The sequence below is a fragment of the Mytilus galloprovincialis genome, chromosome 1 (assembly GCF_965363235.1).
Source record: "Mytilus galloprovincialis chromosome 1, xbMytGall1.hap1.1, whole genome shotgun sequence".
Taxonomy (NCBI): Eukaryota; Metazoa; Mollusca; class Bivalvia; order Mytilida; family Mytilidae; genus Mytilus; species Mytilus galloprovincialis.
In genome coordinates this window covers 97921235-97985725 of record NC_134838.1, presented here as the reverse complement: position 1 = coordinate 97985725, position 64491 = coordinate 97921235, and the positions used below count along the sequence as shown (strand labels likewise).

At 37.2% G+C, this 64491-nt stretch overlaps 1 protein-coding gene across 1 annotated transcript; it reads left to right on the top strand.

The window, feature by feature from the left end:
- The first annotated feature begins 4618 nt into the window (after nucleotides 1-4618).
- LOC143046404 (phospholipid phosphatase 1-like) lies at nucleotides 4619-47882 on the top strand. Its single transcript, XM_076219560.1, has 6 exons — nucleotides 4619-4857; nucleotides 11321-11472; nucleotides 43045-43262; nucleotides 43748-43868; nucleotides 45727-45903; nucleotides 47081-47882. The coding sequence occupies exons 1-6, from the start codon at nucleotides 4746-4748 to the stop codon at nucleotides 47285-47287; spliced, it is 987 nt and encodes a 328-aa protein (XP_076075675.1). The 5' UTR covers nucleotides 4619-4745; the 3' UTR covers nucleotides 47288-47882.
- The last annotated feature ends 16609 nt before the right edge of the window (nucleotides 47883-64491 follow it).

Here is a 64491-nt window from a genome sequence, read left to right as displayed (position 1 = left end):
ACGACTGATACTGGACCTTCGGTGTATTGAAGAAGAGACACAATGAAAATGCCTTTGTATTCAAATATTAATGTTTGATTGTAAGATAAAAGCAATCTATTATACAATCATCAAACTATTATATTGTACAATTGTAATAATAGGTATACAAATCAAGTTAGGCTTTTCAGTATGTTGTCTTCTATTCTTAAATATACTGTTTACGTCACAGTAATTTTGGGGCTCTCTGTTTGTGGTCCGCGGTTAAGCAATGTCGATTTTTGTATCAAAATAAAAAATGAAACTCGCATCTTATATCATGAAACAAAATAACATTATGTCTAAGAGTCAACGTTCAATTGAAAACAACATACATATATTGCCGGAACATATACAATTTGTTTTGTACTCGACACACCTAGTTATTCTTTGTTTGTATATGTTACGACAGGAGCATTGTTTTAAGTTCTGTTTCTTAACATGCTTAAACTTGTTCATATTTTCTTTTCTCCTGATAAGATTTGTTTCTTTTGTTAATGCCCGCGTCACACTGTCCCGATTTTTATATACGATGGACACCCGAATGCGAAAATTTTAAGTTCGTACGAAGTTGGTCCCGATCTCGTTAAAATACCAAAAAGTGACCGAAGCAAGTACGATGAATAACGAAGTCTATACGATGGTGCCAAAATTATATACAATAGCAAAAGATGGACATACGAAGGTTAACCGAAGACGGGTATTTAAGCTTCATATCTCAGCCGAAGCCTACACGACGGATCACGAAGGCTATACGATGGATTACGAAGGTGACAGCTTACGGTGCATTTAAATTATATGCCGAAGGCATCACGCGTTTTAAATTTTTTGATCAATATTGAATATATATTATATTGTACATTTAATTTCTGGTTTAATCATAAGACGGAAGACCGTGGGCTTGAAGGGTAAAACTTGACTCTGATTCTCTGCATATAATGCCACCAAAATCAGTGAGAGGGAGGGGTATGAGTCTAGCAGAAAAGTAAAAGACCAAAAGAAAACTGAACTGTAAAATGTGTGCACTATTCTGAATAATCACCCATAATTATGCCCATGTTTACTGGTCTATCTTAAAGGTAAGGTAATGGGCTCGTTGATCCCTTTTATTCAAAAAGAGCTCTTTCCAGGAGAATATCATATTAATATAGACAAAAGGAAGGATGTTGGGAAAGAAACAAATGTGGCAAAATATGACATATAGAAAACCAAATGGTTATGGAGTAAACATACGTGTGACAACAACTCGGACGATACATAAAAAATCAGAATAATGAAGAAAAAGTTGGTTTCCCTATATACGCGTACCTGCAGTGTTTGTGTACGAGGCGCGATTATGATTTTCATTATGTTACTTGATATGAAAAATTGACAAAAAATAATATTTTACTTGTAAAAGTAAATCCTGAGCCTGTAATAGCTGCTCTTCTTGTTCCATTTGAATTAATAGAAACAACGCTGTCGCCTTTCTTGTTCTCATAGAATCATTTGATATGAGCTCCATGTTTTGTGAACGTCTTTCTTAACTGTCGTATTAGACTGACCAGTGCATATCACGCATGGCACTTTAAATTTATTTTAGTGCGAAAATTAACTTACATTTAGCTGGATTTATTGCCGTCGTAGTTCCATCTTGTCGCCTTCGTTCTTTTATTCGATGGCAACACGACGGGATAACGAGGTCTTCACGAAGTCGTGTTGCCATCGTAAGACCTTCGGGTATCTTCGTGATTCATTCGTGTAGACATCGTAATGTCAAAACTGCCCGATGGAAACGATGGAAACACGAATGCAATACGATGTTCAAAGATGCATTCCCGGTGACATTACGATGGTGAGGATGGTGATACGAACTCAATATGAACCCTCAACATCGGACGCACCTTCGGGGATTTTTTAACATGTTAAAAAATTTAGAACCCTTCCCGAAGTTGTGCCCGAAGGCTAGAAAAAGTGGCCGATGGTTCTTCGATGGTTAAAGATGGCACTACGAATAGCCCGATCTGGATACGATCAGTCCCGATTTTGAAAATTTCCATAATCGTGTTGCCATCGGCGTAAAAATCGGGACAGTGTGACGCGGGCATAAGAAGTCTATTAAATAAAAAAGTTTCATTTTAATTTTTCTAACAAAGTGTCTTTTTTAAAATGTTTTTTTTCATTATTTAGTTTGCCAATACTAGTAAGCTATTTGCCAATTCCCGTAGTTGGCCCTGTAACTAGATATCCCTTTTTAGTTGTCCCTTGCATTTCCTATCATGATTTTCTTGATAGGGGCTGCTGCTCACAAGGAATGATTGTATAATAGATTGCTTTTATCTTGCAAGCTATTAAACCAAGAGTTCCAAATGGTGAAGTTTAAATCACCACTTCGTAAATTTTACGGACGCCATCACGAGTTGGTTGACCGTTATGGAATAACCGTTTCACAAATGATATCGGATATGTTCCCTACGTCGTTACTACAATCCCCTTCCCTTTCATGAATGTTACCTACCGAATAAGACTACTTACCAGATTTGTAATCACATAAGCAACACGACGGGTGCCACATGTGGAACAAGATCTGCTTACCCTTCCGGAGCACCTGAGATCACCCCTAGTCTTTGGTGGGGTTTGTGTTGCTTATTCGTTAGTTTTCTATGTTGTGTCATGTGTACTATTGTTTGTCTGTCTGTCTTTTTCATTTTTAGCCATGACGTTGTCAGTTTATTTCGATTTATGAGTTTGACTGTCCCTCTGGTATCTTTCGTTCCTCTTTTATGGGGGACATTAATTCTTATTTACAACGGAGAGCTAGCAGAAAGAGCAAATTCACCTGTGCGTAATGTGAGTAATCTTTAAAGGTTTTTAAATCTTGTAATTACATTAATTTGTTGTTCAGCTAAATACTTTTGACATCAGAAATTGTTTTTAACGAAAAATTAGTTAACCCGACGATACATCACTTTCAATTCATCATGCTTTGCATTAGCAAAAGCCAATTTTGTCCGAAATAGAACCAGCCGACGATTGACAAAGGGAAGTAATTTGTTTAAAACTTTAGTTTGTAATAACAGAATCAAATCGGTAATTGGCAAATGAACTATTAAGAATGTTAGTGCATTCTGCACTTACAAACGTACCGATATTGCAAATCTTACAGGAAACCATTTAGCCATATTGACTGAAAATAAAATAGCATTTGAAGGAGCTTAACAAAGAAGTTTATTTTTGCATCTAAAATAAAACACTGCAATTAAAAATGTATTTTACTTGAGGTTAAAAATCAATAATTGTTTTTCAAGTTCTCTGGCATAAACACAATTTTTTATGTATCCACTTGAATGAAAAGAAACTACAGTAAATTGTTTTTTTAGGGGGAGGAGGGTGGGTTAAAAACTATTATTGATAATAAGAAAATGAAGAAAAAATGTATGAAAATGTTTCCATTATTTTTGAAATGATGTCAAAAACTAAAATGTTTAAGTTCAATTAAGTACCTGCATTGACTTGCTCAAATGTAGACGTTGGACACAGGATTACGCGTGTGTGTAGCTTTAAGGCGATGCATTGACTTGCTCAAATGTAGACGTTGGACACAGGATTACGCGTGTGTGTAGCTTTACGGCGATGCATTGACTTGCTCAAGTGTAGACGTTGGATACAGGATTACGCGTGTAGTAGCTAAATACGATTTGTAGAAACTTAATAAACTTCAATTATTGTTCTGATTGATAACTTAGCCTAAGATGCATAATTTGTTTTTATTAGTTGTTAGTGGCTTTGAACTAGCTGTCAGTAACTGCGAGTACTCTCAGATCATAACTTAGTGTCTTTCTGTTGTTGGGATATACAAGTACCCGGCCACGTCCACTCTATGTTTTGGTTAGATGCATTTCTATTTGTATTCATCTGATGAGTTAAGCCTTTTAACGGATTTTTATTGGTCGTTCCTATGTTGTACTATTCCACCAATGTCCATGGTTAGGTGGAGGGTTGTCGTTTGTTGTTGTGTTACATATTTGTTTTGGTACATAAATTAGGCCGTTAGTTTTCTCATTTGAATTGTGTTACATTTGTCATTTCGGTCATTTCGGGGTCTTTTATAGCTGACTATGCGGTATGGGCTTTGCTCATTGTAGAAGGCTGTATGGTGACCTACAGTTGTTAATTTATGTGGCATTTAGTCTCTTGATGGCAATCATACCACTCCTTCTTTTATATATATTTAATGGAAGTATGAATTATGAAATCTCAAAATTCAAAACGATTGAAAACCCCTTTGCCAGATCAAATTAAACATTAAATGATTCGTTCATGCCATGTAATATATGAAGTTGTTGTCCTTATCTAACATGTATCTTATTAGCATTCAAAGTACTTTTTTATTCTACGTCACTGCCTATTTTCTTCACGAATTCGGATGTATTGTCTCCTGTATGTTACATATAAAAAAAAATATCTGTGCCAATGAAATCTTATCGGTTTATTTTGACTTTTTTTATACCGTAAGAAGGAAGTTTGATATTAGTATCAATACTATTACCTGAAAATATTTGTTCCGATTGAACACGTACAATATAGTACTATACTTAACAACAATTCACTAATGGATAGTTCTCACAGATCAATCAAGATTTAGTAGGCGTGCATATATATATTATGGTAAAATGTGACTGTTGTACTTATGTCGATTTATAATTGTTTTGTACGCTCTGTCAAACACATGTATATATCGTCTGAAAATGTCACATATAGATAGAGGAGGTGATACTACGTGTTGGTGCTGTCCAAACTGTGTTGGATTAAGGAGAATATTTGCTAGATTCTTTGTGGATGTAAGCATATGGATAATCGGTAAGAAATATAACTTACTTCCTTTATTTAAAAAATTTGAAACAAATTTTTTGGCAATTAAAAACATAGATGGGACTAATTAGGTTTTACTGTACGTTCATGTAATTATTATCTTAAAAGACAAAGTAATACATATTCATTTACTTGCAATACACGTTGGGAATATTCATTAAAACAAAAAAGAGATTGTACATTTAAATTTGGTCATGAACTTTATGTCATATAATCCCTACGACATAATAGATAAAGTGGTATCAAAACTATTTGTAGGGTAAATACAGTATAGATAAAACACTATAACAGTTATGAACTAAGAGAACTATATACTTTATAGATTATAAACTATTGTTATACAATAAAGAATGTCTACAGTATACCACCGTGGTATTGATATTTCAAATAACTTGAATTTGATTTAGTTATTAAAAATTCACATGAGTGATATATTAAAGATAAGAAAACTTTAATTTATTTACTATTTATAGAGCATTGTAAGAGTTTCTTGTTTAATAGCCTGTTCCTTTATAAAACTGGCCTTTAAAAAAATAAAAATGAAATAAAAAAACGATCTTGTGGAACGCTTTCCTTAGTATTACTTACAACAACAAAAAAGATTAGACACTAGGTTAAAATAACTGATCGTCATGTGCATGTGCTGCCTATCTTATTCAGTTTTACTTTCTAAGTAAGGTTTTACACCTATTGTTCCATGATAGCTACATATATACTAACACATCCCCCACCCCGTCTTTTTACATCAAAAGCCCGATCGAACTATATCATTTACACACAAAAACGAATTCTCCAAGTTTACATACATATTCAACACAGGCCCCTGTAGTGAAAAGGGGACAGGATTTGAAAGAACAAGCTTTCACTTCGTCAATACCCAGCACAACCGGACCAAGTAAAGCGAAGCTTTTCAGCGACATTTGAAATTATTTGCAACATCGTAGACAGAACACATGGTTGTCAACAAATAATGTTTAAAAGTTCCTTTTTCCTATATTCAAGTGCTGCTCTTTTTTACTTTAGTAATTGGATATTTTCAAGTTCCGCCTATTATAGTAGTGGGGCATTTCGTTTGCCGGTATGAGTGTCCGTCTGTTCGTCTTGAATCAGATTGAAGTTTAGGTTTAAGGCAGGTTAATGTTTTGATTTAAGATGGTTTGTGGTCACATCTTCTTGTGACTTAGTACAAATGTTCATTATGTTCAGGACGAGAACAAATTAGCAATTTATATAAAAAGGTAGGTTCTGCAAGAAGCGGTCGACCGGGATTAAGGACGGGTAATTAGTATTTCCACTGGAAGTTAAAGGTATGTTGGGTAAGAATACAATAATTGCGATGACATGAGTCACAAATGGACCACTCAAAGGTTTTTTTACAGGGTTAATTAACATATAACGAGAGTAAAACTCCATCTACGCAATGCATATTTAACGTTCCAATTCCGATCGGACGTGGCTGCGTATTTTTACATCCCACAAGCCTTGAGTGGACGTCACATTTTTAAAAGGATTTTACTGTCTTGCGGTTTGTTCATTATAAAGCTAACTATTAAATATCTGAGACTTGTAAAATAGTCCCAGTAAATATACGAGTACATGCCAAATTAGGAATTTACCACGGATTTCAATGTTCACTGAACATGGAAATCTATTGAGTTAAAGTTTTGGTTTGAGGTATGATTGAGTTTTAATTTTATGTAGTTATTTTGTGGTCGCATCAACTTAAAATCTAGTACGTGTTTTCATTATTAATTTAACTATTCAATATAAATATGCACAATAACTGAGTGTTTTGAAAAGAAAAAAAAAATGATCGCTGAACGTAGATTTTTCTTTAATTCGAGCGGGGTATGGTGTTCTATGGATACATATTTTTGTTTTCATGTATTTTTATATTAGAAAGTTTGTTTTCTAATCAGGAAGAGTCAACTTATGAAAACAATTGAATAATAAAAAAAATATGTTCCTTCCTGTAAACAAGGTTCATCAATGAAAAAAATACATAATGATGATCCACACACACGGTTTCTTAAATAAAAAGGGATGGCAACATTCTCCTGTATTCGTTTCAATCTTTATATGAAAAGGGCAGTGACAATTTCTGTAATTTGAATATAACGTATTCATTTTTAATACTTAAAGATATTTCTACAAACTAGATGCATTCGTTATAACTTATATATCTTCAGAACTATATATTGCCTTTGAAGACAACTTTGATATAATACTGTGAAATTAGAATACTTCCGAAAATTATAAAACTTTGCATCGAAGTGCAACCGGATTCAAAACGAATGCATTATTTTTGAAAGACATGACATACTAAGATACAATATTGAAACAGAATTGGTTATGGTTTTGAATGTCCTTCTTGTTCTTTCTTAAGATAAATACGAAAAAATACCAAAATCTATCAAATATGCATTAATTAAAGTAAGAGATACAAATGGCACCCACCATACGAAATAAACACTATAACATCTGACAGTTTGTTCCGTGATGGTTCTTTAAGGAAACTCTTTCCGTTAAAGCCATTTTAAGGCATTTATTTGTTTACATGCTGAATAGTTCAATATTATGCTTTTTAGAAGCTTAAAATACATAAACGAGGCTGTTAAACTCTGAATTTCATTTGTATTTATTACTCATCCTGTCACATTGATACAGGGGAAATTGCCCGTCTCTCCTTACATTTATGTATCATCGAAGTTCATGATCAAGTCATCACTTAGTATATTCTATATGTATTTGTCAAGACCCTTACAGACTACCGGTTGTTAAAAGTAAACACATATTTAAAGGAACTATATGTTACATATTGCTTATAAATATTGACCCTTCTCAAAATGTCTTAAGTAAAAATCCGGGTACTAGTATGCCTGTTGTCATTTTGATATGAAGATAAGGAGGTGTGGCATGATTGCCAATTAGACAACTACCCACCAGTGTTCAGATGAAATAAATGTCAGTAATTATAGGCAACTACACGACCTTCAAAAATGCGAAAACCCATAACATATAGTCGGTTTTAAAAGGCCTTAACATGAAAAATGTAAAATAATACCAACGAGTATACTAACGGCCTGATTTATAACAAAACAATGTACGAAAAACACATATGGCATACTGGTCATTTTATTATTTTTATTATTAACAACTTGAGTATTGATAATAATTATAAAAAAGAAGATGTGGTATGATTGCCAATGAGACAACTCTCCACAAGAGACCAAATTACAAATGTAAAACAATTCAAACGAGAAAACGAACGGTCTAATTTATGTAAAAAAAAAAGAACGAAAAACAAATATGCAACACATAAACAAACGACAACCACTGAATTACAGGCTCCTGCCTTGGAACAGGTACAAACATACAGAATGTTGTGGGGTTAAACATGTTAGCGAGATCCTAACCCTCCCCCTAACCTGGGACAGTGGTATAAACAATACAATTTAAGAACGAACTATAAAAATCAGTTGAAAACGGCGTAACTCATCAGATGGATAAAAATACAAATACTACAAATACAAGTGGACGTGGCCGTCCACTAAAAGATCATAACAGAGGATCAACGTCACTATTTTTTTTTAATGCAGCTGTTGTAACTTGCATCGGAAATGCTTTGTTTGCATATGTTTCTTTGTTAAATCTTTCCAACAAACATATGTTTCCCCCCCTTTTCAATCGTTATATAAAAATGGTAGCCGTTCCCATTACATTTGTACTTTCTCCGTCTAGGAATATAACATAGTACTTAAAGAAGTACATGTATGTGGCTATTGCAGTTATTAATCACTGTCCGACATAGTATATAGAATTGAGAATCTTCTTGAATGGTCTTTGAATTTGGTGTTTTCTGTTACTATTGCAACTTCATAATTGCTTTCAAATCACTTTTACTAGCTGAACAGTTCTTGAAGATGCATTTAGTGACAGTTCATTCAGTTTTTTTGCTGTTGTTGGAGGAAATGAAAGTGTGTTTTTTTTTAAGCGGAGAGCCACTTCATAAAATGATATAGTCACAACTTCGTTATAGTCTATCTAATGGTGGTCTTTGCAATAACTAACTATTACATATTTTTTTTAAATAAGTTTTTGAAAAAGATTTCAATTGATATTTACAGAAAATTTATTGAAAATGCAAAGTGAAGGTAAATTATTTATGTTTGTTCGGAGTAAACGAAAAAAACTTTCAAACGAAGCCTCGTCATACAATGATTTATTGAGAAAGAATTAGGTTAATGACGATTATTCAATGGGATAGTTAAATAATAATAATGATGCAAATATGTTTGGAAAAACATACTATCTACCACACAATCTCTCCAATTGTCAAACAATATCCGACATTGAAGAGCATTTCTTCCGGTAAACATACTGATGATATTTTGAAGTACCGATATTATTGTCCATAGTTCGGATTACATTGACATAGTTTGATAAGAATAAGGAGGATATTAATCTCCCCATAAACCAGTGTACTGTCACAAATAAGGTCAAATAAATAGTTTGCGTATTTATGTGCATTAAAGGTGTCAACTTTATAGTTGTATATACACTATGTCAATTTCAATGTTATAAATGATCCACTGATTCACCAAAGAGGGGCGAAAGATACCAGAGGGACATTCAAAATCATAAATAAAAAAATAACTGACAACGCCATAATGAAAAATAAAAAGACAAACAGACAAACAATAGTACAAAAGACACAACATAGAAAACCAAAGACTTAGCAACACGAACCACACCAAAAACTTGGGGTGATCTCAGGTGCTCCGGATGGGTAAGCAGATCCTTCTCCACATGTGGCACCTGTCGTGTTGCTCATGGAAATACAAACCAGGTGAATAGTCTAATTTGGTAGGTCACATTCGTGGTGAAAAGGGAAGTGGATTGTAGTTATGACATGGGGAACATATCCAATATCAAACTCGCCCAAGACGGAGGATGGATGTTTTATAAAGACTGGAAGTTGTTAATATAAAAAAGAAGATGTGGTATGATTGCCAATGAGACAACCGTCCACAAGAGACCAAAATGACATAGAAATTAACAACTATAGGTCACTGTATGGTAGGTTATTTCTGATAAAAGTGTGTTTGGTACATACGTGATAATCTACCAACCATATTCTTCTATTATGCAACCAACAAAACATTAAATATTTTATACAAATTATGATACAATCTGAGCGAGGTAAACAATTATAAGGAAAATTCATGTCAATTTAAACAAAAACCAATAAGTTTGCAACCCAATGACAAGAAAACACCTTAAATAGAGATCTTCACCATTAAGAAAGCTGAAAATTAGTGCTGTTTTAGTTAATTCAGTTCTTAGTGGCGTCGAATCTAGAAAATTGAGATTAAAACAGAGGAATTTAAAAAAATTCACCAGCAATACACAATTCTCTAATGGAAACAGAGCTTTACATAAAGACAGTCACTAACTTACAAAGCTCCTGGTGTAGAGCAGACACAAGAACAATTACAAGTATAAAGTGCTGTAGCAATCAGCAACCTTTTATTTTCAATCAGTATTATAACAAAAGTTACATACCAAAACCTTACAAACAGTCAGTACAAAAAGCATTCAACTCTAATGGACAAAATACACAAGAACAAGGTAAACACTATCAAAGTAGTTTATATCAATGAATGCTCGTAATTACCGAAAGCAAGCTAAACGCACTTTACCTGCTGATACCGAAAACTGGCTGGTCTGGAGAAAAAAAAGTGATAGAAGTTGGTTATTATATAATTTAGTCATGCAAATGTTAATAGGACATATAGGGGTAAATTTCAGTGGAAGTATGACACTAAAAGATGTATCACTATATAATATGTTATGTACATCAAATTAAAGTATATAATTTTTTATGCATTTTTATTGCCGATGTATCAAATATTTGAGGTTTCACAAATTGGTTTTGTAGCGACAAGTAGATTTTTCTTCATTCTGAGTAAGGGAAATGTTATATATAGCCTTTGGATAATTAGGGTTTAAGTTTTAGCCATGATATGCAAATATTCAAAATAGTAGATTATACTGGGGTTCTTGAGATAAACTTATCAAATTCGATTAGTACAGATCCGATATTGATGATTCTATTGAAATGATGTCACGAGTATATACTATACTATAATTCAAGTGTTTTAAGAGGTTACTTTCTCAAGGCAATATAATATGGTTAGAAAGCCGTAGGATGATGAAGAGTTTAGCTATGCATTCACTTTAAATTCTACGTACGTATGACAAGGGTATGACTATTTTAGTGGTCAATAAATTTAAGATTGTAGTGACAGTTCGTCGTCCTTCAAAAGCTACAATAACAGTTTGTCTTTCTAAACTGTTATTAGAGGTCGTTTTAATGTGTACTTTGTTTGACTTTTAAGTTATTCTAAGCCTTCCTGTTGTGAAATTAACACCCATTTTTTTCTTTCAGTTGGTGTTCCAGTATTATATTTGTATAAAAACAGTGTACCATACAGACGAGGTTTTTTCTGTGACGATGACAGTTTACGTTACCCCTACAAAGAAAACACCATATCGGACGATTTACTACTGCTTATTGGGTTCGCTTTACCATTTGTTGTCGTAAGTTTCAATAACATACTTTTCAAAACGTCCATTCTGGTCTACAAACCAAGCAAGAAGTTACATCATTTTGGAAATTTTATTCGCAATTTTTCATTAACATAGAACTCTATTTCTGCTTTGCATATTATCATTTTTAAGAGGTGAGATTTGATATCGATATGTACATTGGAAACGAAACAGAAAAAGGGTAACATTTAAAATCATTTAATTCCTGAAAACAAACAAGGAAACCGTTATCTGAGATAGATAGGTATATGGCATTTTCCTGTCATAGATATGAGGTTGTATCCTCGTGCAGTTCTCGGGTTTTGTAAAAAAACATCTCATTTTTTTCCTGACTAGTGTTGATATAGTATTTTTTCGTAGACTATTCGTTCAAAAGAAGGTTGAAATGATTAAGCCCATATTCGGAAACAGAAAAGAAATAGTACACCTAAATATCTAATGTTGTTTTGAATAACTCAGCGTGCAAGTTTCATTTTACAATCCTATGTACCACTCGATCCAAATGAACGACTTCAGTATGTATACGCGTTCAAGTATAATGACCTATAATAAACTATAAAATTATATAGTAAATTAGATATTAAGGTCATTTTTCAAATTACTATATCCGCTCTGGCAGTACCAAGCTCAAGCTAGCAGCCACTCGCTAGCAGCCACTTCGCTAGCAGCCAGTTTTCAGATATGTCTATAAACCCAAAAGTTGCATAAGATTCAAACGTACTTTAAAAGTTTTTATCGATTATATAATCACAAAATAATCTGTTTTTATATATGATTGAGCAGCCGAAGACACTATTTAATATATTTTTTAAATATACATGTAATTTCCTGTTCATTAATTTAGAGACAATAGAATTCGCTTTCCATATACCAAACAGCGTGCTGCGCGCAATTTTTAATAGTGTATAAAGAATAGTAAATAGCTATGCAATTATTTAAATGCTGGCAAAATTGTTGTTCCATGGTATCGACTTTTCCATTAGAAATTAATTTTGTGATATTGTAAGAAATAGCGTTTCATAGACTCGGCATCCTTTCAAGTAGTTCCTAAAAAGTATCAATAGTTTTGCATTACACGAATAGAAAATTGCACTCGTGCTTTGCTATTTTTTTGTAAGACAAATTTGTTTTGACAAAAGATTCTACTTCTGAACAAGCGGGATTCGCTCACATTTGATTAAACGAAAGGTTTATTTGTTGTACTTAATGTATGGTGTGCACGGGAAATATAAATTATCAATTTATAAAAGAAACCTACCTTTGGACCTATGGTGATTTTGTCCCATCTGGGCCATTTGGCCCATTGGACCTTAGACCATTACCTATCATTTGCACCTAGTGGGTAAAAAAGTATTGCCGTATGGAATTTTTGACAGACTTTTGAAAATTTGGGGTAGGCATGTTAGACCCTTTAGACCTAAGTTCGGACCTATAGTGAAGACAAACTATGAGTTGTCCCACCTGGACCTTTTGGTCCATTGGACCTTAGACCATTACCTATCATTTGCACCTAGTGGGTAAAAAAGTATTGACGTAGGGAATTTTTGACAGACTTTTGAAAATTTGGGGTAGGCATGTTAGACCCTTTAGACCTAAGTTCGGACGTATTGTGAAGACAAACTATGAGTTGTCCCACCTGGACCTTTTGGCCCATTGGACCCTAGCCTATTACCTACCATTTCAACCTAGTGGCTAAAAAAGTATTGCCGTAGGGAATTTTTTACACTCTTTTAAAAATTGGGGTAAGTCATTTTTTTTTTAAAATCTAACTTTGGACCCATGGTGAAGACAAACCATGAGTTGTCCCACCTGGGCCATTTGGCCCATTGGACATTAGAGCATTACCTATCATTTGCACCTAGTGGGTAAAAAAGTATTGCCGTAGGGAATTTTTTACACTCTTTTAAAAATTGGGGTAATACATTTTTTTCAAATCTAACTTTGGACCCATGGTGAGGACAAACCATGAGTTGTCCCACCTGGGCCATTTGGCCCATTGGACCTTAGACCATTACCTATAATTTGCACCTAGTGGGTAAAAAAGTATTGCCGTAGGGAATTTTTGACAGACTTTTGAAAATTTGGGGTAGGCATGTTAGACCCTTTAGACCTAAGTTCGGACCTATGGTGAAGACAAACTATGAGTTGTCCCACCTGGACCTTTTGGCCCATTGGACCCTAGCCCATTACCTACCATTTCCACCTAGTGGCTAAAAAAGTATTGCCGTAGGGAATTTTTTACACTCTTTTAAAAATTGGGGTAAGACATTTTTTTCAAATCTAACTTTGGACCCATGGTGAGGACAAACCATGAGTTGTCCCACCTAAGCCTTTTGGCCCATTGGACCTTAGACCATTACCTATCATTTGCACCTAGTGGGTAAAAAAGTATTGACGTAGGGAATTTTTGACAGACTTTTGAAAATTTGGGGTAGGCATGTTAGACCCTTTAGACCTAAGTTCGGACCTATTGTGAAGACAAACTATGAGTTGTCCCACCTGGACCTTTTGGCCCATTGGACCCTAGCCTATTACCTACCATTTCAACCTAGTGGCTAAAAAAGTATTGCCGTAGGGAATTTTTTACACTCTTTTAAAAATTGGGGTAAGTCATTTTTTTTTTAAAATCTAACTTTGGACCCATGGTGAAGACAAACCATGAGTTGTCCCACCTGGGCCATTTGGCCCATTGGACATTAGACCATTACCTATCATTTGCACCTAGTGGGTAAAAAAGTATTGCCGTAGGGAATTTTTTACAGACTTTTGAAAATTTGGGGTAGGCATGTTAGACCCTTTAGACCTAAGTTCGGACCTATTGTGAAGACAAACTATGAGTTGTCCCACCTGGACCTTTTGGTCCATTGGACCTTAGACCATTACCTATCATTTGCACCTAGTGGGTAAAAAAGTATTGCCGTAGGGAATTTTTGACAGACTTTTGAAAATTTGGGGTAGGCATGTTAGACCCTTTAGACCTAAGTTCGGACCTATTGTGAAGACAAACTATGAGTTGTCCCACCTGGACCTTTTGGCCCATTGGACCCTAGCCTATTACCTACCATTTCAACCTACTGGCTAAAAAAGTATTGCCGTAGGGAATTTTTTACACTCTTTTAAAAATTGGGGTAAGTAATTTTTTTTTTAAAATCTAACTTTGGACCCATGGTGAAGACAAACCATGAGTTGTCCCACCTGGGCCATTTGGCCCATTGGACATTAGACCATTACCTATCATTTGCACCTAGTGGGTAAAAAAGTATTGCCGTAGGGAATTTTTTACACTCTTTTAAAAATTGGGGTAAGACATTTTTTCAAATCTAACTTTGGACCCATGGTGAGGACAAACCATGAGTTGTCCCACCTGGACCATTTGGCCCATTGGACCTTAGACCATTACCTATCATTTGCACCTAGTGGGTAAAAAAGTATTGCCGTAGGGAATTTTTGACAGACTTTTGAAAATTTGGGGTAGGCATGTTAGACCCTTTAGACCTAAGTTCGGACCTATGGTGAAGACAAACTATGAGTTGTCCCACCTGGACCTTTTGGCCCATTGGACCCTAGCCCATTACCTACCATTTCCACCTAGTGGCTAAAAAAGTATTGCCGTAGGGAATTTTTTACACTCTTTTAAAAATTGGGGTAAGACATTTTTTTCAAATCTAACTTTGGACCCATGGTGAGGACAAACCATGAGTTGTCCCACCTAAGCCTTTTGGCCCATTGGACCTTAGACCATTACCTATCATTTGCACCTAGTGGGTAAAAAAGTATTGACGTAGGGAATTTTTGACAGACTTTTGAAAATTTGGGGTAGGCATGTTAGACCCTTTAGACCTAAGTTCGGACCTATTGTGAAAACAAACTATGAGTTGTCCCACCTGGACCTTTTGGCCCATTCGACCCTAGCCTATTACCTACCATATCAACCTAGTGGCTAAAAAAGTATTGCCGTAGGGAATTTTTTACACTCTTTTAAAAATTGGGGTAAGTCATTTTAAAAAAAAAATCTAACTTTGGACCCATGGTGAAGACAAACCATGAGTTGTCCAACCTGGGCCATTTGGCCCATTGGACCTTAGACCATTACCTATCATTTGCAACTAGTGGGTAAAAAAGTATTGCCGTAGGGAATTTTTGACAGACTTTTGAAAATTTGGGGTAGGCATGTTAGACCCTTTAGACCTAAGTTCGGACCTATGGTGAAGACAAACTATGAGTTGTCCCACCTGGACCTTTTGGCCCATTGGACCTTAGACCATTACCTATATTTGCACCTAGTGGGTAAAAAAGTATTGACGTAGGGAATTTTTGATAGACTATTGAAAATTTGGGGTAGGCATGTTAGACCCTTTTGACCTAAGTTCGGACCTATGGTGAAGACAAACTATGAGTTGTCCCACCTGGACCTTATGGCCCATTAGACCCTAGACCATTACCTACCATTTCCACCTAGTTGCTAAAAAAGTATTGCCGTAGGGAATTTTTTACAGACTTTTGAAAATTTGGGGTAGGCATGTTAGACCCTTTAGACCTAAGTTCGGACCTATTGTGAAGACAAACTATGAGTTGTCCCACCTGGACCTTTTGGTCCATTGGACCTTAGACCATTACCTATCATTTGCACCTAGTGGGTAAAAAAGTATTGCCGTAGGGAATTTTTGACAGACTTTTGAAAATTTGGGGTAGCCATGTTAGACCCTTTAGACCTAAGTTCGGACCTATTGTGAAGACAAACTATGAGTTGTCCCACCTGGACCTTTTGGCCCATTGGACCCTAGCCTATTACCTACCATTTCAACCTAGTGGCTAAAAAAGTATTGCCGTAGGGAATTTTTTACACTCTTTTAAAAATTGGGGTAAGTCATTTTTTTTTTAAAATCTAACTTTGGACCCATGGTGAAGACAAACCATGAGTTGTCCCACCTGGGCCATTTGGCCCATTGGACATTAGACCATTACCTATCATTTGCACCTAGTGGGTAAAAAAGTATTGCCGTAGGGAATTTTTTACACTCTTTTAAAAATTGGGGTAAGACATTTTTTTCAAATCTAACTTTGGACCCATGGTGAGGACAAACCATGAGTTGTCCCACCTGGACCATTTGGCCCATTGGACCTTAGACCATTACCTATCATTTGCACCTAGTGGGTAAAAAAGTATTGCCGTAGGGAATTTTTGACAGACTTTTGAAAATTTGGGGTAGGCATGTTAGACCCTTTAGACCTAAGTTCGGACCTATGGTGAAGACAAACTATGAGTTGTCCCACCTGGACCTTTTGGCCCATTGGACCCTAGCCCATTACCTACCATTTCCACCTAGTGGCTAAAAAAGTATTGCCGTAGGGAATTTTTTACACTCTTTTAAAAATCGGGGTAAGACATTTTTTTCAAATCTAACTTTGGACCCATGGTGAGGACAAACCATGAGTTGTCCCACCTAAGCCTTTTGGCTCATTGGACCTTAGACCATTACCTATCATTTGCACCTAGTGGGTAAAAAAGTATTGACGTAGGGAATTTTTGACAGACTTTTGAAAATTTGGGGTAGGCATGTTAGACCCTTTAGACCTAAGTTCGGACCTATTGTGAAAACAAACTATGAGTTGTCCCACCTGGACCTTTTGGCCCATTCGACCCTAGCCTATTACCTACCATATCAACCTAGTGGCTAAAAAAGTATTGCCGTAGGGAATTTTTTACACTCTTTTAAAAATTGGGGTAAGTCATTTTAAAAAAAAAATCTAACTTTGGACCCATGGTGAAGACAAACCATGAGTTGTCCAACCTGGGCCATTTGGCCCATTGGACCTTAGACCATTACCTATCATTTGCAACTAGTGGGTAAAAAAGTATTGCCGTAGGGAATTTTTGACAGACTTTTGAAAATTTGGGGTAGGCATGTTAGACCCTTTAGACCTAAGTTCGGACCTATGGTGAAGACAAACTATGAGTTGTCCCACCTGGACCTTTTGGCCCATTGGACCTTAGACCATTACCTATATTTGCACCTAGTGGGTAAAAAAGTATTGACGTAGGGAATTTTTGATAGACTATTGAAAATTTGGGGTAGGCATGTTAGACCCTTTAGACCTAAGTTCGGACCTATGGTGAAGACAAACTATGAGTTGTCCCACCTGGACCTTATGGCCCATTGGACCCTAGACCATTACCTACCATTTCCACCTAGTTGCTAAAAAAGTATTGCCGTAGGGAATTTTTTACACTCTTTTAAAAATTGGGGTAAGACATTTTTTTCAAATCTAACTTTGGACCCATGGTGAGGACAAACCATGAGTTGTCCCACCTAAGCCTTTTGGCCCATTGGACCTTAGACCATTACCTATCATTTGCACCTAGTGGCTAAAAAAGTATTGCCGTAAGGAATTTTTGACAGACTTTTGAAAATTTGGGGTAGGCATGTTAGACCCTTTAGAATTAAGTTCGGACCTATAGTGAAGACAAACTATGAGTTGTCCCACCTGGACCTTTTGGTCCATTGGACCTTAGACCATTACCTATCATTTGCACCTAGTGGGTAAAAAAGTATTGACGTAGGGAATTTTTGACAGACTTTTGAAAATTTGGGGTAGGCATGTTAGACCCTTTAGACCTAAGTTCGGACCTATTGTGAAGACAAACTATGAGTTGTCCCACCTGGACCTTTTGGCCCATTGGACCCAGCCTATTACCTACCATTTCAACCTAGTGGCTAAAAAAGTATTGCCGTAGGGAATTTTTTACACTCTTTTAAAAATTGGGGTAAGTCATTTTTTTTTAAAAATCTAACTTTGGACCCATGGTGAAGACAAACCATGAGTTGTCCCACCTGGGCCATTTGGCCCATTGGACATTAGACCATTACCTATCATTTGCACCTAGTGGGTAAAAAAGTATTGCCGTAGGGAATTTTTTACACTCTTTTAAAAATTGGGGTAAGACATTTTTTTCAAATCTAACTTTGGACCCATGGTGAGGACAAACCATGAGTTGTTCCACCTGGGCCATTTGGCCCATTGGACCTTAGACCATTACCTATCATTTGCACCTAGTGGGTAAAAAAGTATTGCCGTAGGGAATTTTTGACAGACTTTTGAAAATTTGGGGTAGGCATGTTAGACCCTTTAGACCTAAGTTCGGACCTATGGTGAAGACAAACTATGAGTTGTCCCACCTGGACCTTTTGGCCCATTGGACCCTAGCCAATTACCTACCATTTCCACCTAGTGGCTAAAAAAGTATTGCCGTAGGGAATTTTTTACACTCTTTTAAAAATTTGGGTAAGACATTTTTTTCAAATCTAACTTTGGACCCATGGTGAAGACAAACCATGAGTTGTCCCACCTGGGCCATTTGGCCCATTGGACCTTAGACCATTACCTATCATTTGCACCTAGTGGGTAAAAAAGTATTGCCGTAGGGAATTTTTGACAGACTTTTGAAAATTTGGGGTAGGCATGTTAGACCCTTTAGACCTAAGTTCGGACCTATGGTGAAGACAAACTATGAGTTGTCCCACCTGGACCTTTTGGCCCATTGGACCTTAGACCATTACCTATATTTGCACCTAGTGGGTAAAAAAGTATTGACGTAGGGAATTTTTGATAGACTATTGAAAATTTGGGGTAGGCATGTTAGACCCTTTCGACCTAAGTTCGGACCTATGGTGAAGACAAACTATGAGTTGTCCCACCTGGACCTTATGGCCCATTGGACCCTAGACCATTACCTACCATTTCCACCTAGTTGCTAAAAAAGTATTGCCGTAGGGAATTTTTTACACTCTTTTAAAAATTGGGGTAAGACATTTTTTTTAAAATCTAACTTTGGACCCATGGTGAGGACAAACCATGAGTTGTCCCACCTAAGCCTTTTGGCCCATTGGACCTTAGACCATTACCTATCATTTGCACCTAGTGGCTAAAAAAGTATTGCCGTAGGGAATTTTTGACAGACTTTTGAAAATTTGGGGTAGGCATGTTAGACCCTTTAGAATTAAGTTCGGACCTATAGTGAAGACAAACTATGAGTTGTCCCACCTGGACCTTTTGGTCCATTGTACCTTAGACCATTACCTATCATTTGCACCTAGTGGGTAAAAAAGTATTGACGTAGGGAATTTTTGACAGACTTTTGAAAATTTGGGGTAGGCATGTTAGACCCTTTAGACCTAAGTTCGGACCTATTGTGAAGACAAACTATGAGTTGTCCCACCTGGACCTTTTGGCCCATTGGACCCAGCCTATTACCTACCATTTCAACCTAGTGGCTAAAAAAGTATTGCCGTAGGGAATTTTTTACACTCTTTTAAAAATTGGGGTAAGTCATTTTTTTTAAAAAATCTAACTTTGGACCCATGGTGAAGACAAACCATGAGTTGTCCCACCTGGGCCATTTGGCCCATTGGACATTAGACCATTACCTATCATTTGCACCTAGTGGGTAAAAAAGTATTGCCGTAGGGAATTTTTTACACTCTTTTAAAAATTGGGGTAAGACATTTTTTTCAAATCTAACTTTGGACCCATGGTGAGGACAAACCATGAGTTGTCCCACCTGGGCCATTTGGCCCATTGGACCTTAGACCATTACCTATCATTTGCACCTAGTGGGTAAAAAAGTATTGCCGTAGGGAATTTTTGACAGACTTTTGAAAATTTGGGGTAGGCATGTTAGACCCTTTAGACCTAAGTTCGGACCTATGGTGAAGACAAACTATGAGTTGTCCCACCTGGACCTTTTGGCCCATTGGACCCTAGCCAATTACCTACCATTTCCACCTAGTGGCTAAAAAAGTATTGCCGTAGGGAATTTTTTACACTCTTTTAAAAATTGGGGTAAGACATTTTTTTCAAATCTAACTTTGGACCCATGGTGAGGACAAACCATGAGTTGTCCCACCTAAGCCTTTTGGCCCATTGGACCTTAGACCATTACCTATCATTTGCACCTAGTGGGTAAAAAAGTATTGACGTAGGGAATTTTTGACAGACTTTTGAAAATTTGGGGTAGGTATGTTAGACCCTTTAGACCTAAGTTCGGACCTATTGTGAAAACAAACTATGAGTTGTCCCACCTGGACCTTTTGGCCCATTCGACCCTAGCCTATTACCTACCATATCAACCTAGTGGCTAAAAAAGTATTGCCGTAGGGAATTTTTTACACTCTTTTAAAAATTGGGGTAAGTCATTTTAAAAAAAAAATCTAACTTTGGACCCATGGTGAAGACAAACCATGAGTTGTCCCACCTGGGCCATTTGGCCCATTGGACCTTAGACCATTACCTATCATTTGCACCTAGTGGGTAAAAAAGTATTGCCGTAGGGAATTTTTGACAGACTTTTGAAAATTTGGGGTAGGCATGTTAGACCCTTTAGACCTAAGTTCGGACCTATGGTGAAGACAAACTATGAGTTGTCCCACCTGGACCTTTTGGCCCATTGGACCTTAGACCATTACCTATATTTGCACCTAGTGGGTAAAAAAGTATTGACGTAGGGAATTTTTGATAGACTATTGAAAATTTGGGGTAGGCATGTTAGACCCTTTAGACCTAAGTTCGGACCTATGGTGAAGACAAACTATGAGTTGTCCCACCTGGACCTTATGGCCCATTGGACCCTAGCCCATTACCTACCATTTCCACCTAGTTTCTAAAAAAGTATTGCCGTAGGGAATTTTTTACACTCTTTTAAAAATTGGGGTAAGTCATTTTTTTTTTTAAATCTAAATTTGGACCCATGGTGAAGACAAACCATGAGTTGTCCCACCTGGGCCATTTGGCCCATTGGACCTTAGACCATTACCTATCATTTGCACCTAGTGGGTAAAAAAGTATTGCCGTAGGGAATTTTTGACAGACTTTTGAAAATTTGGGGTAGGCATGTTAGACCCTTTAGACCTAAGTTCGGACCTAATGTGAAGACAAACTATGAGTTGTCCCACCTGGACCTTTTGGCCCATTGGATCCTAGCCCATTACCTACCATTTCCACCTAGTGGCTAAAAAAGTATTGCCGTAGGGAATTTTTGACAGACTTTTGAAAATTTGGGGTAGGCATGTTAGACCCTTTAGACCTAAGTTCGGACCTATTGTGAAAACAAACTATGAGTTGTCCCACCTGGACCTTTTGGCCCATTCGACCCTAGCCTATTACCTACCATATCAACCTAGTGGCTAAAAAAGTATTGCCGTAGGGAATTTTTTACACTCTTTTAAAAATTGGGGTAAGTCATTTTAAAAAAAAAATCTAACTTTGGACCCATGGTGAAGACAAACCATGAGTTGTCCAACCTGGGCCATTTGGCCCATTGGACCTTAGACCATTACCTATCATTTGCAACTAGTGGGTAAAAAAGTATTGCCGTAGGGAATTTTTGACAGACTTTTGAAAATTTGGGGTAGGCATGTTAGACCCTTTAGACCTAAGTTCGGACCTATGGTGAAGACAAACTATGAGTTGTCCCACCTGGACCTTTTGGCCCATTGGACCTTAGACCATTACCTATATTTGCACCTAGTGGGTAAAAAAGTATTGACGTAGGGAATTTTTGATAGACTATTGAAAATTTGGGGTAGGCATGTTAGACCCTTTAGACCTAAGTTCGGACCTATGGTGAAGACAAACTATGAGTTGTCCCACCTGGACCTTATGGCCCATTGGACCCTAGACCATTACCTACCATTTCCACCTAGTTGCTAAAAAAGTATTGCCGTAGGGAATTTTTTACACTCTTTTAAAAATTGGGGTAAGACATTTTTTTCAAATCTAACTTTGGACCCATGGTGAGGACAAACCATGAGTTGTCCCACCTAAGCCTTTTGGCCCATTGGACCTTAGACCATTACCTATCATTTGCACCTAGTGGCTAAAAAAGTATTGCCGTAAGGAATTTTTGACAGACTTTTGAAAATTTGGGGTAGGCATGTTAGACCCTTTAGAATTAAGTTCGGACCTATAGTGAAGACAAACTATGAGTTGTCCCACCTGGACCTTTTGGTCCATTGGACCTTAGACCATTACCTATCATTTGCACCTAGTGGGTAAAAAAGTATTGACGTAGGGAATTTTTGACAGACTTTTGAAAATTTGGGGTAGGCATGTTAGACCCTTTAGACCTAAGTTCGGACCTATTGTGAAGACAAACTATGAGTTGTCCCACCTGGACCTTTTGGCCCATTGGACCCAGCCTATTACCTACCATTTCAACCTAGTGGCTAAAAAAGTATTGCCGTAGGGAATTTTTTACACTCTTTTAAAAATTGGGGTAAGTCATTTTTTTTTAAAAATCTAACTTTGGACCCATGGTGAAGACAAACCATGAGTTGTCCCACCTGGGCCATTTGGCCCATTGGACATTAGACCATTACCTATCATTTGCACCTAGTGGGTAAAAAAGTATTGCCGTAGGGAATTTTTTACACTCTTTTAAAAATTGGGGTAAGACATTTTTTTCAAATCTAACTTTGGACCCATGGTGAGGACAAACCATGAGTTGTTCCACCTGGGCCATTTGGCCCATTGGACCTTAGACCATTACCTATCATTTGCACCTAGTGGGTAAAAAAGTATTGCCGTAGGGAATTTTTGACAGACTTTTGAAAATTTGGGGTAGGCATGTTAGACCCTTTAGACCTAAGTTCGGACCTATGGTGAAGACAAACTATGAGTTGTCCCACCTGGACCTTTTGGCCCATTGGACCCTAGCCAATTACCTACCATTTCCACCTAGTGGCTAAAAAAGTATTGCCGTAGGGAATTTTTTACACTCTTTTAAAAATTTGGGTAAGACATTTTTTTCAAATCTAACTTTGGACCCATGGTGAAGACAAACCATGAGTTGTCCCACCTGGGCCATTTGGCCCATTGGACCTTAGACCATTACCTATCATTTGCACCTAGTGGGTAAAAAAGTATTGCCGTAGGGAATTTTTGACAGACTTTTGAAAATTTGGGGTAGGCATGTTAGACCCTTTAGACCTAAGTTCGGACCTATGGTGAAGACAAACTATGAGTTGTCCCACCTGGACCTTTTGGCCCATTGGACCTTAGACCATTACCTATATTTGCACCTAGTGGGTAAAAAAGTATTGACGTAGGGAATTTTTGATAGACTATTGAAAATTTGGGGTAGGCATGTTAGACCCTTTCGACCTAAGTTCGGACCTATGGTGAAGACAAACTATGAGTTGTCCCACCTGGACCTTATGGCCCATTGGACCCTAGACCATTACCTACCATTTCCACCTAGTTGCTAAAAAAGTATTGCCGTAGGGAATTTTTTACACTCTTTTAAAAATTGGGGTAAGACATTTTTTTTAAAATCTAACTTTGGACCCATGGTGAGGACAAACCATGAGTTGTCCCACCTAAGCCTTTTGGCCCATTGGACCTTAGACCATTACCTATCATTTGCACCTAGTGGCTAAAAAAGTATTGCCGTAGGGAATTTTTGACAGACTTTTGAAAATTTGGGGTAGGCATGTTAGACCCTTTAGAATTAAGTTCGGACCTATAGTGAAGACAAACTATGAGTTGTCCCACCTGGACCTTTTGGTCCATTGTACCTTAGACCATTACCTATCATTTGCACCTAGTGGGTAAAAAAGTATTGACGTAGGGAATTTTTGACAGACTTTTGAAAATTTGGGGTAGGCATGTTAGACCCTTTAGACCTAAGTTCGGACCTATTGTGAAGACAAACTATGAGTTGTCCCACCTGGACCTTTTGGCCCATTGGACCCAGCCTATTACCTACCATTTCAACCTAGTGGCTAAAAAAGTATTGCCGTAGGGAATTTTTTACACTCTTTTAAAAATTGGGGTAAGTCATTTTTTTTAAAAAATCTAACTTTGGACCCATGGTGAAGACAAACCATGAGTTGTCCCACCTGGGCCATTTGGCCCATTGGACATTAGACCATTACCTATCATTTGCACCTAGTGGGTAAAAAAGTATTGCCGTAGGGAATTTTTTACACTCTTTTAAAAATTGGGGTAAGACATTTTTTTCAAATCTAACTTTGGACCCATGGTGAGGACAAACCATGAGTTGTCCCACCTGGGCCATTTGGCCCATTGGACCTTAGACCATTACCTATCATTTGCACCTAGTGGGTAAAAAAGTATTGCCGTAGGGAATTTTTGACAGACTTTTGAAAATTTGGGGTAGGCATGTTAGACCCTTTAGACCTAAGTTCGGACCTATGGTGAAGACAAACTATGAGTTGTCCCACCTGGACCTTTTGGCCCATTGGACCCTAGCCAATTACCTACCATTTCCACCTAGTGGCTAAAAAAGTATTGCCGTAGGGAATTTTTTACACTCTTTTAAAAATTGGGGTAAGACATTTTTTTCAAATCTAACTTTGGACCCATGGTGAGGACAAACCATGAGTTGTCCCACCTAAGCCTTTTGGCCCATTGGACCTTAGACCATTACCTATCATTTGCACCTAGTGGGTAAAAAAGTATTGACGTAGGGAATTTTTGACAGACTTTTGAAAATTTGGGGTAGGTATGTTAGACCCTTTAGACCTAAGTTCGGACCTATTGTGAAAACAAACTATGAGTTGTCCCACCTGGACCTTTTGGCCCATTCGACCCTAGCCTATTACCTACCATTTCAACCTAGTGGCTAAAAAAGTATTGCCGTAGGGAATTTTTTACACTCTTTTAAAAATTGGGGTAAGTCATTTTAAAAAAAAAATCTAACTTTGGACCCATGGTGAAGACAAACCATGAGTTGTCCCACCTGGGCCATTTGGCCCATTGGACCTTAGACCATTACCTATCATTTGCACCTAGTGGGTAAAAAAGTATTGCCGTAGGGAATTTTTGACAGACTTTTGAAAATTTGGGGTAGGCATGTTAGACCCTTTAGACCTAAGTTCGGACCTATGGTGAAGACAAACTATGAGTTGTCCCACCTGGACCTTTTGGCCCATTGGACCTTAGACCATTACCTATATTTGCACCTAGTGGGTAAAAAAGTATTGACGTAGGGAATTTTTGATAGACTATTGAAAATTTGGGGTAGGCATGTTAGACCCTTTAGACCTAAGTTCGGACCTATGGTGAAGACAAACTATGAGTTGTCCCACCTGGACCTTATGGCCCATTGGACCCTAGCCCATTACCTACCATTTCCACCTAGTTTCTAAAAAAGTATTGCCGTAGGGAATTTTTTACACTCTTTTAAAAATTGGGGTAAGTCATTTTTTTTTTTAAATCTAAATTTGGACCCATGGTGAAGACAAACCATGAGTTGTCCCACCTGGGCCATTTGGCCCATTGGACCTTAGACCATTACCTATCATTTGCACCTAGTGGGTAAAAAAGTATTGCCGTAGGGAATTTTTGACAGACTTTTGAAAATTTGGGGTAGGCATGTTAGACCCTTTAGACCTAAGTTCGGACCTAATGTGAAGACAAACTATGAGTTGTCCCACCTGGACCTTTTGGCCCATTGGATCCTAGCCCATTACCTACCATTTCCACCTAGTGGCTAAAAAAGTATTGCCGTAGGGAATTTTTTACACTCTTTTAAAAATTGGGGTAAGTCATTTTTTTTAAAAATCTAACTTTGGACCCATGGTGAAGACAAACCATGAGTTGTCCCACCTGGGCCTTTTGGCCCATTGGACCTTAGACTATTACCTATCATTTGCACCTAGTGGGTAAAAAAGTATTGACGTAGGGAATTTTTGACAGACTTGAAAATTTGGGGTAGGCATGTTAGACCCTTTAGACCTAAGTTCGGACCTATTGTGAAAACAAACTATGAGTTGTCCCACCTGGACCTTTTGGCCCATTCGACCCTAGCCTATTACCTACCATTTCAACCTAGTGGCTAAAAAAGTATTGCCGTAGGGAATTTTTTACACTCTTTTAAAAATTGGGGTAAGTCATTTTTTTTAAAATCTAACTTTGGACCCATGGTGAAGACAAACCATGAGTTGTCTCACCTGGGCCATTTGGCCCATTGGACCTTAGACCATTACCTATCATTTGCACCTAGTGGGTAAAAAAGTATTGCCGTAGGGAATTTTTGACAGACTTTTGAAAATTTGGGGTAGGCATGTTAGACCCTTTAGACCTAAGTTCGGACCTATGGTGAAGACAAACTATGAGTTGTCCCACCTGGACCTTTTGGCCCATTGGACCCTAGCCCATTACCTACCATTTCCACCTAGTGGCTAAAAAAGTATTGCCGTAGGGAATTTTTGACAGACTTTTGAAAATTTGGGGTAGGCATGTTAGACCCTTTAGACCTAAGTTCGGACCTATAGTGAAGACATATCAGACGTTAGCGAACAGCAGGAGAGAGACATCAACTTGCTGCTGATAAAAAAAAGTCCCGGCTGGTGTCGACCCAGACTTCGGACAAGTATGGTGAGACCGAGCTGTGCTACAGGTGCTTGAACCAGTTCACATTAGGGAGGCCCGGAGACCCACAGAGAGTTAAGATCGAGCTGCCCAAGATTATTAAGGAAGGGACCTACCAGACCTTTGACAACACTCGATGAGAGTCCCTTTCGTTGTGTATGCAAACTTTTAGTGTTTAACCGAGAGGGTTGAAACCAGGAATGATAAACCACATACGAAAGCCTACATACAAAAGCACATGCCTTCGTGATTCTGCTACCACATCAAGTGCTTTGACGACAGCGTGAATACCAAGGCACCGGTTCTGTATATCATGCAAAAGCCGGAAGAAGATGTGGCACAGGTCTTTGGTGAATGCCTTGAGACAGAAATCAAGGCCATTTACACCGAAAACAATATTATGAAGCATATGGTCTTGACGGACAAGAAAACCACCAGGAGGCCACGCAGTGCTGGTTGTGTGATTGTTCGCTTGGTGAGGACAAGGTTAAGGATTACTGCCACTTTACCGAAAAATACAGGGGCGCAGCACATAACCAGTGTAACCTGCAGAACAAAGTGCCAAAGATTATACATGTGTTTTTTCACAATCTGGCCGGGTATGACAGTCATCTGTTCACTAAGAACCTCGGATCGACACCGGGGCAGCTCAATTGCATTCCCAATTCGGAGGAAAAGTACATCTCGTTTATCAAGACATTCCAGGTGAGCGAGTACAAGATCAAAGACGGGGAAATGAAACCCCTCCACGAGAGTTTGAGGTTTGGACAGTCTCCAATTTATGAGTGCGAGCCTGAATAGCTTGGTGAACTCTAGTCCAACAGCAGCCTTCAAGAATACTCGAAAGGTATTTGGTAGAGGAGCGTTGGATCCCGAATTGTACCGGGCGATACCCGTGGAGTCCAAAAACGGTCGGAAAATCACACTGCGCGAGGTCATAGACAGGCGTAAGCTAGAATACATTGTGCGAACCCCGAAGATTTTGAGCTGGGAAGCAGGCTTATCAAAGGGAAGAAGCTAGACAAGAACGCACAGCTGACACTCATACAGGGCTACCTTGCGCAAGTTAAGAGACGAGGAGTGCCCAACCTACATAGCTATCCTGGTACTGTCACGACAATGGTATCAGCTGCGCCGGGCTCGACGCCTACATTGCGAAGAGTACCTGGCAGATAAGATTGTATACACGGGAAATGTCCGGGACGAAGCCAAGGAACATGTTTGGCCATCATTAATGGGAGACAAGCCAAGCTTACACTGAAGGATCCGAAATGGTATCAGGAGTTTTACAACAGAATGAGACATATCACAGACTCCATTGTTAAACTGCAGCCGGACCTTTATGAGCAGGCGAAAAATTCAAAGGAAAGTAGGGGCACCGACTACAACATCGATGGAAGTACGGTGAAATATGTAATTTGTAATTTGAAGAACAAGGTACTTATGGAGGCGTTTGATTACTTGACAGAACAGGACATTGAAGTTGGATCACTTGTAATTGACGGTATCGTGATTTACAAAGACAACGTGCCACCAGAACGACTTTCCTGGGTGCTCGCCGTTTGTTCACAGAGAGTCAAGGAGGTCAAGTGATGTGAAATCACCTTCACCAGACATGGATGAAGGCTGTGATATACCAGTTGAAGTGCTGGATATGGACGAAAGTTTACTCTTGCGACAGAGTGTGTACCCTGTTGATTATATGGATGGGTTCAAGCAACTTGAGGCAACCGAGCAACAAGACGAAGCATTGATGGCAGCGTTCGATTACCCGACGAGACAAGGTATTGAATTTAGATCGCTGGAGTTCAATGGCCGCACGATCAACAATGACAAGAAATCGCCGGGTGCTCACAGAGTCAAGGAAGTCATGGATGAAGGTAATGATAAACCTGTTGATGCGCCGGGGAAGTCTCTTGATGAGTGTTTACTCTTGCGAAAGGGTGTGTACCCTTATGACTATGTGGATGGGTTTAAAAAAACTCCAGGAGACCGAGTTGCCACCCAGGGAAGCATTCTACAATATCCTTATCGGTGTGGGAGTAAGCCATGCAGACTATGAATACGTGCAGCATCGGGAAAAAGATGGATATTACCAGCACGAAAGAGTATCATGACTTGTATCTGAAAACGGATGTACTCTTACTGTGCGGTGTGTTTGAGAACTTCAGAGATGTATGCTCGAAGCATTATGAACTTGATCCCACGTGGTACCTAACAGCACCAATACTTGCCTATGATGCGACATTGAAAACTACCGTAACAGTTGTGAAACTTAAGCTTTTATCGTACCCTAACATGCTTCTGATGCTTGAAAAAGGGATCAGAGGTGGGATAACAGTCGCGACGCAGCGGTATGCCAAAGTCAACAACCCTTATGTCGAAGGATTCATGCTGACAAGCCCACCAACTACTTGATGTATGCGGATACCGATAACCTGTCTGGATGGGATATGAGCAACTATCCACCGACCGGTTGCTTTGAATGGATTAACACCGAAGAAATGCCAACCTTGGAGACCCTTGTAGTGAAGACGACCAATGAATTGTATTGGAGGTAGACTTCGAATATCTCAAGGAACTTCATGACTACCACAATGACTACCCGCTTGCCCCGGAAACTGTACAGCTGAACAAAGTAAATAAACTGGTGCCAAACTTCGGAGACAAACTGAGGTATGTAGTACACTACGTCAACCTAAAACAGTATCTTGCGCTCAGACTCAAGCTCAGAAAACCACACGGTTATAAGTTTTAACCAGAGCCTATGGCTGAAGATTTATATTGATCTAATCACCGCGCTCAGAGCTGCTGCCACCACTGACTTTGAAAAAGAGTTTTTCAAGCTCATGAACAATGCGGTGTTGGAAAGACAATATAAAATATCCGCAAGAAGGTTGACGTCCGACTGGTTGCCAAAGAGAAAAAAGTGATGAAGCTCGTAACCAAACCCAACTTTGCTCGCCGGGTTATCTTCAGTGAGCATCTTGCAGCCATGCACAAGCGTAAGACCAAATAGAATTTGACAAGCCAATTAACCTTGACATAACTAAGACCTAATGGCGGACTATGTTTACAAGTACCTAAAGCCAACCAACCGTGACAAGGCAACCAACTGTTACACGGACACCGACAGTATCGTTTACAATGTCGAAACTCCAGATGTCTACAAAGACATTAACACGGGCGGCAGAAGTTCGGCACATCCAACTATCCGAGTGACCAAACTTCTGGTATCGAAGCTGGTCTAAACAGGAAAATTCTTGGAATGTTCAAGGATGAATGAGCCGGAGTTCCCATGACTGAGTCTTGGATTGCGGTCAAAGATATACGCGTTCAAGGTTGGCATGCGCGAAGCGAAGAGGGCTAAAGGAGTAAAGAAGTGCATCGTCAAAAATAAAATGACCTTGGCGACTACAAGAGATGCCTTGATAAGCACACAGTGAGCTACTGGACTATGAATACACAATCAAAAGTCATAGGCATCAGATATATACACTTGAGTGTCGCAAGTAAGCCCTATCAGCTAACGATGACAAGCGTCATATCATGCATGATGGAATTAGCACCTTTGCCCTTGGCCACTACAAAATCGTCAACCATAAATAAATGAGCGGCATATGGGTGAATAATTTAGTTCTCCCCTACAAACCCTTTCAAACACTCACCACGAAGATTCAACACTGTCGGGGTGCGGTCATGCCTGATACACTACTACCCAAGGTGTGACACACCGAATGTGGAACCTTAACCACGACAGCTGGAAGGATCGTGCAACTCACTTGGCGTGTTGGTAAAAGCGCAGACCGACAAAGTATTACTTTGACTCTTATGGATTGCCACCGCCCAACGAGATGGTAGACTATTTGTAGCCAGAGATCCGTTTCAACACTGATGAACTTCAGACGCGAGGGGATGTGGTGTGTGGTCACTTTTGTCTGTACGTGTTGAAGATGCTGACAATGGGAAAATCGTGGAAAATGCAATCTTTTCGCGCTATAAATAAATGGATAAGTTTGGATCCCATACAAGACAGCGTATATCCGTCTGGCGGATCGTGCAGCATTTCGATATGACAGACAATCGCATTACTAGCCTATGATATCCCAAGGACAGCTCGGATGCTGTGACAAAACGGTGGGTGACCAAGCAGTTGAAAGATGGTATAAAAGACAACAATGAGCTAGAGGCTGCGCTAAAAGAGATCTTGAAATAGCTCTCGAGGCGATGAAAAAACACCTTGTCGATATCGAGAAAAAAGTGGCAAAGTGTCTACCTTGCGGCACAGGAACTAGTGATCAAAGGATGGTATATGCAAAGAACTATGTGGATCTAAGCATGGCGGTTCTAGAGAAAATCAATACCATCGAATTGAAGGTGAAGTCTTATCACACGACGGACAGGAGCCAGCGCGAATCGAATCCCATATCTGAGGAGGACCTGCGTAACTATATGATAGGCCGGGCGGCTGTGTGGTCAACACTAGGGAAATGATGAATACGTCCTCTGTCCATCGGGGTGTGTATCCCTTCTCGAATATACATTTTTTTTTTGTCGCCAGTACGAAATCGCGGTGGTTTTATTGGAGGTATGCTGCCGTAAAGGTTCCAATACACCTTGTTTTCATGCTCCATGTGACTTGCGGTGACAGGGGTCATCTTGATGGAGCGGTGTTGGTGGTATTGTACTGGCGAACATGATCGTCCAGGACATCGATATAGGTACGCATGGATTTGGTTGAAAAGTATTTGAACATGTTGCAGTTCCAACGTTCGACAACAATCGACTTCTCTTCATTCTCGGCGGAGTTAAGCTCGATACCATGCTTTTGAAGCAGCTGCCTTACATCCTTCTTGTCAAACTCAGTACCATTGTCTGTCCATAGTTTCTTTGGCAGACGCAATTTGAAAACCGTTTGGAAATAAATAAACCCATCATAGATACCAGGACTAAATTTTATATATACGCCAGACGCATTCCGCACCGTCTACCCCTTCTTGTTCTTGAGTGGTATCAGTCAGCCATTTTTGGAGAAGACATCGATAATGCTCCGGTTGAATTTATTTTCCTTGTTGTCGCTGCAAAAAACACTCATATCGCCCAAGTCTCATCCACACCACACTACTATACCGAGTTTTTGAAACGTGCGTCGAACTGGTTTGTGCAACTCCTCAGCTAAATCATCGGTCCAGCGAACTTTTATTTTCTAAATACTCAGACCAAATCGAGTTTTGGTATCGATGATTGGTCCGATGATGCTGTGGTCCCTGCGTTCGCGTGTGGAAGGGTTGGGAATGATGTTAAGCGAAGCTAGCATAGCTTTGCCACATACGGAGTTACGGGCTGTTTTATCCTTGTGCTGGGCATATCAGAGATCGTGTTGATATGCAGCCTGGTAAACTCGATTAATGGGGTTTGACCAAGCTTTTCTGGGTGCATCAGGGAGCAGGTGCTTGCTAAGTTTAATCACTGGCCCGGTAAAGTTGTGTCCGGGTAGATGCATTTCCATGGGTGATCGGTTGATTAGTTTGTCCATGAACCCTGCAACAGTTGTAGCAACAAACTGAGACTTCATGGCACCACATACCTTGCAATTGCCAATTTCTCCGTCGCCCGTTCCTGGTCATTACCTCGCTGGGGTTAACTATGTCCGTCTTCCTACGACATTTCAAGCAAAAGTTTATCGCTATATTATTCAAATAAATGAACGTTGAAGACATTTCCTACAGTGCCAACACCCCCAACAGGAGCAATCACTACCTCCTACCGCAATCAGAAGGTTGATCATTGGGAGGTCGGACTGTGGTAAGACAACGCTGTTGAACAACATACTCCTGTGCGATGGATGGCTCGACTACGATCAATTGTACGTCTTCGGGAAATCGCTTCACCAGCCCATCTACCGGCTGTTGCAGCAAGCGCTGGAAACAGGCTTCACTAAGGAAGATATCCTAGACCTCGTACAGTGCAAAGGCAAGTCACCCTACTCGTTGATCGATGTGGTCAACGCCTTACCACCACCACGACACCCGAGTGGTATCGAAACTTTTTCTTCGAGCAAAGGTGCGATGAACTAAACCCCGGAAACTCCACCAAACCTCATTGTGTTCGACGACTTGATGCTTAGTAAAAATAAGCAGGTGTGAAGACTACTACGTGAGTAGTCGCCACAACATTGATTGTTTCAAACTGTGCCAGAACTACTTCAAACTGCCCCGCCAGTCTATCCGGGATAATGCCAACGTCCTATGCTTCTTCTAGCAGGACGCTAAGAATTTCGACCAAATCCGACGAGATCACTGCAATAATCTCACCAAGGAATAGTTTGACGCTCAGTGTAAGCATTGCTGGTCAAAGCCCTATAGATTTGTAACCATCGATATTAAAAGTACCAAGGCAAATGGAAAATATTGATGCAATTTGATGAGTTTTATAGGTATAGTATCAATAATGAATTGTTACAAAGATAACCCCTCGAAGTACAAGGATTCAGAGTTACTAGAGTATGCATTGTCAGAGATTAAAAAAGAACTGGAGCTAGAGTTCGAACCCCAGCCTAAGAAATACGAATGGCCCTGTAAATGTAAATTTGAGTCGGCCCCGGGCAAGGTAGGAAGACTGTGTTACAAGTGTGGTTGGATTGTGTTTTATTATTTTTGTCCCGATATGGATGAAAGTCTGTTGGCTATAAACATAATGGAAGATCCCAATGCCTACAACAACCCAAATGCCCGCCAAGACTATGTTCGGTCATCAGTACAGTCACCGATGCAAACCGCGTAAAGACGTATGTCTCAGACACTTGAATCTTCAGAAGATGGGCATTCGACCCACGCTTGAACTATCGCATATAATCAATCGACCGGAGGTCGACTAGGTATTCACACCAACACTATGGAGGCGTTTGAAGGCAATCGAAAGCGTTCACACCAACGCTTAGGTGCGTTCGAATGCGTTCCCACCAACACTTGAAGGCCTAGGGGCGTTTGTTCCAACGCTATAAATAAATGACGTTCATCAAAATCCCCGTCCCGAAGCAGCGTAAGGCACTCCCAAAGGAGTTGGATGAAACTAAGCGGAACATTCAATCCAGTAAAATGCAGCACCGCCTTGACAAGATTGGACCTTTCCAAAGTGTTCAAGCCTCAGTTGAGGCTCAGCGGAAAGCAGTTTAAAAAATCACCAAAACAATCGAAGATTTACCTCCAGTAGTCCCAGCCCTCTCTCCTCCAACGCCCGAGTCTGCCGACCTACTACCCATTGCACCACCTACAGACACCGTCCTCGGAACTCGAGCACAGCAGTATTTGCAGCTCAGTATGACTCCTTCCGCCGACCACACGGAAGTTCATCAGTTACTTTTGACGGCGATGATATTTTCGTGGATGGTGTGAGGTACAAAGGAACCCTTGGCATCTGGGAACTCATGGTGAAAAATAAACCATAATCGTTCGACGCCGACGACCTTGACGACTTTGCAGAGATCTTGAAAAGTTCCGGTGCCATGTATTAAGGAAATCCACCCTCTTGAAAACTGCGAAGACGAACAAGAGTTACAAGTTGAAGGAAATAGTATCCCACATCTATCAGAGGGATAAGTTTGGCATTGTGCTGCCATTTGTGTTTCGTCCTGCCAACTTCAAGCATCTTCCCGATCGCTTGGAACTGTGTGCTGTAGCTTAACGAGCAGGAAATTATGGTGTGCTCAAAGAAATTATTGATGCTATGAAAAGGAGTAGACATATCAGCATTGAGGAATATAAGGCGCTTCATCGTAGCATCCTATAAATAAATGTTGCAAATCAAGAAAGGTTTCGCTCAAAAGTACGACTACGGTGGTAGAGGACTGTTTGACACAGTAGCCTTGAAAGGTGTTGAAAAAGGGGCCTCCAAAACCGTCGACCATGTGGTTGGTAAAGTGGTATAAACCGTCTTCGACTTCGTCCAACGCTAAAAATACATACATTATGTCTGACATCCTCACAATCACCGAAGGATTGACTTCTGACGAAAGTCTTCAGGAATATCAGGTTCACGAATACGAACCTCAAGCTGGTGTCAACCTGAATAATCCAGGTGAAATCCTAATCAATATCAAAACCCAAGACTTATTCCTCCATCCCGCTGAAAGTTATCTTTTGGTAGAGCGGCGACTGCAAAAGAACGACGGTAGTGCATATGCTGATGCATATCTAGTGTATCTCATTCACAAGGGAATCATGTATATCTTCTCTCAGGCCAGCTAATCGAACATATCAACAACCCAGGCGTTGCCACCATCATGTTGGGAATATTGATTTATCACGACGATTTCTCTAAATCCCAAGGTCTCAACCAGCTGTGGTGCAAGGATTCATCTACTGAAGACGAGGCAGAAAACACAGGGTTTGCAGCACGTTATGGTAACATTATCCCCAAACCTGCCAACAAAGGATCTTTGTCATTCAACATACCCCTGAGACACATTTTTGGCTTTTCAGACGACTACGACAAGATCAACACCGTCTTGTGATAAGAGCGGCAAATTTACACCTTCGGTAGGGTCTTAGACGGCTATACAGAAGGGGAACACATTGTAAGTATCATCTACATCATCAGCATCCTGGCAAACAGCGATAGTATCTATGGGAGTTATGTGAACGGAAACCAGCAATCCAACATCTACAGTTTCTTTCCCGGCGTCGATCCTGGTATGAAGAACCCCCAAAAAACCTGGTGTACTTACCAGTGACCCTGAAAACCATCAATCGCATGTGCAGTTATCTTACCGATCAGGATGGTACCCCCATCAATCTCCGCGGCGAACACCTCACTATCTTCTAAGGGAATAAATAAATGACTTATCACGAACATGGTTTGAACTTGACAAAAGGTCAAGTTAATAAACTACAATGGGCTGCCAAGAAAGATTGTCAAGTCTCCATTCGTTTGTCCCATGCAAACCTGCAATGCGAACACAAGATGTGACTCACCTCTCGGCAGGTTCAAAAGATTAAGAAGCTTCTCCAAAAATGTACTGGTGGTATGAATCTGGAGCTGAATACCACGCAGATAAAGGAAAACATGCAAAAAGTAGGGGATACCTACTCATGTTTGGAGGGTTGGCAATGAGGGCACTTCACATGGTAGCTAAAACCATTCTACCTGCCTTGGGTATTGGAGCCTTGATTGCTTTGGGTGGTGTACCCGTCAACAAGGTATTGGGGTCTGGATTGTACCTGAAACGTGGTGGATGCGTTTGAAATTTTAAGATATTTTAATTCTGGTATCTATGATATCTGTGAGTTTATTTGCACAGTGAATCTAAGGAGTAACGATCTCTACCTCAAACCTACAAACGCCAGGATCACCAATCGTGATGGACTTTACTTGAGGCGTGCACGTGGTCAGCAATTCAACGACGAAGCCGGTCTGATTTTAGGTGCTACCAGCACCTTCAAAGACACCCCCTCCTCGGTACGCTCCTATAAATAAATGGGTGATTTAGATTCTGGGTACCGGCAAACTAGAGATTTCTACCTCCTGAGCCTTATTCTCTCTCTGATCAGACATATTTGAAAACTTACTTGTGTTTATTATGTGGCTTTTTTTCTTTTCTTACACAAAGGCACATTGGTAGGTAATGATTTAAGGTCAAATTGGCCAAATGCCCAGGTGGGACAACTCATAGTTTGTCTTCACCATAGGTCCGAACTTAGGTCTTAAGGGTCTAACATTTTTAACCCACATTTTCAAAAGTCTGTCAAAAATTCCCTACGGCAATACTTTTTTAGCCACTAGGTGCAAATGATAGGTAATGGCCTAGGGTCCAATGGGCCAAAAGGTCCAGGTGGGACAATTCATAGTTTGTCTTCACCATAGGTCCGAACTTAGGTCGAAAGGGTCTAACATGCCTACCCCAAATTTTCAAAAGTCTGTCAAAAATTCCCTACGGCAATACTTTTTTACCCACTAGGTGCAAATGATAGGTAATGGTCTAAGGTCCAATGGGCCAAATGGCCCAGGTGGGACAACTCATGGTTTGTCTTCACCATGGGTCCAAAGTTAGATTTTAAAAAAAATGCCTTACCCCAATTTTTAAAAGAGTGTTAAAAATTCCCTACGGCAATACTTTTTTACCCACTAGGTGGAAATGGTAGGTAATGGGCTAGGGTCCAATGGGCCAAAAGGTCCAGGTGGGACAACTCATAGTTTGTCTTCACCATAGGTCCGAACTTAGGTCGAAAGGGTCTAACATGCCTACCCCAAATTTTCAAAAGTCTGTCAAAAATTCCCTACGGCAATACTTTTTTACCCACTAGGTGCAAATGATAGGTAATGGTCTAAGGTCCAATGGGCCAAATGGTCCAGGTGGGACAACTCATAGTTTGTCTTCACCATAGGTCCGAACTTAGGTCGAAAGGGTCTAACATGCCTACCCCAAATTTTCAAAAGTCTGTCAAAAATTCCCTCCGGCAATACTTTTTTACCCACTAGGTGCAAATGATAGGTAATGGTCTAAGGTCCAATGGGCCAAATGGCCCAGGTGGGACAACTCATGGTTTGTCTTCACCATGGGTCCAAAGTTAGATTTAAAAAAAAATGCCTTACCCCAATTTTTAAAAGAGTGTAAAAAATTCCCTACGGCAATACTTTTTTACCCACTAGGTGGAAATGGTAGGTAATGGGCTAGGGTCCAATGGGCCAAAAGGTCCAGGTGGGACAACTCATAGTTTGTCTTCACCATAGGTCCGAACTTAGGTCGAAAGGGTCTAACATGCCTACCCCAAATTTTCAAAAGTCTGTCAAAAATTCCCTACGGCAATACTTTTTTACCCACTAGGTGCAAATGATAGGTAATGGTCTAAGGTCCAATGGGCCAAATGGCCCAGGTGGGACAACTCATGGTTTGTCTTCACCATGGGTCCAAAGTTAGATTTTAAAAAAAATGCCTTACCCCAATTTTTAAAAGAGTGTAAAAAATTCCCTACGGCAATACTTTTTTACCCACTAGGTGGAAATGGTAGGTAATGAGCTAGGGTCCAATGGGCCAAAAGGTCCAGTTGGGACAACTTATAGTTTGTCTTCACCATAGGTCCGAACTTAGGTCGAAAGGGTCTAACATGCCTACCCCAAATTTTCAAAAGTCTGTCAAAAATTTCCTACGGCAATACTTTTTTACCCACTAGGTGCAAATGATAGGTAATGGTCTAAGGTCCAATGGGCCAAATGGTCCAGGTGGGACAACTCATAGTTTGTCTTCACCATAGGTCCGAACTTAGGTCGAAAGGGTCTAACATGCCTACCCCAAATTTTCAAAAGTCTGTCAAAAATTCCCTACGGTAATACTTTTTTACCCTCTAGGTGCAAATGATAGGTAATGGTCTAAGGTCCAATGGGCCAAATGGCCCAGGTGGGACAACTCATGGTTTGTCTTCACCATGGGTCCAAAGTTAGATTTTAAAAAAAATGCCTTACCCCAATTTTTAAAAGAGTGTAAAAAATTCCCTACGGCAATACTTTTTTACCCACTAGGTGGAAATGGTAGGTAATGAGCTAGGGTCCAATGGGCCAAAAGGTCCAGTTGGGACAACTTATAGTTTGTCTTCACCATAGGTCCGAACTTAGGTCGAAAGGGTCTAACATGCCTACCCCAAATTTTCAAAAGTCTGTCAAAAATTTCCTACGGCAATACTTTTTTACCCACTAGGTGCAAATGATAGGTAATGGTCTAAGGTCCAATGGGCCAAATGGTCCAGGTGGGACAACTCATAGTTTGTCTTCACCATAGGTCCGAACTTAGGTCGAAAGGGTCTAACATGCCTACCCCAAATTTTCAAAAGTCTGTCAAAAATTCCCTACGGTAATACTTTTTTACCCACTAGGTGCAAATGATAGGTAATGGTCTAAGGTCCAATGGGCCAAATGGCCCAGGTGGGACAACTCATGGTTTGTCTTCACCATGGGTCCAAAGTTAGATTTTAAAAAAAATGCCTTACCCCAATTTTTAAAAGAGTGTAAAAAATTCCCTACGGCAATACTTTTTTACCCACTAGGTGGAAATGGTAGGTAATGAGCTAGGGTCCAATGGGCCAAAAGGTCCAGTTGGGACAACTCATAGTTTGTCTTCACCATAGGTCCGAACTTAGGTCGAAAGGGTCTAACATGCCTACCCCAAATTTTCAAAAGTCTGTCAAAAATTTCCTACGGCAATACTTTTTTACCCACTAGGTGCAAATGATAGGTAATGGTCTAAGGTCCAATGGGCCAAATGGTCCAGGTGGGACAACTCATAGTTTGTCTTCACCATAGGTCCGAACTTAGGTCGAAAGGGTCTAACATGCCTACCCCAAATTTTCAAAAGTCTGTCAAAAATTCCCTACGGTAATACTTTTTTACCCACTAGGTGCAAATGATAGGTAATGGTCTAAGGTCCAATGGGCCAAATGGCCCAGGTGGGACAACTCATGGTTTGTCTTCACCATGGGTCCAAAGTTAGATTTAAAAAAAAATGCCTTACCCCAATTTTTAAAAGAGTGTAAAAAATTCCCTACGGCAATACTTTTTTACCCACTAGGTGGAAATGGCAGGTAATGGGCTAGGGTCCAATGGGCCAAAAGGTCCAGGTGGGACAACTCATAGTTTGTCTTCACCATAGGTCCGAACTTAGGTCGAAAGGGTCTAACATGCCTACCCCAAATTTTCAAAAGGCTGTCAAAAATTCCCTACGGCAATACTTTTTTACCCACTAGGTGCAAATGATAGGTAATGGTCTAAGGTCCAATGGGCCAAATGGTCCAGGTGGGACAACTCATAGTTTGTCTTCACCATAGGTCCGAACTTAGGTCGAAAGGGTCTAACATGCCTACCCCAAATTTTCAAAAGTCTGTCAAAAATTCCCTACGGTAATACTTTTTTACCCACTAGGTGCAAATGATAGGTAATGGTCTAAGGTCCAATGGGCCAAATGGCCCAGGTGGGACAACTCATGGTTTGTCTTCACCATGGGTCCAAAGTTAGATTTTAAAAAAAATGCCTTACCCCAATTTTTAAAAGAGTGTAAAAAATTCCCTACGGCAATACTTTTTTACCCACTAGGTGGAAATGGTAGGTAATGAGCTAGGGTCCAATGGGCCAAAAGGTCCAGTTGGGACAACTCATAGTTTGTCTTCACCATAGGTCCGAACTTAGGTCGAAAGGGTCTAACATGCCTACCCCAAATTTTCAAAAGTCTGTCAAAAATTTCCTACGGCAATACTTTTTTACCCACTAGGTGCAAATGATAGGTAATGGTCTAAGGTCCAATGGGCCAAATGGTCCAGGTGGGACAACTCATAGTTTGTCTTCACCATAGGTCCGAACTTAGGTCGAAAGGGTCTAACATGCCTACCCCAAATTTTCAAAAGTCTGTCAAAAATTCCCTACGGTAATACTTTTTTACCCACTAGGTGCAAATGATAGGTAATGGTCTAAGGTCCAATGGGCCAAATGGCCCAGGTGGGACAACTCATGGTTTGTCTTCACCATGGGTCCAAAGTTAGATTTAAAAAAAAATGCCTTACCCCAATTTTTAAAAGAGTGTAAAAAATTCCCTACGGCAATACTTTTTTACCCACTAGGTGGAAATGGCAGGTAATGGGCTAGGGTCCAATGGGCCAAAAGGTCCAGGTGGGACAACTCATAGTTTGTCTTCACCATAGGTCCGAACTTAGGTCGAAAGGGTCTAACATGCCTACCCCAAATTTTCAAAAGGCTGTCAAAAATTCCCTACGGCAATACTTTTTTACCCACTAGGTGCAAATGATAGGTAATGGTCTAAGGTCCAATGGGCCAAATGGTCCAGGTGGGACAACTCATAGTTTGTCTTCACCATAGGTCCGAACTTAGGTCGAAAGGGTCTAACATGCCTACCCCAAATTTTCAAAAGTCTGTCAAAAATTCCCTACGGTAATACTTTTTTACCCACTAGGTGCAAATGATAGGTAATGGTCTAAGGTCCAATGGGCCAAATGGCCCAGGTGGGACAACTCATGGTTTGTCTTCACCATGGGTCCAAAGTTAGATTTTAAAAAAAATGCCTTACCCCAATTTTTAAAAGAGTGTAAAAAATTCCCTACGGCAATACTTTTTTACCCACTAGGTGGAAATGGTAGGTAATGAGCTAGGGTCCAATGGGCCAAAAGGTCCAGTTGGGACAACTCATAGTTTGTCTTCACCATAGGTCCGAACTTAGGTCGAAAGGGTCTAACATGCCTACCCCAAATTTTCAAAAGTCTGTCAAAAATTTCCTACGGCAATACTTTTTTACCCACTAGGTGCAAATGATAGGTAATGGTCTAAGGTCCAATGGGCCAAATGGTCCAGGTGGGACAACTCATAGTTTGTCTTCACCATAGGTCCGAACTTAGGTCGAAAGGGTCTAACATGCCTACCCCAAATTTTCAAAAGTCTGTCAAAAATTCCCTACGGTAATACTTTTTTACCCACTAGGTGCAAATGATAGGTAATGGTCTAAGGTCCAATGGGCCAAATGGCCCAGGTGGGACAACTCATGGTTTGTCTTCACCATGGGTCCAAAGTTAGATTTAAAAAAAAATGCCTTACCCCAATTTTTAAAAGAGTGTAAAAAATTCCCTACGGCAATACTTTTTTACCCACTAGGTGGAAATGGCAGGTAATGGGCTAGGGTCCAATGGGCCAAAAGGTCCAGGTGGGACAACTCATAGTTTGTCTTCACCATAGGTCCGAACTTAGGTCGAAAGGGTCTAACATGCCTACCCCAAATTTTCAAAAGGCTGTCAAAAATTCCCTACGGCAATACTTTTTTACCCACTAGGTGCAAATGATAGGTAATGGTCTAAGGTCCAATGGGCCAAATGGCCCAGGTGGGACAACTTCACCATAAGTCCAAAGGTAGGTTTCTTTTATAAATTCCTAATTTATATTTTCCGTGCACACCATACATTAAGTACAACAAATAAACCTTTCGTATAATCAAATGTGAGCGAATTCTGCTTGTTCAAAAGTAGAATCTTTTGTCAAAACAAATTTGTCTGACAAAAAAATAGCAAAGCACGAGTGCAATTTTCTATTCTTGTAATGCAAAACTATTGATACTTTTTAGGAACTACTTGACAGGATGCCGAGACTATGGAAAGCTATTTCTTGCAATATGACAAATTAATTTCTTAGGGAAAATTCGATACCATGTAACAACAATTTTGCATGCATTTAAATAATTTCATAGCTATTTACGATTCTACAAGCACTGTTAAAAATTTAATGCGTGCAGCACGCTGTTTGGTATACGGAAAGCGAATACTATTGTCTCTGAAATAATGAACTGGAAATAACATGTAAATTGAAAAAAAAACATTGAATAGTGTCTTTGGCTGCTCAATCATATATTAAAACAGATTATTTTGTGTATTATATATATATATCAATAAAAACATTTTTTAGTACGTTTGAATCTTATGCAACTTTTGGGTTTTTAGACATATCTGAAAACTGGCTGCTAGCGAAGTGGCTGCTAGCGAGTGGCTGCTAGCTTGAGCCTGGTTCTGGCAGTTGTAATTTGTTTTGTTTATTTATCTATTAATGAACCACAAACTAATTTCTGTCATTGTTACTTGAACTGAAAAGAAAATTGGTTAAAATGAATGAACTTAAAAAGGTGAAAGAATTCGTATTCAGTAAGTAAAAGTAAGCACACGACTAATTAGGGTGACATAAGTCTAAGCTAAAAATAGTTTGATTTATATCTGCAATAAATTATAATATCATACTTGAGTTTATTCATATAACATTATCTTTGAATTACCAAACGTATTTTAGATACTAGGTTTTATCTTATTTTTCTGAAACTAGACACTTCCTCCATTTCAGTGACATAATTTAAACAATGAAATTCAATTACTTGTGGTTGAAGATTGGCAATATGTAATACAAATTTGTCAATCTTTATATCTCTCAGTTTTCCTCTATTTTAGTTAGTGATTATCATACAAGTAAGTGGTTTAGCTAGCTATAAAACCAGGTTTAATCCACCATTTTCTACATAAAAAAAATGCCTATACGAAGTCAGGATGTCGTTTGATGTGTTTTACCATTTGATAGGGGAATATCCGATTTGAATTTTCCTCGGTGTTCGGTATTTTTGTGATTTTTCTTTTTTAACTTTTCTTTCAGTTTATGCTTAATGAATCTGAGAGATACCGGGTAACTAGAAAGACCGACCACGTGAACAAATATCTGGTTGTATTTCTGAAGATCTCGTGTGCCTATGCATTTGGGTTTACTATTATAGAACTGATAATTCAGGGAGCCAAACCAGCTATTGGACGCTTACGGCCACATTTTTTCGATGTTTGTAAGCCAGATTTTTCAAAGATTGATTGCACTAAAGGGTAACTTTGAGTTTCATAATTTTATTTACATATAATGAGAGCTTCATAACGAAATGTAATGCATTAGAAGAATAGAGAAATTGAATATAATCAAGTAATTTTTTTTTCATATTTTGCATGCTAAGTAACCTGATTAAAAGGTTTTTTTTAATCAGTTTATGAATCAGTTTCCCTACACTATAACTTGAACTTCATAATTTTATACATATACAATTAAATCTGTTTAACAAAATGTAATTCATTTAAAATCACAAGGCTGAAAAAAGAAATTTGATTTATAATCAAGAAAATAAAAAAAATCTTCTTCATATTTTCCATGCTAAGCTAAGCAACCAGATTAAAAGTGTATTATTGAAATCAGTTTGTGAATAAGTTTCCGTTTACCAAATCCTTTAACAGGTTTAATGAAATGAATATTTGTTTGAATTTGAAGTTTAGAATTTATAATAGAGAATCCTGTAAAAAATTATATTTTTCATTTACAGATATATAACGGATTATAACTGTACAAATGCTAACATTAGTGATAAACTGGACAGAGAGAGCAGATTGTCCTTTCCATCTGGACACGCTGGATTTGCTATGTACAGTGCTATTTTCACGGCGGTAAGTAGTTTAAACATAATTTATCTAAAATGACAAATGGATTAGCCACAAGTTTTTCAACTTATTAACGTCTTCTCCAATAAGAAGAAAAACTAAAGCGGTAAGTATCCATGTAGACACCTCAAATTTACATACTACATTGTCAAAATAGAAACACATCCCCTGCATTCTTATATAAATTTCGTTTATTCGATTTATGTTGATCGTATCTATCCCGTTGAAATTGAAATATTGGATGCCACAAATACAGCAAAGTCTGCTTCATATCTCCGCCTACATAAAGAAATTGATGTGTAATGAGGATCGTCTGAGAACTAAGCTTTACGACACGATAAAGGATTTCAAAACAGGCAAAAGGTACCAAAAGAACATTCTAACTGATCAGTAAAAAAATAAAGTGACAAGTTTCCATTTATTAAAAAAATCATTTTTGTGAAGCTAAATCCCAACAGCATGTGGAAAATATATCTCCCTGTTGATACGATATTCCAGCTAGGACTTTAGTTTTCGATCATGATTTCTTTGATTGAGTATTGCTGGTTACAAGGAAGCTGATAAACCAACGGTTTCTACATATCCGCCATACTCCTAGATTTAGACGTCACTGAATGCGTCTTATCACCTAATGTTTTACTTCCCATGAGCACTACCACGGGTACCTCTTGTGGAACAATAACTTCTAACCCTTCGGGAGAACAAGAGCTAGCCGGCATTTGGTGGGAATTGGATTGCTTAATCTCTATACTAGTTTTCTGCGCAACTGCTAATTTTTCGATTGTTTTCATTTGCATATAGTTTTTTTCTGTTTTTCTTTGAATTATATGTTGGCTTCCTTGGTAATGCTTAGTCCGTTGCTGTGTGTGTTACATTTTAATGTTGTGTCGTTGTTCTCCTCTAATATTTAATGCGTTTCCCTCAGTTTTAGTTTGTTACCCCGATTTTGTTTTTTGTCCATAAATTTATGAGTTTTGAACAGCGGTATACTACTGTTGCCTTTAGCTCCCATCTTGTAGGCATTACAAACAGGAATGATCACAATATAACTCTTTCTGGGGATTTCAGATTTAGAACACTGTAATTGTTATCAACCAAGGTTGCAAGTCTCTCGTAAGTGTACCTTTGTCCTTTCTTTCTTTCTTTTTTTATTGTGCTACGGCTTATTTTGGTTTTGATGTTCCGAATGTTTGATTTTTAACGTTGTCTCTTTGACACATTCCCTATTTCCATTCTCAATTTTATTGATGAAAGCAACTTATTAAACAACATGTGCCGCTCAAACGGAAATGAGCATCATATGCTTATACTAATGGTTGCTAATATTGTGCTTCAATCACCCACGTAAAATGAATTCAATTTTGAAATCTACGTGATTAAGAATTCATCGATGTTAAACTGTCCATCTGGTAGATATAATTAACATGTGTGTTAAGAAAATACCCGGTACTTGAAAGTACAAAGATTTTAAATTGAAATTTTAATCACACATTCCTGATTATGTATGTGTAGGTAGTGGTTGCATATACTTTGTTCTATGCGAGGTTAATTGAGAAAATAACCTCTACCTTCTAGTCTTGATAAACCAGATATACAAGGTTTAAACTAATCAACGAGTAAAAAAAGAATTTAATTATACAAAGTCACTTTGTATATAATAGAATGAAACGAAACATCAAAATGAAGTTACTTTTTGAAAATTGTTTTTTAAAGATTAGTTTTCATCTCAATTTCACTCTATATGAACAAGGTTGAGTGTAACTTAAACGAATCCAAATTTATTTGACCGTATCTGATATGATACTTATGAATGGAAACGTGTCGATATAAATAATTTATCTGTAATAATCTTTTTTGTTTTTAGTTATATATGGAAAAACAGGTAACCCTTCAATGTTCTGCCGTTGCAAAATGTTTCACCCAGACAGCTATGGTTTTGTTGGCTTTAATGTGTGCTGTTACACGCCTGTATGACAACCGACATCACGTGTCAGATATTGTAGCTGGTTGCGTTTTAGGTGTTGTAATTGGAGTTTATATGGTAATATTTAGTTTATGTCATTCCAAAACTGTTCAAGCTCTTCTTTAAATATGAAAACAACACGGTATAAATTGCATGCGTCCGAAGTGCTCCTCTTGATTTTTCTTCATCATGAACGCTCAAAGCCTAATATTTGAAATTCAAGGATGTATAAGAACCGAACAGTTGAAGAGCTAGATAACCAAAACAAAAAGGCATAAAAATAAAAGACAAATCCTTAACCAACACAACACAACCCAACCCGACCCTATCATATCCTTCTCCAACTTAATGTTAACAAACGTAACCCAACCGATCATGATTGATTTAATGAGATTTTCATTGATTTTGAATATAAAATTAACTCCTAAAGATTCGAAAAAAATCAAATCATGTTGTTAGTGCCTTTTAGGCAATCGCCTTTACAACACTAAAATCATACTATCTCCGACATTTCTTATATTCTAACTTTTCCCTCATTTACATGTAAAGGGTATATATAAAGGTGAACTCGGGATAGGTTGACAAATTCTTGTTTCACTTAAAAGATAAGTGTGCTCTGTTAGGATACTAGTACTTGAGCTAATGAACAGTTTAATCAATAAATGGTTGAGTATCTAGGGTAGGAGTATTGGATTTTCAATATCAAATTGAGTTCAAACTTGTATTCACCCCAAAACAGACTTAAACTTGGAATAGCTTTTACTATTCGAATGAAAAGCCAGAAAAATAATCATTTCTTTTGGTTTTTAAATCATTTGATAAGTTAGCTGTGTCTGTGGTATTGTGGCTTGTTTTCGAAAGCTTTTAGAAACAAAGAATAAAATAAACAATCCATAAAATTGAGAATCGAAATGGGGAATGTGTCAAAGCGACAACAACTCAACCATAGAGCAGACAACAGCCGAAGGCCACTAATGGGTCTGCAATGTAGCGAGAAACAACCGCACCCGGAGGCGTCCTTCAGCTGACCCCTAAACAAATATGTATAGTAGTTCACCGATAATGGACGTCATACCAAACTCCGAATTATACACAAGAAACTAGAATTAAAACTCATACAAGACAAACAAAGACCAGAGGCTCCTGACAAGAGGCCAGCGTCTCATTTATACTGTCGAAATTGCAAAAAGGCAGCTTTAGCTCTTCTTTTTTCTTGAACAAAATGTATTTCAAATGTATGTTTGGTTTATTTCAGTTTAAGGTCCTTGGAGAGAAAGCTTTACGTTCACGTACACTTCATTTAAAAATTCCATTTTTAATGCGAAAGCAACACCATCGAAAAGGGGAGATTTCTACTCCGACGCCACTGTTGAGTCAAACATGTTCATCGTCATCAACCACAGAGATGAACCATTACTTCATTGGTCGTGATGGAAAGGAATCTAATTTGAGTAATGTCTGATTAACGTAATGTGAAATAGGTTTTTTTAGTTATGTAACGAATAGACAATACTCATTTATTTGAATTGACCGATGGAGATTCTATTGTTATTCAAGAAAAGATCCAAATATGAATTTAATTTCCGTTATAGGAATTTCTTTCTGAGACTAAATATTGTCCTATGAAATGTGCTGTTTAAAAAACAAACCGCAACACAGACTCTATTGATGAAACAACGCATCCATGTGTCATCGATGACACGTTTCTTTGTGATTAGAAACTAATAGGACGAAATGCAGTAAAAGTTACATACATAAACTAGAGGAACAAATAACACAAGCGGAACACATGAAGATACAACCACATTTTTCAATGACTCCAATGAAGACACAAAATAAGAATCAAACGATTAATCCGTTTATGAAAAAGAATAACACATCATAGAATTTCGAACGCTAGCATGTGCTGCTACAGAGCGCAAGCGTTACATTTGTGTAACAATTATCTAAAAGAATTGACAGATTTGTAAATATACAGTTGTTATAATATTTCATAATATTTATGTTACTTGTTACATTGATTTTCAAATAAAGAAAGACATTGAATGTATGTATAATGTATTTTACATATTTCTTTTAGTTATTACGTAATTGTTTTCCAATTTAAAAACTTCTCCCACGTAATATATGCACACCTTTAGGTTTAACTATAAGTACAGATTATATCACACCATCTACTATGAGTCTTTCAGCATTATTATGAATATTTATAACTTATACTGAAAAAGATGGAAAATCCAAAGTTATATTAAGGAAACAGTAGTAAAGCGATGTCTAACTTTCATAAATTGATTAAGTAGAGTCATATCAAGGTAAATAAAAAGCAACCACCGAAAACCGAAAACCGAGGAAATGACATGAACTTTAAAGGAAAGAGACCGGTGCGTCGACAGAGAAGTGTTTCTATATATACATTTAGCATCACCATGCAGATCTACACTCAAAATGTCACAAACGGAAAGAGGATCTAATCAGAAAAATAACAGATTTGACCACATTACTAAAATCTCATCATTTAAGATGAGGAAAATATGTCGCAGGCGAGTTGAAACACCTACACATCGTATCAATAACCAATTCGGGATGGTGATCGTGAAACATATGAAATGCCGATTTCAGTCCATATCGTCCTTCCTCATAACTCTGTTGGGAAGTTTTTGTGTTCAGAGTACACCCACGTTAATAAATTCCGTGTATGGTGACCATTTACTAGCGTAACGTTTTAAATAAAATTTGTAAACGAGGGTAGGATTATATTACAGTTACTGCTGAGAATTTGGAAATTGACAACAGGAAAGTTGAAACCATTACATTTGTCATTGATTCTGGTTGAGGGTAGCCAAATGTGATAAACATGAACCAGACCGTCTACTTTCGACATTATCTTTAATCTCAAGTTCAATTGAATATATGAAATTTAAGGACCAATGAAGCAGAACATCATCAATATATCTGAAAGAGAAACTCAAGAATTTTTCCTTTTTGTTTTTGAGAAGTTTATGTATAAATTTTGCAATCAGTATTCGTGCACAATTTATACCTATTTTACCTTTCAAATAAATCCCAATTCATGTCTGTCGATTCAAATTTTGTAAGACGTAAAAGGAGTAGGTTCAGTAAGACCCCTTTTGGCCCCAAAATATAGCAGTTTTAGAAAATTGTGAAAATGTAATCTTTAAGCTATATTTTGGAAAGTAAAATGCTTCTGCTACATAAATATGAGCTGTTTTTGACAATCATATGCACAAATATCGCGTTCTAGCATCATTAAGTCATGTTAAAAAACTGAAATCTTCAAAATTTTAGCATTTTGGTTAATTTTTAGACGGTTTCCGTCTCAAATGAAAGTGGCCGCATTCGTGTTCATTCATAATATTGAAATGTAAGTTGTATTTGATGATAATACAAAACATATATAAAGGTTGAGGATGAACACGGATGCGGCCACTTTCATTTTTGACAAAAACAATCTGAAAAGTGACGTTTTTTTGCATATTTGATAGATTTTTCATATTTAAGCTTGAATCAGAGCGTTTTTAAGGACTACATCAGTTAAAACCTTTCACATAAACTAATCGAATCAATTGAAATAGACACTTAAGTGTTTAAAAAGTGCCCAAAAACTTTCGTTAGATGAACCTGAAATTTGAGGCCAAAATCGGCCCTTACCGGACCTACTCCTTTGCAAAAATGTATTTAATGTAAAATATTCCTTTTCAACTAAATTTCATTAACATTACCATTTTGTCAATCTGATTGATTTGAATAGTTTTGAGGATTCGTGGAAGTTGAAAACCCAAAATCCAGTAAAACTAGTTATATATATACATTAGATTAAAAAAAACCGGATAGGATCGTACCTAAGACAAAAGCAACATATCTGTGGTAAGCTCGAACTGAAATATTCCATATGACTCCGTAAAAATTTCGGAGGGATGACCTCAATTTCAGATTTAAAACCTTTTGAAATCTAAATAATGTAATACAAAGATAATGATCTTTTATGAATAGATAACTATAAGATTTTAATAGCTTGACACAATATAAACATTCTTGATTCATCCCTAGTTGTCTTCATACATGTAAAGTGAAAATGGATTGAAGTTTGTCGATCTGTAGAACACGTGATCACGTATAATAGACAATGAAAGCCATCATATCGAATTAAGTAAGACTAAGGAGTTTTGTACTGTCTAAACTGAACGCAATACACATGTATCACAATTGTTTTTGAAATGTATACCAGTAGGTTAGTTCGATGATTTATTACTAAGCGCTGAAATATACCATATAAAATGCATTTATCAAGTAGCTCAAAGAAAAATTGAAACTCTATTAATCAGAATTACTTAGTTGTAGTAATGTGATGAGGTAAAAATATCTTTGTTCATTGACCGACTAAATCATCTGTACATTGGTACGTTTTTAGTTTCATAGTACTTTTAACTTTTATTCACCAACAGAGCATTCTTTGGTACGGAATTATGTTTTTGTTGTGCTAGTAAGGTTGTCATCTTTTTACTGGTATCATCATACTTTACTAAAGCAACTTTATCTCAAATAATTAATATATTACTGTATGTTTTTCCTTCGTTCAAGGAGAATAACTCCCTTTTCCCAAGGCAGATATCGCATAGGCAAAATAACTGTTTGGAAATATGCGCGAAGGCAAAATAACTGTTCGGGATTATCCGCGTAGCAAAAATAACTGTTTTGGTGCATATTTGCACGACAAATTATTTCGCCTACCTCAACATTTTTCTCATTTTCAGACTTGGACCACATTTAGAGACAAAAATACTAAATATGCCTTATATATCATGTACTGTAGTACGACGCTAGATTAAACCTGACGTGGAAAGGTAACACCCGGCCACTGAAAGCTTTATTTTTTGTGAAGCCAAGGTGGTCGTGTGGTCTAGCTCACCGGATACAGTGCAGGCGATTTGGTGTCACGATATCTCAGTAGCATGGGTTTGAATCCCGGCGAGGAAAGAACAAAAAATTTGCGAAAGCAAATTTGCAGATCTAACATTGTTGGGTTGATGTTTAGACGATTTGTATATACATAATGTACACAGCCATGTATCACCATCATTGCTGGCGATCTGATGGATAAATCTGTTGTGTTGTAGAGTTGTCACTGACTCAGACGTACTTGTAAATATAATTATTTTCTGTGACTGTATCTTGCATTAATTTGTAGAATCCTTTACTATAGATAATTGAGCTGATCTGTAACAATAACATCTCCATGCCTTATATATCATGTACTGTATTACGACGCTAGATTAAAACTGACGAGGAAAGGTAACACCCGGCCACCGAAAGCTTTATTTTTTGTGAAGCCCAGGTGGTCGTGTGGTCTAACGGGACGGCTACAGTGCAGACGATTTGGTTTCACGATATCTCAGTAGCATGGGTTCGAATCCAGGCGAGGGAAGAACAAAAAAATTGCGAAAGCAAATTTATAGATTTAACATTGTTGGGTTGATGTTTAGACGAGTTGAATATACATAATGTACACAGTCATGTATCACCATCAATGCTGATGGATAAATCTGTTGTAGAGTTGTCACGGGTTCGGACGTACTTATATATATATATATATATTTTGCGAAAGCAAATTTACAGATTTAACATTGTTGGGTTGATGTTTAAGACGAGTTGTATATATATACATGTTAGGCATTCATGAAAATCTTATATAGACAATATTTAACCTTTTGGAAAAAGTTATTTTCCCTCAGTCCTACGGAAAACTTGGAAAACGACCTTTTCTCGAGTAAATATAATTGTGGATATTAACTTTTCATGAAGGTCATACCTTAATAGTATCAAGTTGAGTAATTGTTATCTGTTTATCTTTTGTAATTCCGTTGAAACTTTTGGGTTAATTATATTAAATTGATATAAATCTAAGCAATTTTATTTTATCATAAAACAATTTTTGTTGGAGGAAATATTGTAACTGATTTAGTAATAAATGTTCAAATAGGCAAATATTGTTTCATTGGCAAACATACACCAGTGTTCCTGTACATGTTTCCATTATTTTACACTTTAGTTTAAAGTTTACGATGATAACACGTTGTTTTCTTGCTATGATAATCCCCATGGCATTTCTAGTATATAAACTTATGATATCGAGTAAAGTTCGCGAACTAATTGTTTCTGGAATAATTATTAGTTGCGCTTAGAACCAAAGGTTACATATAAAGGCAATAAAATATGTTTTGATTGTGTCCCTGTCTATTAAACCATACTCATGTTATGAAAAAGTCCACCAATTACATTAAGGTACACATGTCATTCAATATACATCTCACAAGTATAGCAGGACATGAATAACGTCTCTATATCTTCAAGGAGAGAGGGTAGGTGATGTAAAAAGCACACTTTTCATTGAATATGCTTACGTTTTTACAGAACATTACATATACTGAATAAAGAATTCTGTGTTTATTCGAAGCGTATGATTCTACAACGATAATATATTTTATTTATATGAATCGATCGATGAAATGTGCAGACCGCAAAAAGCAAGCAACAAAAATATGCTTTATGGAGATAATTGTAACTATAAATATCAATCAGATACTGTAGTAATCACTGAAGCAACTGTACTTTGATAACTTGAGGTTAAGACGTGGACAAACGTCAGGGGCGGATCCAGGATTTTATCGCTTTTCTGTTTAACCAAGAGCTGTTCTGTTTGTTCAGAGATTATGAATGTTCATCAACCACAGTCAGCTAACTAAGAAAACAGAGCTAATTAAGCTTATTATGAATCTGTATCGGAAACAAAAGATTTTTTTTTAATTTAATCTGTTTACCTCTTTGCAGAATGCACACATATTTTTATACAGAATTATACTTGACAAATAGTGAACTTTTATACTATGCCTCAAACTTTATAATCCAAAATCAAAGTGAAGCCAAAGTACAATATAATCTAAACACAATTATTAAAAAACGTACCAATTTCGCATTCACTCAAAGATGAGATCAAGAGTAGGGACGTTTTAACACTTTCGCTATACTCTGTAAACAGTAAGGTAAAACAGTTTTTTTCAAAACAGAAAGCTTGTTAAAATCCTTGTCCTGATGGTACATTAGCTGAAATTTAGATAAATATTAAAATTTGTTTTTTATTTGTTTTATACATTTATAAATGTGGAATTTTGAAATAATTTGTGGCTATTAAAAGTCAATCTAGTTTAATTTTGTCAAACAATAATTCCACTTCAATTGAATCTGTATTCATACGACCTTGACAGTGAACCTTAAATAGAGATGGATTACGTGTGTGCAAAGCAGATTCATATATGAAAATGAAAAAGCAATGTTGAAAAGTGAAACAAGTGACTACAGAGAAGAACCATTTCGTTTACTAATGATTCGGACGATTCTTATAACGGTACAACGATGATTCACGTATGATCTATCAATAAGACCAAGAAATATCGTCAGTATACGATTACACGTTTGACTACCATATGTGTCTGTGTATTTATATCGATATTAGGTCATACGACCATGAACATTCTTTGGAGGTCATATTGATGGTTAACTAGATAGCGGCTAGTCTAAAGTATCAAACGAAATATTGATACATTATAACAAGTTCATTCATTGTTTATTGTTTCTTTTGAAGCTTTTGTAATTTTAATATACGTTAATTAATTTGATATGTATCTTTTTAATTGATTTATGAGATTTGAACATCGATAAACTACGGAAGCCTACATTCATATTCTTATAGTAATTATGATCGATCTTAATCAGGGATATAAAACATATGGTTAATTTTTGAAGAAATATCGCAAAAAGGAACCTATTGTTTTTTGGAGGTGAAAAGGTTCGGCTTTTGAACTTTTTCCCATACAAACAAAAGACAGATGCATAACTATGAACAAACGGAGATGCGGAATATACGTAAATAAGATAGCACCAGACCTCACACAAAACCAAACAAAATATGTAGAGGTCAACAACAGGAGACGTTCGACTCCATTCTGGATTGACCAGGATTGATATTTTTGCTACCGCAGGTTCGGTTCTCTCAGGGGACTCTGGCTTCCTTCACCAACAAAATTTGACCGGCACGAAAAAGTACAATAGTGCTGGAAGTGACATTAAACATAAATCAATCAATCAATAGAAGACAGGAATCATGCTTAAAATTTCCCTGAGAGACATTACAAAAAAATGTGAATAGTAAAATAACAAAAATAACAAACTCCGAGTAAAATTCTTAACGGAAAGCAAATGACTAAATCAAAAGCTCAAACACATCAAACGGCTGGATAACAACTACCATATTCCGTACTTGGTACAGGCATTTTTTTATATGTGAAATAATGGATTAAACCTGGTTTTATAGCTAACTAAACTCTCTCACTTGTATGACAGTCGCGTCAAATTGTATTATATTGACAACGATGTGTTAACAAAACAAACAGACAAAATAGGTGAAAATGTCAAAAATAGGGGTACAGCAGTCAACATTGTTTTATAATCTTAATCACTATTAAATTAAAAAAAAAATATGACATAAAAAAAAAAAACAAAAAAAGATTAATATAAATAAATATAATATACATTCATAGACCTGCGATTAAAAAAAACCAATCAAAATGACATCCCTTGCCAACAACAGAACAAACAAAACTTCTTTAAAATGAAAGAAGTGACGATCTTCTTCTTCATGAAATGCGTAAACACCATTTAGTTAATTTAATTTGTATCAACAACTACAAAGAATTAATCATTTTTTGTTTAAATCCGATTTGGCAACCAGGGATATAGAAAAAGAAAAAGTGACGTAGGTATAGGAGCTTTGAAGCAATACACGTATCAGTTGAAATCTTGGTATGAAAATGTGGAATAAAGGTTAGATACATGAAATAGGCCGATCCGTAATGAAAGAGATGAATTTTAAATGGAAGTCTCTTAGATTTATGCTATCATAACCTTTGCTTCCATTACATTTTTTTCATTGCAACCGGTTTGAAAAGTATATGTTTAGAATAGGGGGTTTATAAGAGTTTTTCGAAGGATTAATTCATGATAAGTCTTCAGCTTCCGTATTGAGGGTAGATTATTCATTCCAACATTATAGTATAAGAAGGGGTAATGTATTACGACAATGACTATGACAACATCTACGCCGAAAAGCACATTTCAACCGAGATGCATGTATGTTGGTGGTTCAGGATAAATAGAGAGATGTAGTTGCTTAGTGATGATTGTTGTAGTTTTTTATATTTTGTACATATGAAACCATTTCGTGTTGGAACGATCCAATGATTAAGTTGGCTTGTATTCACATCTTAATTCTACCCTAGACATGTTATAACCAGCCAATGTTGAATTCTTATCCATAAATCTATTAGATGATTTACAATTCAGATCATCATAGTAGGTTGACCGTTATGGGATATCTGTTTCACAGATGACGACAAATATGTTCCAATTATCGTATCTTAAATCCCGTCCCCCTTTTCCTCATAATGTGACCTACCAAAATAAACTTATCATCGGGGTTGTTCTTACACAAGCAACACGACGGGCGCCACATATGGAGCAGGATCTGCACCCGAGATAGCCCCCAGCCTTTTTTGGGGGGAGGGGGGAGGTCATGTTGCTCAGTCTTAAGTTTTAAACGTTGTGTTTTATGTACTGTTGTTTGTCTGTTGTTCTTTATATTAACTGTGGCGTTATCAGATTATTTTCGACTTATGAGTTTAAATGTCCCTTTGGTATCTTTCATATATATTTTCTAGCTTTATATTTAGAGAAAGGGAAATGTTGTTTCATGTTGTTAAATTTCAAAACATATTCCGGCCGAACAATCATTATGGCTTGTGAGAAACAGTATTAGTTTCCGAAAGATGATGATCACAATATCAGAGTTCATTGTAGTGGTTTGTGAATCATTGACCTGCTTTTAAAGACGACATCGTGCGGTTAGGCATATCTTGACACAGTTGCATATGTTTACATGTCAATACAAGCATGTCGAGCACCACAAGTAAAGCTGGAACAGATAACACTTCTAAACTTAATCCCGGGTTTAAGTTTGTAACCCGGATTTGTTTTCTCTTAATTGATTTATGACTTTTGAACAGCGGAATACAACAAGAATCAAAGGTTACAATATTGGTAGGTGGGAGTGGTTGTATTCAACTAGCTCTCACAGTCGATTTCAATGCAATGGCAAAGAAAGAAAAACAGAAAAAAGCTACTAATATAACCTACATTGACGTCATAATGAAAGCACTACAATAATAAACAGCGGTTGGTAAGCAAAGCTGGTATTTCAAATTTGTGTTAAAGAAGGGCACATTTATTTTTTAATAAGATCTTCAGATTAAAACAGAAAAAAATAGAGATTCAGATTTTGTATAAGGTTCTTTTTTTCTGAGGCTATTTATTGGACTTTATTGTGAGAAACAAGAAGATGATAATCAATGTAAGTTTTTGTATTTTTTGAATTGTCTGACCTGTTGAACAGATACACCCCAGCTGAAACCTTTCCAAAAATCTTATTTAAGATAATAAAGAACAAACGAATATTGCTTCTGTGTTGGTTATATATCATAATAATATGATACTAATAGAATGAGTTTAAGATGGTTATATTCAACATAGAAGCTTTGATATATTTAAAATTGGTAATTGATTAAAGCATAACGCTTAAATTACTACATTGCACATTTGCGTTTCTGCTACATAGCCTTTTTTAAGTCAGGAATATGACTGTTGTTTTCTATTCGTTTAATGTGTTTGAGCATATGATTTTGTCATTTGATAATAGTTATCAAAAGTACCAGGATTATAATTTAGTACGCCAGACGCGCGTTTCGTCTACATAAGACTTTCCGTTTTGAAGTTTTCTTGGATTTTGCTAATTTTGTAATTTTTCTTTTATCTTAACAAAGCAAAGTTTGTCGCATAATGTGCAACAATAGGAATGTGCAAAAGTCCATTACTTGTGATTTCTAATGGACTTTTGTTGCAAGCGAAGGAGCTGAACACCTGTTCAAATTATGCAAACGCATTGGTTTGGGTTTTCAGCGTCCTGTATCAATAATCTTATTCTGAAACATCAACAAAGAAACGAGTATCTATTGTAAAATGATTCGTTTTGCTCTTATATTTCGATATACATTGAATTGTGCGTAACTGAAATGACTTACTTGACTTAATCCACTTCGTCGCAAGGGGGACATAGGGCGACTACAGTTGCTTCCCATTTCTTCCTGTCAATTGCTGTTCGTTTTGTTTCTTTCTATGTCTCTGTTGACTGTTGTTCGGTTCTTCTCCATAACTCATTTTTTTTATATTTTGTTTGATCATCTAGTGTTGTGGATGTTTCTGAAACATTTATTGACAAAAAATTGGATTGATGCAGCTGTAGATCTTGTCTCCAGGTTTCTGATCCGTATAAGAGTATTGATTTGACATTGGTGGTAAATATCCTTACATTTGTGCTAGTTCTTAAAGCATTACTCCTCTAAACAGGTTTAAGCATGAAACATATCTGCTGCGCTTTCTTTTTTCTCACCGATATGTCTTTGTCTGTGACTCCCGATGTGCTGACAATACTTCCAAGGTAAGTGAATTGTTGTACATTTTCAACAGAAGGGTCGTCGATCTTAAGACAATCTTGCTGGTTTGTATTTAGCCTCATTGATTTAGTTTTCTGTGCGTTGATGTATAGGCTTGCTAGTTTTGCTACTGTTTCAAGACTCATGATCTGGTGTTGTGCATCTTGGAAGCGATGGGATAGTGAACTGAAATGAACATGTCTAATACTTGAAAATATATTGGAGATGTATAAAACATGTATGTTTCTAGTTTTGTTTGTTTCAAATAAGTATGAGTAACGTTAACTAATATGATTTTAATATTTTAGCTAGTAATGATGAGTTTTATGCAATCATCGATTTTGACGAATTATGAAATGCATTCTTCAAACTCGTCTGTGCAATAGTAGTATGCAACTTTATTTTTATTTCATTCCCCAGAATATATCGATCGTTCGTATGATCTTGTACTTTCAACACAGATTTCTGCGTTTATCAGATTATAACAAAACTTTGTAGAATGGTTTAGACTGAAAAGATTAATCTAATTGCATGTTTTAAGATGAAAAGATATATAAAAATAAAGAAATCTTATCTTATATTATAAGGTATAGATTACCTTAAATGATAAACTTTACACAAATCAAAATTATAACATTTTAATCTACAAGAAATTGATTCATTGTTGATCTTCTATTACAGTATTCTTTAAAAAAAAAAAAAAGAATTTTGCTTAAAAGGCAGAATTACTGTCGGCATATAACAGTTATGACTTCAGTTATGACATAAACTTCATAGCAATTCGATAATAATTGCACCTTATATAAGTATGCTGGGTTTTGATTGGTTGATAGCAAGTGTGTGTCCGTGTGATTTTTTCCTTTATCATATGAATTGGAATAATATTCACTGTCGTCAGGGTATCTTCCTAATGATATGCATTTTTAATCCTTCATAGAAACGCTTGGTGCTTCGTCTGATTGAATAAAAAAAAGTGTGTTTGCCAACAACTTGATTGCAAACAAATAGAATTAAATTGAATATTTATATTTGGTGTAATTAATTAAGGTTACTGATGTTCAAATCTAGCAAAATCGATTAAGAGGGAGGAGTCAATCAAGGTAACAAACACAAAAACTGAGCAAATCGCATGAACCAGTACAAAAAAAAGGAGCGACACTAGGTACGTCAACAGGGTAAGCGTAGTCTGCTATCTATACATAATCCTCATGTGAATACACAATCGGGCAAGATATAACAATCGGGAATAGGACATAAACGATAAAACTACAGGTCAGACGACAATGTAGTGGTATCTAAATCTAAGACCACGAAAATATTTACAATCTAAGACCACGAAAATATTTCGCTAGTAAGTTAAAACACGGACACCTTGTATCGACTGACCAATTATTGATGGTGACCGTCAATTTATAAAGTTTCGATTTCAGTTTTCAACCTAATAGCTGTGAGTGCAGCTTTTGCGTTAGGATCAAATTTAACCCTTTGAACAGGCACGAGCGTAACTTACTAACTGAGATTATAAACGTCATACGATGCAGCAGAGGGAATGTAACTGCTGAAAATGGGAAGTTAACGATTGGAAAGTTAAAATCATTACGGCATTCATAGATTCTAGTTTAAAATCGTCCATATGTGTCTCTATCGAAGGAAATATATAAAATAGACTTGATAATTTCGATGGTATCATCAAACACTAAGACATATGAGATGTAAGCACTCATTGAAGTGTGGATTTACGAGAGACAGGATATAGTGAAATTAATGTATGAGTACAAAACCAAATCAGTCAGAAGTGGAGCACAATTAGTACTCATTGGAATACCGAATCTGCTGAAAAATATCAGTCCACCAAACTGAACACATATGATGTCGATCAAAAGGTCAAGAATTTTATGTCATCTGTGTAATTGCTGTGCGAATCAGTGTTGCTCTTGGCAATGTTAGATTTTTCATGGCAAAAAGAAATTAAGAAATTTAAATATACATTGAAACGTTTCTGATTTCTGTAGAAAAAGATTTTTTAATGAGATGATGAAGTCGATCTTTTTTTTTTGCCAAGGGACAGATTTTAAACAGATTTAAATTTCTAGACTATTGATTTCCTTCCGTATGCACTATAAATAAGTGTTTTGCACTTTTTATAAGTAACTTTCCACCTCTCATTGAAGATGAATGAAAGTTGGAAGATATCTGTTGAAAAAGAGTTTACTAATAATACATAATATTTCTTTAAGTATGACAGAGTTCTGCCTTTCTTTCGAACTGCTTTAAAAATTTTAATTAATTTGTAGGCAGTTTAAATTGAATAAAAGGAGCAAGATGTCTTTTCCTGCTCTCATTATGAATGATTAAATAACTGTTATCTATTCATGGTCATTGTGGATGAAAGAGAGGAAAATAGTATTTCTTAACACTGAAGCGTATCAGACAAAAACTATACATTCGTCTTCAAATAATTTCAAAGAAGTTGAGCAAACCGGAAGAAGGACAACGTGTTAAGTGAAGAACTATCGGCAATGCCGCAAAATGTAAAAGTATATCTTAATTAATTTACTCTACGTAAATGTATCCTTCCTGTACACCTTCATATAGTGACTAGAGCTTAAAATTATACTAAGTATGTAAGCACAACGTAAAAGTAGGTATGAATATTTTACTGACTCAAGTATTTGCTAGTACACCTTTATATATATAGTTGACATATTCGAGCTTTCACTGGAATCTATTGAGGGGTGCGGTATCAGTATACAGTGTATATACAATGCTGATTCTGAAATGTCATTTTTTATTGTATATGTCATACATTTCACTGCACAATGATAAAAACGATACATTTTTTTGGAAATAAGCAAATACGCAATTGTCTCACCTTATCGAAACTTCGGTGTGCTATTTCCCGCAGTTTCGACGGTAGTGCATCAGTGTATTAGTTTTCAAGGAAGCTAGAAAACCAAGAGTTCCAAATGGTGAAGTTGAAAGCATCCCGTTGTAAATTTTTTGAACGCCATCACGAGTTGGTTGACTGTTGTGGATTATTCGTTTCACTGATGATTTAGGATATGTTTCTAATGTCGTGACTACAATCCTGTTTCCTTTTCACGAATGTGTCTTCCCGAATAAGACTATTTACCGGTTTTGTAGTAACATGAGCAACACGACGGGTGCCACATGTGGGGCAGAATCTGCTTACCCTTCTGGAGCACCTGAGATCCCCCAGTTTATGATTGGGCTTGTGTTGTGTAGTTTTCTATGTTGTGTCTTGTGCACTATTGTTTGTCTTTTACTTTTTTAGCCATGGCGTTGTCAGTTTATTTTTTGAAGTATTAGTTTGAATGTCCTTCTGGTACCTTTTTTCCACTTATAAAAGATAACTGCTAGTGGTAGGTCAATGATATTTCGTATGCCTTGTTAACGACATTTGTTTATTACATTTCCTTGGAGTGTTTTTGCTCTGTCTTCTCATCATGGTTCATTGACTTTGAGTGTTTAGCATACTTTACATGTTAAAGTATTGCCCTTTTAATTTCATCATTAGAATTATACTATCAAATTAACATTCTAAAAATACAATAAAATATTATGCAAATTATTGTTACATGATTTAATGGTTAAATATTCAAGTGCACTTCTGGTAATTTTTTGAAATGAAACAAACACAAAAGTAAAAATCGCGTATGCATGGAGTGAAAACGAACTATTTGAATGGCTTTGGACTTTGTGTACACTGATTGTCAATGGATGGACTCGAGAGAATCAACATGATTTTATTCTAAATGTGAAACAAAAGGATAAACATATACATAGCATGTACACTTACATATCAGTTTTTAAGTGTGTACTCATATGGTATCATCAACAGCTTGAACTTTCATCGACCTAGTTGTACTTTCCAGAATTCATAGATATATATAGATTTAAGTAGATCCCAATGAGAAAATCTAAATCATTAATCGAAAAAATCAGACAACACCCTTACCAAAGGGAAAAAAACCCGAACATACAGTTATAACAGACTAAATAGTAGAATAAAACATAATGCAAACGAATCGCAAACAAGAGGTTTGACTGAACTATGGTGCTCTTAAAGGGCAAACATCAAACGTGTCACTACTGCTTTGATTGTATATAATGTGATAACTTCAAAGAGTGCAGCAGTAAATTTTGGCTTTAATATACTAGTTGCCTTCATTTATTCTTTTATTCGACCACGTCACTCAATATTTGTCATTGAGATATTAACAGTTTTGTTTGCTCTTGTATGTAAAAATCATCATTCAAATCAAAATAAAAAAATATGATGTGTATAATTTTGTTTCATTTTGAATCAATTGTGAATGATATTTTTTTAATATTATTTAAACTTTTTATTTTAATAACATCTTCTATTATATGATTGTATTTTTTCTCGTCACGTAGAATTTTATCAGTCAGATATAGTCAAAGTGTTTCATTGTCCTTTGTTGCACATCTGCATTTGAATGAAAGTCTCGATGAATATACTGCTTCCATATACAGTCAAAAATCGATAAACCTATTCGTACATTGACGGACACTTGATACTCGACCTTTATTATGAAGATAAACATGTGCGAGTGTAACATTCTTTCGCCATAATAGCCCTTATCTTGGGTAGGTATTGATAGTGAAACTCTATAGTTGCGTGCATATCTATCATAGTGAAGACACATTTTTTTTCTGGTTATAGACGTTATAGAAAGGGGTGTTTGCATTGAGAACCTGCCACGTTCTCTAAACGTCATCAGCTACCGACTGACTTCATTGATGGTCTGTTGAAAGGATAAATGTTCAACACTATACTTGATGTGTTCTCGCTGTCCAACACAAAATAGTTAAAACAATCAATCCATATAAATATCAGTTTTCCTACCGAAGCATGGTGGTTTTCTCCATGAACTCAAACTTCCTCCACCAATATAAACTGACCGAAGAAATAGCTAATAGCGTTGAAAGTAGACAGTGTTAAACACAAATTAATCAATTAATCAATTTAAATGCTCACCTACCAGATATTCTTATCAGATCATTTATCAAATAACATTGGGCCTTAAACAATGAGAACACTCATAATAAAGTCAACTTTTAAAAGCCTTGATACGAAAACTGAGAAAACAATCCAAAAACAAGACGGCCTAAATTTAACAATTCAATTTACGACAAACAGATGTGAACTTACGGCAACCACTGAATTACAGGCTCCTGGCATAGAACAGGCACATTGAGTTTGTGGCGGGGTGAAACATGAATGGCCTAACCCTCCCCTTACCTGACACTACACCTGACATTGTAGTGTTACAGCACAAAATCAGAAAAAAAAATGTAAAAAGTGGATCAATTCAATAGATCGGTAGAGATCTAGAGCAACAAAGAAACAAAACAACTAACAAAACGCTGATATAAGAGTACTCGCAGCTACTACCTTGTAATAAATAAATCATGATATTTCAGACAATGCATACTGATTTATTCTATGTAAGACAGATGAGTGAACAGCTGAAATCAAATGATTCGTATGTTTTCTTTTCAAGAGTTAATAGACAATTAAGACATTCGCCAAATTGCTTGCTTGCTTTTATTTTAATTTTTATTTCAGTGCATTTCAAGTTGAAATAATCAATTATCCCTTAGTCACATGATTGGTTATATGATGCATGCTACATCTGAAAAAGAAACGGGTAAATCTTTTAATCTCTATTGTACAAAAATACCATATTTCCGACTACAAAAGTTCACATGCAACGTGGTGAACGAACAAGAAATAATCTTCGATGTCAGATGATAGCACTAAAAGTTTCCTAGAACCACCTTGAAAACACTAACCCTAAAGTTTTAATTTAATTGGATCTATATAAAGTTCTGATATATATATTCTTCCAAATAAAAAAAATCTACATATAACGTCATTAAATAATGGAGATGAATGTGTGAAAATATGGTTGATATTGTACAGAATATGCCAAAAAAAGAAAGTGAACCAATTTTTAAATCAGCTTCTACAGTAAAGTATATATCTATCCTGAATGTGATATAAAAGGTATGTCAAATAAGAGGTCTGTTAAGCAATTCGGGATGTATAAATACCCAGTCACGTTTGTTAAGATCGGTTATGTTAAATCCTATGCCTTGTGTACGGAGAGTGTCATGCTATCTGAAGGTTAAGGGAGCTTTTGAAAACTAGACGTGAATAGTCCGAAAGTGTATCTTACAATGCATACTTTCTGACCTTATCAAACATATTTTGATTTTCAAATATAAGTCAAAAGTATCCGATTCAGCTACCTTGGCAGTCACTGTTTAGTGTGATAATATGTTATAATATATAAGTTTTTCTCGACTTATAATGCATGAGATTTATGCCACTATACGTCTAACAAGAAACAATCAATCATTAACGGTAACAGCAAATAATTTGACTGTCAATACAAAGCATTAATGAACTTGCCCACTTCCTCTTTAAAAAACATATTGTTACCTTATCTTTGTTTTTGTTGTTTTTTGTACATTCAGAACTACACCATTTATTTTCCAGCACTGTTATGCCGCTATTACAAGCATAACTTATAAATAAATTGAACAGTTAAAAGTTTTTATAAGGAAATCATCTATAAATGGTGATACATTACCATGTTAAATGTTAAACACTAGTCTAGTACATACGGTCAATGAAAGGTAACTCTTGCTTGTATTTTTTAACAGGTTATAGTCTTATAAATCTCTTTTATAACCACACGGTAATTTCCAAATAAATATATTTTTTTTATAGTTTTTTTTTTTATTGTCATTATTGCAACCTACGATGAAGACATTTAATTACGGCGAAAATAAAGATGACTGGTTTTTGTTTTTATTTCAAGGAGTTCGTAGTTTAATCATCAGTTTTCTAAGTAACATTTTATTAACTTTAATAAATAATATCATATTTTCCTTTTTTTGGTTTATTTTATTTTATACTGCAATCAGCTATTTTACTATACAGATAAAGCTATACGTATAAACGTTAGCTTTATACGTCAATGACCTCAACTAACCT

Bases quoted from the DNA above. Each gene is read 5' to 3' on its own strand.
- LOC143046404 (XM_076219560.1), top strand. From the start codon at position 4,746: ATGTCACATATAGATAGAGGAGGTGATACTACGTGTTGGTGCTGTCCA. The intron at 4,858-11,320 runs GTAAGAAATATA...TTTTTCTTTCAG, and splicing joins TGTAAGCATATGGATAATCG to TTGGTGTTCCAGTATTATAT. The intron at 43,869-45,726 runs GTAAGTAGTTTA...TTTTGTTTTTAG, and splicing joins ACAGTGCTATTTTCACGGCG to TTATATATGGAAAAACAGGT.